Here is a 63,993-nt window from a genome sequence, read left to right as displayed (position 1 = left end):
CCTACCTGAATTTATTTTCCCCGGGGGCGGAGGGGATAATCTTGTTATGCCATCAAATGAGTGATGGGGAAGGGCTCTCGAACCACGCAGGGGTGCAGGTGCCACTACAAGCATTTGAAGACTCCCTCCTCATTTTACTGAATTCCACCCAAAACCTATTTCTCTCTCCCCGCAAAAGATTTGGCTGAGGAGCTGCTCCTCAAGCTTCCCCTCGGTACCCCTAAAACGACACACTTCACTATCATTATATCTAGTTAGGTGCAAAGTTCTTGAGAACTGAATGTTTGTCCCTCTTCACTGTTAATATGTACCCCCTTCACCCTGTTGCATTGGCATTACTGTACAATTCATCCTAAGTTGTGTTTAGTGTTTACACAGTAGGAGTTGAGAAATATTCCCAAATCAATATCCTTAACATCAGGGGTTCCAGGGGCGTAACTAGCAGGGCAAGGGGAGGCAGTTGTCTGGGGGCCCACTGCTTTGCCCCCCCCCAGGCAAGTCACATGACTGACTCCCCCAGCCGCTCACCCGCCCGGGCTTCCTTCAGTTGGATTCATCCTCCGAAATTGATGTGCGTGTTAAGACCTGGAGCTACCAGAACAGCATGTCTTACTCTAGTACCATTGAATGACTTGCATCGTCCACAATTTACAAAACCTTTTTAAAAATAATTTAGGATGATGGTCTATTGTGGCACATAGGTATGTGTGTATGTATGTATACACACACACGCACACACTTTACTATGCTTTTTGTTACCACTATTCACCTTATTTAAGATTTAATTACTTCATGAGCTGAGCTTCAGTGAGGGAGGGAGGGCTTATTTTAAAATCTTGTCTCTGGGCCCACTCCAACCGTGCTACGACCCTGACGGGTTCCTTTTGAGAAAGGTGCTTAGCACAGAAAACTGGGGAGAAAATAGACCCATTTAATTCTAACTGCTCCCTTTTTCTTAGAAGTGAGACTGCTATGCTAAATGTGCTTGGGAGCAGGTCCCAATTCTGTGTAAGCATTATTATGAATCAGCTGCAGACTTGAATGGGATGTACTTCCTATGCCACGGTTGGCAGCTTTCATTTTGAAAAATTGGTTGTGGGATGCAATGCATCTTAGACTGTATATGACTTTATTCTACCAACATACATATACATATATAGGTTTTCCTTTCTTTTTCAAAAAAAGAAGCTCAGGGGCAATGCTATGGGACCTTTCCTTTGAAAAGGAAATTCTTAATTGAAATGGGATGTTACCAAGATGTGTGTGTGTCAATGGGATTTTTTCCTATTTCTTGTTGCATATGTTATGCATTGTGAAGCATGTTGGACACCATTTAATGTGGAAAAAGAAGCTACCAATTAATAACAAAATATTTCTGTTTTGTTTGTTTTATAAATGGACCTGTGAGGGTTTGTGAGATACACAGTGTCTTTTCTTAATTGGAATTAAATTAAAAACATGCAAGAACAGAGTGCTTCTGAGCAGGGGAGTAACTATAATAGGGCAAGGGGAGACAGTTGTCTGGGGGCCCACTGCCTTGGGCCGCCCCCCAGAGGCAAGTCACATGACTGACTCCCCCAGAAGGGATGTGCACGGAACCACGGAGGCGTGGTCCGGCACTGGGGGGAGTGTGTCTTTAAGGGCGGGGGGGGGAGTAAGTACTACCGCGCACCGCACGAGTGCTGCATACATCATTGTGACATATGCAGCGCGCGTGCTGGCAGCGGCGACGGGCACATGCGCCGCAACAGGCACATGCGTGGCGCCAGCTTTTTCTGCTTGTTAACTTTGAAGACAACGAGGAGGCAGGGGCAGCAGGGAGGAACTCTGCCGCCCCAAGAACGTTTTAGGAAAGTCCAGTGCCGGAGGGGGAAGAGCAGTGGGGGGGGTAAGTACTACCCCCCGCCCTTAAAGACACACTCCCCCCTGCCGGACCGGCCCTTTTGTATGGCCCCAGACCGGTCCGTGCACACTCCTATCCTCCAACCACGCACCCGCCCAGGCTTCCTTCAATTGTATTCATCCTCTGAAATTGATGTGAGTCTTAAGACCTGGAGCCACCAGAACAGCATGTCTTTCTCAAGTACCATTAAATGACTTGCATTGTCCACAATTTACAATTTTAAAAAAATAATAATTTAGGATGATGTTCTGTTGTGGAACATAGGAGATTATATATATGTATAAAATAAATTTTAATATGTTTTTTGTTACCACTATTCAGTCTCATTTAAGATTTATTTACTTTATGAGCTGAGCTTCAGTGATGGGGGGGGGCATTTTAAAATCTTGTCTCTGGGCCCACTACAACCTTGCTACACCCCTGCTTATGAGTATGTATGAAAAGGTACCATCGTTTGTTGAGCTCATGGGTAGCCAAGTGCAATGTAAGTTGCACATCTAGAAAGGGGTGCTTGTTTCTCTTATTGTAGCATAGGGAGGGCTTATTATTTATTTATTTATTTATACATTTTTATATCCCGCTCTTCCTCCAAGGAGCCCAAAGCAGTGTACTACATATTTAGGTATCTCCTCACAACAGCCCTGTGAAGTAGGTTAGGCTGAGAGAGACGTGGCAAGCCCAGAGTCACCCAGCAAATATCATAGCTGAATGGGGATTTGAACTCGGGTCTCCCCGGTCCTAGTCCAGCACTCTAACCACTACACCATGCTGGATGTGGGATGACAGAGGTATAAAAGACCTCTGTCAGAATTTGGTGACACCACTGTTAGATGACACTGGACTGACTGCAGAGGAGGAAGCTGTTGTGGGGATGGTCTTGTGGCATTATAAAGACAAACAGTTGCATTGCATGTAATACTTCTGTACAGCAGCAACCTTTCTATCCACAGGCTAGATGTTGTTGGACTACAACTCCCATCGCCCCGGCCACTGGTCAAAGGCCATTGTGACGGGATTGTGGGAGTTGTAGGCATTGTGACCAGGAGTGATTGATGGTAATCCAACAACGTCTGGGGGGTGGGGGGTGGACCCAAGGTTGGGAATCCCTGGTCGAGAGGCATGGAGCTTGCTTTCTAGGTCTAAAGTTCAAATCCCAGATAAATCCCCTACATAGCTCAGTAGTAGATCATATGCTCTCTATAGGTCAAATCCCAGGTTTATTTATTTTATTTACTTAGTACATTTCTATACTGCCCCATACAAAAAAGTCCATGCGCAGTTCACAATCTAAAAACAACCATTAAAACATTAATATAATTAAAACAATTAAAAATACAAATAAAAACTCTAAAACCCGAAGCTTTAAAACTATAAACTAAAAGCCTGTCTAAACAGGTATGCTTTCAGGTCCTTCTTAAAAACATGCAGAGAAGGGGAAACTAATTTCATTAGGAAGCGGATTCCAGAGTCAATCCCTAGCACCCATATCTCTGCTAGGTTCAATCCCTAGGTTCAGTCCCTAGCTCCCAATCTCAGCTGGAAGGATTAGAAAAGACCCTTGCCTGTGTGTTAAATTTGTCATTGCTTTAAGCATATAACAAGCTAGTGTTCTAGTAAATAGAAGCCGGATCTGGCTTCACTATGGATCAGGGTCATGCAGGAGCGTAGCAAGGTTGGAGTGGGCCCAGAGACAAGATTATAAAATGCACCCCACTTCACTGAAGCTCAGCTCATGAAGCAAATAAATCTTAAATGAGGCTGAATAGTGGTACCAAAAAGCATAGTAAAATCATCTGTCTGTCTGTCTGTCTATCTATCTATCTATCTATCTATCTATCTATCTATCTATCTATCTATCCATCCATCCATCCATCCATCCATCCATCTATTTATCTATCTACACTATGTGCCACAACAGAACATCAGTCATGTGACTTGCCTCTGAGGGGGCCCCCAAGGCAGTGGGCCCCCAGACAACTGTCTCCCCTTGCCCTATGATAGTTACGCCCCTGGGGTCATGGCATGTGGGAGAGGCAGATAATCCTCTTCCCCTGCCACTAGCAGTCTGGATTGTAGTCTCCTACAGCTGCTGTTTGCCCAGGGTCGGGGCAGGGGGAGCTCTCATTGGCAGCAGTGAGAGCTTCCTTCCCAGGGCTTTTATGGTGTTGTCGCCGAGGCTTTTGCACCTAATGGTGCAGTGGGGAAATGACTTGATTAGCAATCCAGAGGTTGCTGGTCCGAATCCCCGCTGGTATGTTTCCCAGACTATGGGAAACACCTATATTGTTGGAGAGGAGAGCTGTGTCTTGTGGTAGCATGCATGACTTGTCCCCCTAGCTAAGCAGGGTCTGCCCTGGTTGCATTTGAATGGGAGACCGCATGTGAGCACTGTAAGATATTCCTCTCGGGATGGAGCCACTCTGGGAAGAGCAGAAGGTTTCAAGTTCCCTCCCTGGCTTCTCCAAGATAGGGCTGAGAGAGATTTCTGCCTGCAGCCTTGGAGAAGCCGCTGCCAGCCTGTGAAGACAATACTGAGCTAGATAGACCAATGATCTGACTCAGTATATGGCAGTTTCCTATGTGCCTGTGGTGTTGGGTGACTTCAATGTTCTCTTTGGGGCTGGCTTGTCTGGTGCAGTTCGGGAGTTCATAGTGGCCATGACTACTCTGGGCCTATCCCAATTGGTCACGGGGCCAAAACACTCTGCTGGTAACACTCTTGATTTGGTCTTTTGCTCAGATCAGGGTGGTGTTCTGTGGGTGGAGACTGCTAGATTGTCTCCATTGTCATGGATGGACCACTATCTGGTTAAGGTTGGTTTCGTGGCCACAACCACCTCCTCAGGGGTGCAGGACCTATTAGGATGGTCTGCCCAAGAAGGCTACTGGATCCTATAGGATTCCAAGTGGCCTTGGAGGGTTTTAGAGTTGGTTCTGCCAGTGATTCTGTTGATGCTTTGATGGATACCTGGAACAGGTTGCTTACCAGGGCAGTAGACACTATCGCCCCTAAACGTCCTCTCTGTTCCGCTTCGAAACTGGCTCTGTGGTATACTGAACAGCTGCAGGAGCTGAAGCGGCAAGGGGGAAGGCTGGAGTATAAGTGGAGGAAGACTTGACTTGAATCTGATAAGACAACACAAAGCCCATTTGAAGGCTTATTCTGTGGCAATACGTGCAGTGATTCTATTCTGCATGTGTTGTGTCCACAAGTTCGCATCCAGCGGAATTGTTTAGAGTTGTGAGGGGATTAACTCAGATTTCCTCCTCTCTGAATTTAGATTTTGATCTTTCATCATCCTGCTCAGCTGTGATGCCTTTAACAACTTTTTTGCAAATAAAATATCTCGCAGTCAAGCCAACCTGGATTTCACAGTTACAGTGGGGTCAATTGTAGAGGTGTCCAGTAACTCCTCTGGTTCAATTAGAATGGATGTGACTCCTGAGGAGTTGTTTGGTCTCTAGGCCCCTTGGAGTTGTTCGGCCTACCACTTGTCCTTTGGGTCCATGCCCAACGTGGCTTCTAACATCTAGTAGGGAGGCTGTTAGAGATGGCCAAGTTGACATCATAAATATGAATACAAGAAGTATTTATATATCACTTTTCAACCAAAGTTCCCAAAGCAGGAATGCCTCACTGAGGGAGGACAGGATGACTCCATGTTAGAAGGAGGCAGTTGTGATAACTACTTAAGAAGCCTGCCCTAGAGTCCTTGGTGATGGATAATTATAGGCCAGTCTCCAACCTCCCTTGGGTGGGCAAGGTAATTGAGAGTGGGGTGGCTGATCAACCTCAGACAGTTATGGAAGATACTGATTATCTAGATCAATTTCAAACTGGTTTTAGAGCAGGCTATGGTGTGGAGACAGCCTTGGTCAGCTTGATATATTATCTCTACCAAGGAATGGACAGAGGAAGTGTGTGGGTTCTTTTGGACCTTTATGCAGCTTTCGATACTATCGACCATGGTATCCTTCCGAATAGCTTCGGGGATTTGGGAATAGGTAGAACTGCTCTGCAGTGGTTCCATTCCTGTCTCTCCAGTAGATTCCATATGGTGTTGTTAGGAGATAGCTCTCGTTTTAGAGAACAACTGTTGTATGGTGTCCCTCAGGGGTCCATCCTATCTCCGATGCTTTTTAGCATCTACATGAAACCATCAGGGGATTTAACTATAACTAGCTGACCTGCACAGAGTATCTGTGCGCTCTTTGAGACCAGCTGTTCCCCCCTCCCTCCTGCCCCATTCTCCCTCCCTCCCCGTCCCTCCTTCCTGCCCCACTCTCTTGCCCCTCTTCCCCTTCCTCCCACCCCACTCTCTTGCCCCCTCCCCTCCCACCCAATTCTCTCTTGCCCTCCTTCCCACCCAATTCTCTCCTGCCCTCCCCCTGCCCCTCTCTCTCTTGCCCTCCCCCTTGCTCTCTCCCCTCCCAGAATGAGTACCCAGAATGTTGGGGGCAATATGCTAAATCATTGTAAACCGCTTAGAGAGCTTCAGCTATAGAGCGGTATATAAATGTAAGTGCTATTGCTATTGCTCCCACTCCCCCCTCCCTCTTGCCCTCCCCTCCCCTCCCTACACTGAGTACCTTACCTCCGCTGCCACAGGCCAGGCCCCCCTTACCGGGTGGCGGGCAGCCAAGAAGGCGCCTGCCGCCGCCGTTCCTCCCGAGCAGCAAACAGGGAAGTTCCGCCACCCAGTTCTCCTGCCCCGGCCTCCCACAGGCGCCTTGGCTCCACGGGCGGCTATGCGGGCGGCCCACCACCTCGCCTCTGCAGCTGGGCCCGCAGGCTCATCGCCAGGCCGAGTACCGGCTCTGCGGCCCGCCACTTGCCTCCCAGAGCCAGCCATTTCCAGCGAGCCGGCTTGCTGCTACGCCGCCACAGCTGGGCCCACTGCCGGCTCGCCTCCACAGCCAGGGCCAAGTACTGGTTCTGCGGCCCGCCACTGGCCTCCGCAGCCGCCACTTGCCTCCCAGTCACAGTGCCAGCCAGTCCCAGCAGGCTAGCCTGCCGCCACCATTGGAGCCTGTGCCTCAGCCAATCAGCTGGCTTGCTGGGATGCACATTCCATGGCACACCCAGGAGAAATAAATATATAGAAAGTATTTAACAAAGAATCTATTTCTCCATGACATCATCATCTGGAAATGGCATAACTCCCCTAAATGCCTGTCTACAGGTAGTAATGGACTAGATGAGGGATAATAAAATTGAATACAAACAAGCTGGAGGTACTTATGGTAAGAGGTCATACTTTGAGGAACATAATAGATCTTCCTGTTCTGGATGGGGTTGCACGCCCCCTGAAGGACAGGTCTGTAGCTTGGGAGTGCTTCTGGACCCAGGCCTCACTCTGGTTTCTCAGGTTGAGGCTATGGCCAGGACTTCTTTTTATGAACTTCAGTTGATATTGTTATGAACGGCCTATAACATATCAGAACCAGAGGTACCAACTCAGAAGCATGTGAAATATAGGCCTGTGTCTGATTTATTTTATATTAAGAGTTCAATTCGATGTCTGAACTGGAGGTGAATCTCATGACTGCCTGGTCAATGATTTGTAGAGGCAGGGGAATCTAGCATTGGTTATCTGTGGAAACTCACTGAGACAATGGGTCAGGCTTAATTACCAGTCTCACACTGCTGAAATTAACCTGTTGTCCAGTAACAGGATGCTTCTGCCTTAAATGTGTTGATTAACTTGCCTCACTCATGCTTACCCTTTTGATGTTACTTTGAATATTCTTTTGTTGCAAATACACACTAGATAGAGGTATACAAGAAATAATGTCTTACACAAATAGAACTAACTCCCTCTCACTAATTGCTGACTTTTAACACCTTCTGGGACCAGGGTAGCACATCTGGGATGCAGATTTGCTTTTGGACTTTGTCCCCTCCTCAAGATAACAGTTTACAGAAGATAAGATTGAGATCTCTCTGAACTGACCAAATATCCTGAGCTAATTTTGGTAATTAAAAAGACAATATTCAGAGGATAGCAGAAAAACGCCTTTTGTGATCCAGAAGACTGAAATGGACATCAAGGGATGGAACCACTATAAGAAGGAGTCTCTGGACATGGCAGTTTAGCAGTTCTGTGCCTACGGGCATTCTGCTCACACGCTAGCTATCTTGTGCCTACAGCAAGATTTGCTCAGGAACTCTGCCCATGAATAGGAACTGTCTGTGACTTCTACTGCGCAGTGAGAAGTCAAGACTTTTCCCCAACCATGGCACATTCACTCTCTGCCTTGCTCTGAGCAAACTGTCTGCTTGACCACCAGAAGCCAGACCATCGCTCTGTTGCTGTTCCCAGCTACAGTCTCTCCTCTTCAGCTGAAAGATCCACCATTCTCAAGCCTGGTAAATATGCTACTCATACAAACCTGGGATTCCCTCATCCCTTCCCCTTCTCCTACACCCTTCACCTCTCCCCCTACTAATTTCTGATCCCCCAAAAACCATACCAGCCCTGAGCCTTCCTCCCCCCCACCTTTCCCGCCTGTATCTAAACTGTACTAGGCTCTAGGAAGATTTAATTGCACACACATATGTCAGTTAGGCACACTGGGTGGAATATATTGGTACTGGCTAAGATGTTCTGTTTAAATACTGTTGCTAATATTAATAGAGTGTTCTGCTTTCTGCTTTGCTAGATTATGTTGCTAGTCTTATATACTCAATAAAGCCCATTGAATCCTTTAGGAATGGTTTGATCTCCTTCCTTGTGCCCAGATCATACACGGTCACCATATAAAAGAACTTGAAGCCAGACCTAATTTTGTATACTAGCTAATGAGCATATTTAGTATATAGATCAGGCCTGGTCTCTAACAATATGACAGCTGCGTCTGCTCCTTGAAGATAGTGATCTCGCTTGACTTCTGCAATGTGCTCTACATGGGATTGCCTTTGTATGTGGTTCAGAAACTGCAGTTGGTCCAAAATGCAGCGGCACGATTGGTCTCCGGGGTTTCTCTGAGAGACTATATTAGGCCTGTTTTAAAACAATTGCATTGGTTACCAATAGGTTTCCGGGCAAAATACAAAGTGCTGGTAATCTATATATTTGATTATTTTAGGCATACCTGTCGCTAATCCCATGTGTGGCAGCTCTCGTGAGAGAGCTGCCGATTAGCGATGAGGACCATGGGGAGGGGGGGAGACACAAGCGGCGGCAAACAGCCAGTTGCGGGGGGGGGGGGAAGCGGTGGCGAATGGCTGGTTGCTGGGGAGGGGGTGGGGCAGGGAGAAGACAGGTGGCCGGCGGACAGGCGAGCGGCCGGAGTGGCCGCGCCTAGCAGAATGATGGCTGGAGAAGCCACAAACGGCAGGCGGGTAGGTGAAGTGGCTGCGACTGGTGGGCGGGCCTGGCAGATGGGTGGCTGGAGCGGCCAAGTGGCCACGAATGGCAGGGAAGAAGAAGAAGAAGGAGGTGGCTGTGGGCAGGGGGAGAAGAAGATGGGCAGCGGGGAAGAATGCAGTGGGGGCAGGCAAGCAAAAATGCTGCGGAGGTGTGGGGACTAGGGGCACAGATGGTCTGTGCCAGATCAGCTAGTTACCTTTAAAGCCCTAAATGGCTTGGGACCAAGTTACCTTGGAGAGCGCCTTTTTTGCATGATCCCCACCACACTAAGGTCATCAAGACAGGTTTGTCTCTGGATGCCACCAACTCGTCTGGCGGGGACTCGGGATCAGGCCTTCTCTATAGTCGCTCCTGGGCTCTGGAATGCACTCCCTATAGTCATTCGTGATTTGACATCTTTACCTGCCTTTAAAAGAGCCCTTAAGACACATCTTTTTAGCCTGGCTTTTAGTAATCTGTGAATGTAAAGGTTGTTTTTTTTATTTTTGCTTTTATTATATTTACTTTTGTGATTTGCCTAGAGCCTTGGAGTCAGGGGTTATTTAAATTAAATTAATAATAATATTTATGTATTTACTGCTTTTCATTAAACAGTTCTCAAAGCAGTTTACCTAGAAAAGGAAATAAGATTATTCCCTAAAAAGAAACACAAGGTAGACACCAGCAACAGCCTCTGGAGAGCTACCGGGGTGGGGTGAAGAGAGAGAGTTCTTCCCCAGCTAAATATAAGGTGCCTCTTGCCCAGTTAGCTATCAGTTGTTTAAAATGTATGAGCCCTGCCTTTCCTTGCATCTACGGTACTTATGTAAAGAGGGGAAGAAAGCCCAGCCTATATGTTAGCAGTCTTAATACCTTGCCATCGGTTTGCTTAATTTTGACATTTTGAATCAAGTCAGGAAAAAGTGAAATCTTTTGACCTACCAAACAATCAGCATGGCTGAACATCCTCATTCCTTATTAACAACCAAGTTTAAAACATCACACAGTTCAAACATTCAGTTGCTTCCAATTAACCCCAGTGTTGAACTGAGATGCTTACTAATGAAATAAAAGCTACCTGACTTCTCTGAACAGTGAGGGAAGACTGGCCTTCTCAGAAGGTGTGGGGGATGAAACTCTGTTGTTTCATTGCCAATGGATTTTGGAGAAATGTCAAAAATGGAGAATACCCTGTTCATCGTTATCATTTATCTTGCACTTGTAACTTATTTATTTATCTACCATATTTTTATACCGCCTGATATGTACATCTCTAGGTAGTGTACAAAATTTAAAATAATATAAAAAGTAAAAACATTCAAAATCCACAAAACACAATAAAAACAATCTCGTAAAACAAGTTGTTAGAACAAATTATTAAAATTAATTCTAGTTAAAAGCCTGCGAGAACAGGTGCATCTTGAGAGTCTTCAAGAAAATAAACAGAAAAGGAGATGTTCTTATTTCAACAGGGACCATATTCCAAAGCCCCCGGGGCAGCCGCAGAAAAAACCTGGTCCTGAGTCACCACCAAACGAGCCGGTGGCAACCATAACTAGACCACTCCAGAAAATTATTTAGGTAGCAGTGTTCATGGCAAAAAAGGCACTCTCTTAAATTTGCAAATGTTTTGTAATCTTCATTTCTTCTTTTTCTTGCAGCGCTTTTGTAAGGTGAGCCACCAGTACCCAGTGATGTCAGCTGATAATTTCCAGCTGATGAACTGTCTGTATTTTAAACAGAGGTGTATCTAGGGAAAATAGCACCTAGAGCAAGCACTGAAATTGTGCCCCCTGTCCAAACATCTGACACCCATCTTTCAGATAACTTTACCATAATATCAACTCAAAAATACAAGTCAAGTTCGTTAATCTTTTAATATTTCAAAAACTATTTAGCAGTAGACATAGCCAGACCAAAACATGCTGGAAAACTACAAATTTCAGTATGCTGGGGCTCATGAAATACCTAAATACTATGTGGAAGTGTACTTGGAAAACTAAACAGAAGTGCCTGTCTAATTCTCTACTATGCATTGTAGCATCACTATTACATAAGTTTTAAAAATCAATGGAGAATTTGACTTTTCCCAGATACTCTGAAAATAATTAAAGTATATGCAGAGTAAACTGTGTCACTGCTTGGAATATATTCTAGTCTTTCAGAAAGACAGTTAAAATGAGAGAAAGAGAGCAAGAAACTCCCAGTGGGCCTTAACACTAAGGATTTCACACTGATTCAAAGACAAACTCACCATTCAGCTCAGTATTCACAAGCCCTGATTCTCTGTACATAGTGCCAAACTGAATATGTGTACAGTGGCTTATATTAAAAAAAAATTACCTGTAGCCCCTTTGGGGGGATTCCTAAAGGCCATGGTGGGGGGGCGGGTCTGCAAAGGTTCCCCCTCTCCACACCGGACTCTTAAATCACCACCGCAGCCTGTCCCAGGCTGGTTTTTGAGCCTGTTCAGGCCTGCAAAGATCAGCGTGGTGGCCATTTTGGAGGCCGCCACACGTGCTCAAATGGCCTCTGTGAGGCCTGGCATGGCCTAAGGCCTCGTAGAGGCCATTTGAGCATGCACAGTGGCCATTTTGTTTTTGGCAGCCATTTTTTTATTTAAAAAATTTAAAAAGTGGCGCCCCCTTCAAGTGGTGCCCGGGGCACATGCCCTGCCTGCCCTACCGTAGATACGCCCCTGATTTTAAACAGTTCATTGATTAGCTAGAAATACATTACATATTATTTAAGCCTCAGACTAGATGTCTTTTTGAGATATTCAAAGAAGTGTAAGATGCTTACATGGACCCAGCATTGGACATAAAACTCAGGCAAATGCTAAGGGCCTATAATCTCAGGAGGGCCTACAAGTGATGCCAATGGGCCTCCTTTTCCTCCCTCCCCTCATTTACAGTTAAAATTGGACACAGTCCAATTTCCTGGCGTCTTGCCTCCTCCTCCTCCTCTCACAGTTTTTGCTCCTATATTTGGATACTAGTTTTGATGCTAGTATTAGCACCAAAAGCAGACTGGACATGTTAATGTGCCCAAAATTTAGCCTCAACATATTGTCACTCCACAGCAATGCTGTGTTGGGGCTAGGGATTGGGTGCATTAAAATAGTATACACAGTTACAGGAACCTAGGAAACTTCCTTGTACCGTCAGACCATAGGTCCATCTAACTCAGTATTGTCTATGCAGACTGGCAGCGATTTCTCCAAGGCTGCAGGCAGGAGTCTCTCTCAGCCCTATCTTGGAGATAGTGCTCGGGAGGGAACTTGGAACCTTCTGCATGCAGATGCTCTTCCCAGAGTGGCCCCATCTCCTTAGAGTGGGCCTGCACAACTCAAATGACCTGGTGGGCCGAAACTGACCTTGACATGGCTCATGGGGCCCAAAGTCAATTTTTAGGGTACTGATTATTAAATTAACACCTAATATCAATCAATTAATTAAATCAAATTATACTGAAATTAATTAAAATGAATTTCATTAAAATTTAACTTTTGAAGTTTTGGCCAGGCAAGAATTAATTTAAATTAAAATAAAATAAATTGAATTAAAAATTCTAATAAAATACATACAATGCAATCTGTACAAAATACATAATAAAATGCATTATTCTTCCTTTCCATCTCTCCCAAAATGGGGCAGTCTTGGAGAGGGAGAGGGAGAGAGAGAGAGAGGGAATGGAGCAGCCTTGGCGAGAAAGAGAGAGAGAGAGAATGGAGCAGTCTTGGCGAGAGAGAGAGAGAGTCTGTTCACCATCATTCCAGAGGTCCTCGTCCTCCTCCTGTCTTGGCAACGCTTCTCTTCCCCACTGAGCTCCCTCCCTGCCTACCATTTGCGCTCGCCCCCTCTGCCAGGGCCCGCCACCACCAGGCTCCCTTGTAGGGTACGGCCACTGGCCACCGCCTCCCGTGTCCTCCTCCCACCTCATCACCAGCACCATTTTTCTCGCCGCCGATTCAAGCCGCTGAGGGGATGGCTCTTATTGTCTGTCCTTCTCCCCCTCCCCCTTGGTGGCGGCGGCGCGCAGCAGCAGATAGCAGAGCAACGCTGGGGCCTGGTGTTTGGCCCCGCGTCGCTTCCCAAATGCGAGGTGTGCCTGCGCAGTTAAGTATCTTAACTGCAGGCATGTGCGCCTCGCTCGCAGACGCAGTTGGGGAAGCAACGTGGGGTGAAACACTAGGCTCCAGCGTTGCTCTGCTATTAGCCGCTGCCGCCGCCAGGGAAAAGAGGGGAGGGGAGCGAGGGGAGGGGGTAGAAGGACACACACACATGCAGCCATTTCCTCGGCCGTGCATCGGCTGGAATTTGCGCGGGGCGGGGGGTTAAAGGAGGTTCGCAGCAGGAGGAGGAAGGGGAAGTGTAGCCCTGGGGGCCAAGAAAAAAGGCCTCGCGGGCTGCATGTTGTTCAGGCCTGCCTTAATCTTTTACAGTACTCACACATGCTCACACAAGCAATGCAATGGAGGAGGAAGAGGCAGCAGCAGCAGATGTGGAGGATCAGCTGCAGAGGAGCAGAGGCAGGCCGCTGAAGCAACACAATCTTGTGAAGGAGGAGACAGCTGCAACAGGTGTAGCAGAGGAGGATCAGCCGCATAAGCACAGGGGCAGGCTGCCAAAGCATCACAGGGCTGTGGAGGCGAAGGAGACTGCACCAAGTGTGATGGAGGAGGATCAGCTGTGGAGGACCAGGGGCAGGTCACTGAAGCAACACAGTGCTATGGAGGAGGAGGAGGAAGAGGATCGGCCATGGAGGTGCAGGGGCATGGGGAGCAAGGGACAGAGTGGGGAGAGAGAATCCCCCTGAATGACTGTGCAGCTTGACAGGCTGACAAATCCGGGATGGGGCATGGCCTTGCTACCCCTGATGCCTGACAACTTCATAGCTGCATAGCTGACAGGAGGGGTGAGGCTGGTTCTCAGGGAGGCTGCCAGCGAGAAGTGCCAAAGTGCAGCCACGTCCTCAGGAGGGTCTGCGCCTCCTCCTCAATGATTGCAATTTGAAAATCAGCACAAAACCACGAGTCTGGCTGTGTCCAGAGTAACACTTCAGGAGCAAAACCTCAGGCCTTGGCAGCAAACCTTAGAGATAACCGAAAGAGTTTGCTGAGGCAAACCAGAGGTTGCTTTTGGCCTGGAATCACAGTTTTATGCGTTTGGATGTACTGGAGTTCCTACCTTGGCCACCTCCAGTATGGCATTATGTGTGAACCCGGCCTTAGATTCTCACTTTAAGTAATTAGCCATTATAATATCCTTCCTTGTACAGACATCCCTGAAGGTCTGTAGCTGCTCCAGTAGGTGTCTCTGTTTAGTTGTAAAGTAATTTATTTGTGTGCACCCAACAAATGCACTAACATTTGACTTGCAGCCCCTTCTGATATTTGATAGCTGGTGATGGATTCTGCAAATGCGATTTTCTGCCCTTTTCTATTACATGCTTAAGAAATGTTTAATTAGGAGCAAACTCATATGCTATTTTGCCCATTGATCAAGTGAATTTACAGGGTAACATTCACATATCACCAAATTCCCCGACAGCTACTGCAAATGTACATTTAAGAAGATTCAGTTGATAAATATGCATCTGTCAAAGGATTTATTATAACTCCTTTACATATAGGAGGTAAGGAATTGTCCATGCTATACTCCAAAATGTACTATTACATTTTTATTATTTTCATTACATGTATTATTACATTTTTATCCCACTTTCCAAGGAACTCAAGGTGGTATACATCGTCTCCTGCCCCCTTTAATCCTCAAAACAACCCTGTAAGGTATGTTAAGCTGAGAGAAAATTGTTGGCCCAAAGCCACTCTGTGAGTTTCATGGCTGGCTTTGGCCATTGTGGCTTGGGATGATGAGAGTTGGAGTCCAGCAACATCTGGGGACCCAAGGCTGAGAGCTAGTGGAAGTCAGGCTCTGAATGTAAGGGAGCAAGGAGCCCCTTTCTGGAGCGCAGATGGCCCTGATCCAAGGCAAGTGCCCATGCCTGTCTGAGATGGCCTTGTTTTGTACAACATCTTGAGTTTTTTTAATGAAAGGTAGTATATAAAACCATATATAACAAGTTGTTCTAGTAAGAACTAATCAGCCTACTTTCCTTTCACTTTCTCCACAACTGGACTAAATTTGGTTCAAATCGAGGTCCACAAGTTAGATTTCTTGCACCTCAAATGTTCATGCATCTGCCATCTTGGATTGGGGTGGATGACATCATCACAAATTATGCCATTGAGGTGTCCCTATGTTCCTACAGCTGCCACAAATTTGGTTAAAATAGGTTAAGTGGTTCACAAGTTAGCCTACTTGCGCCTCAGATGTTCATGTGGCCATCATCTTGAATCGGGATGGATGACATCATCACAGGTATGCCATTGAGGTGTCCATCTGTGTCACTCACTGCAACTGTACCCAATTTGGTTCAAATTTGTTAGACAGTCCACAGATTAGCTCACTTGTGCCTCCAAAGTTTAGATGTCTGCCATCTTGGATCAGGGTGGATGACATCATCACAAACTATGCCATTGAGGTGTCCCATGTGTCAGTCACTGCAACTGTACCTAATTTGGTTTAAATTGGTTAGACCAGTGTTTCTCAACCATTTTGGAGTCAAGAACAGCTAAATTTTTCGTGTGGAGTTTCAAGGACCGCTACATTGCTGATTATTTGCTTTAAATTTTTATTGATTTTAACAATATCTTAAAAATCTCATTACATCAAACATTAAACAAAAAAACTGACTTCCAGCTCACTAATCAGCGCGAATCACTAATTATACAATTAACCCTTGCTATAATAATTCAAAACATATAACCTATACCTTACCAAACTCGATTTTAATCTACTCAACCTGCTAATACTACATTGCTGATTATTAAAATAACACTTAATATCAATCAATTAATTAAATCAAAGTGAAATTAATTAAAATACATTTAATCAAAATTTAACTTTTGAAGTTCTGGCAGGCCAAGATTAATTTAAATTAAAATAAAATAAATTGAATTAAAAATTCTAATAAATAAATACAATAAAATCTGTACAAAATACATAACAATAAAATGCATTGTTCTTTAAATAAAATGCTTTCCCTGCCGCTTCCTGGCCTCCCTTCTGCCCCAATCAATCAATCAACCAATCTTTATTACGGTCAGAGACCAGCATAAAATTACATGGAAAATGGGGGTACTGAAAGGACTAATAATGTATATGAATTAAAAGTTACATGTTAGAAAGTACAGGGGGATCAAGGTGATTGAGTATATGATCATCCTCTATAATAAAGAGGTAAAGTGTGCGCCTGTGCTGCCCGTGTCTTTCTCGGCGAAGCGCATGCCCAGAACTGCCGAGAAAGATACGGCCGCCCAGACACGGGCGGCCATTTTGGCCCAATCGGACCAAAGAATTGCTGCCGCGGCCGCCGCCCGCCCACCCTCCCAGCTGCCCGAGTCCTCCTCAACCCCCCCTACATGAATAAGGGCCAAATCGCCCCAAACAATTGCCGCCGCCGCCGCCGCCCACCCGCCCGCCCTCCCAGGTGCCCGAGTCCTCCTCACCCCGTAAGGCCCGCGTCAGTCGGGCATTCAAAGTCCATATTCAGAGAAGAAGAGAGGAGCTCGCAAACAGAGCTCCTCTCTCAGCAAAGCCTCTGCCCGAAATGGTGCTATGGACGCAAAGGACGCAACAGGCGTCTCTCTGCAGCCGAGAGAATAACTGTGTTTGTGGGGGGGTGAGCCTTCTACCCCCTGTCCCCCCCCCCCGCCGGCAGTCTATTAACTGCGTGAGCGCACCTCGCAGTTGGGAAGCAATGCTGGGCCAGACAGCAGGCCACGGTGTCGCTCTTGTATCAGCCGCAGCTGCTGCCACCGGGGGGTGTGTGTCAGTAGAAGGCTCACCCCCCATACACAGCTATTCCCTCGGCTGAGGACCCTGGCAGAGGAGGCGGGCGGGCGGGTGGGCAAAAATGGTGGGGAGGGGGGGAGGGAGCCCAGCAGGGAAAGAAACTGGAAGTGCTGTTGGGGGGCAGGGAGAAGCTGCCGGTGGAGGGAGGAGGCAGGACCGGCAGTTGAGAAACTATGGGTTAGACAGTCCACAAATTAGCCCGCTTGTACCTCAGATGTTCATGCGGCCACCATTTTGAATTGAAGTGGGTGGCATCATCGCACACCACGTCAATTGGGCATCCCTATGTATCCTTACAGCTGTAGCAAATTTGGTTCAAATCGATTAAGTGGTTCACAAGTTAGCCCACTTGTGCCTCAAATGTTTATGCATCCGCCATCTTGGATCGGGGTGGATGATGTCATCACTAATGACGCCGTTGAGGTGTCCCTATGTGTCACTACAACTGCACCCGATTTGGTTCATATTGGTCCAGGTGTTGCAAAGTTGACAGTGGGGGACACACACACAGAAAGCCGGGTGATCTCATACTGGGAAGTAAGCTAAAAAGAAATACCCTCCTTTTTAAATTATATGTTTAATTGACCTTAGTGTGCTCTTGTAGTGACTGGGGTGTCAGGCCTGCTCAACTTAGGCCCGTTTTTGAACAACAACTCCCATAACCCCCAGACACAGTGGCCAATAGCCAGGGATTATGGGAATAGTAGGCCAACATCTGAAGGAGGGCCGAAGTTGAGCAGCCCTTGGCTAAATGGATGGGGCTATAGCTCAGTCACATCTGCTTTGCATGCAGAAGGCCCCAGGTTCAGTACCTGGGGTGCAGGCAAGGCTGGGAAAGACTCCTGCCGGAAACCCTGGAAAGCCACTGTCTGGGAAAGTCCATGCAGAAGGTCCCATTTTCAGAATGCGCACAGAAGGTCCCATTTTCAATCCCCGGCATCTTCAGGCATGGCTGGGAAAGATCCCTGCCTGAAACCATGGAGAGATGCTGCCATGGACCCATGGTATGACTCAGTATACGGCAGTTCCCTATGTAAGTGATGCTTCGGGCAGGAGCCTCATCTCGGACCCTTGCATGCAAACCACTGAACCACAGCCCCATCCCCAAATTTCAAGGCAGGGGTCTCTCTCAGCCCTACCTGGGGAGGCCAGGGATTTACAGCTGCATGTCAAGCCAATGCTCCACCACTGGCCAAAAACTCCATCTGGCCAGACTCTTTCTGTTCACCCTTTCTAGCTGGTGGCAGGCAGCGTCTTGGGCAGCTGCATTAATGGCCTTTATGACTTTCATTTTCTTTTCACGTTACTTCTTCTGCAGAGAGAGAGAGATGGAGAAAGAAAGAAAAAGAGAGAGGATTTTTAAAGCTGCAAACAGAACTCCACGCAAGTATTATCTGGCTCTCAGGGGATGCTGTTAATCAGAACGAACAGTCTACATCCATTGATGATTAGCGACCTGTCCTCTTCTTAGCTGCTGAAGAAGGCGGAAGCCGAAGCCTTTGGGGCACGACACGTTTGTTTCGTTCATCGCTCTCCCTCTGCCCTCCCCCTTACACGAATGAAAGGGATCTAGCCCGCTCCAATGCAGAGGTGACCCAAGCGGGCCATCGTGCATCGTCCAGATCCCCTCCCCCTCCTCCTTGCGCTCTTCTGAAGCCGGCTGCTTTCCTGCCTCTGGGGCCCGAGCGCACAGGAACAAAAGCGCCTTGTCTGCTGCCCCCTCCAGCCCCAGAGGTGCTCCAGATCAGCAGCCCCCCCGCCCGCCCCTTCCGGGGTTGGCGCTGCGGCCAAGGAGAGAGGCGGCGGCGGCGGCGGCGGCGTCCTGAGGGGCGGGGCTTCGTCGTGCCTCTCCATCCTCCTCCTGCTGGGCGCAGGCACTTCCCAGCCGCAGCTGCCTCCGTCCGCAGAGCGAAGAAGCGCTCGCCTCTGTCCAGGATGGTCATCAAGGTCTACATCGCCTCCTCCTCCGGCTCGACGGCGGTAAGGAGCGCCGCGGCCCCTCCCTTCTCCGCGCCTCACTCCCCCCGCCCTTTGGCATCATGGAAGGAAAGTTCTTGCGAGTGGGGGCAGCCCCTCTTCTCCCTGGCGGTTCCTCCTCCGTCCCTTCCCCGTTCTGGGCTGTGCCTTGCAGATCAGACCCAACCTGGGAAGGAAGGAGGGAGGGGCCCCAAAGCCGAGTAGTTTGTGTCGCCCCCCATTTCTGTGTCAGAAATATATGCACTTTGTCCCTTCTGTGCCCCCTCCTTCAGTTTTCCCCCTGGTGCTGAGCAGCTTTTAGGGTACCGTTCTGGGTGCCCTAAATTCAGGAGTGCAAACAAGGAGCCTAGTAATGGGACCTCAAAAGCTAGCAGAGAGACTGTGCCATTAGCTTTCCTGCATGCTCTGATCCACAAGTTCTTTTGCTGCAAGCAGACTGCAGTCCTGTACATGCTAGGATTCCACCTAGGAGGAAAGCTGGTCTTGTGGCAGTGAGCATGGATGGCCCCCTTTGCCAAGCAGGGTCTGCCTTGGTTTGCATTTGGATGGGTGACCAATCTGAGCGTTGACAGATATTCCCCTTAGGGGATGGGGCCTTAGCTTGGTGGTAGAGCCTCTGCACACTTACTTGCATGTCAAAGGTCCCAGGTTTACTCTTTGGCATCTCCAGGTAGGACTGGGAGAGACTCCTGCCTGAAACTTTGGAGAGCTGCTGCCAGTCAGTGCAGATAATACTGAGCTAGATGGGCCGAGGGTCTGACTCTGCGTAAGGCACTGAAGATAGTGGAACTTGCTTCTGAGAAAGCAAGGACAGGATTGGAGCTACAGCCGCATAAGTAAGTAATAAGTAAGCAGCATAAATCAGCTGCTAAGTGTTCAGTGGGAATTACTACCAGGTAACTGAGTAGGTAGGATAAGAGTGCAGTCTTCATCTATTTTTTTTTTTAAAGGCACCATGAGACTCATTGTTCTATTGATCATGTGGTTGGGTGGTTAGTTCTGGAACTTCTTTGTGCCCCTCAAAAGTGGTGATTAAGCCCTGGTATTCCAAGATGGTTTTGCTGCCTCTCGTAATTGCATCCCTCCTGCAGATAATCTGAGATTAATCCAAGAGTTCTCAAATTTAGGGCTCGCCAGATGTTGATGGACCACAACTCCCACCCCCCCACCCCAACCCCACAATGGTCTGGTGATTGTGACTGAGGATGATGGGAGTTCTAGTCCAGCAACTCCTGAGGGACCTGAGTTTGCAAAGCCCAAGATTAAGCAGCTGAGTGCAAGTTTAGCAAAGTTCCCATTAATAGATGTAGAAGAAACAGTGTAAAAGTTGAAAAGACAAAGTAGATTTCTGCCACCTTTGGTGAAGTGGGGGTGGGGGAGGAGATAGTGTCTGTTTTCTCTGGCCGGGTGGGGCTTCCTTTGAGCCAGAGCCAAGCTCCAGAACCAGTTTCCAATGAACCCTTGAGGACCAGGGTTCTCAAACAGTCTCCAGATGTTCACAGGAGCTGGGGATGATGGCAGCTGGAGCTGGAGTTCTTGAGCAATGCAGTGTGCACTGGAGAGCCTGGATAATGGAGTGGATAAATATGCTGATAGATTTGTACCTGGACTCCAATTCTGTTTTGACCATTGAAGCTGAAGCAAGCCACAGTCTCTTTGCCTCGTTCACTTCACAGGATTATTGTGTGTGAGAAAATCCCATGAGCTCTTTAAAGGAAGAGCAGGATATAAGCGTGACTAGTAATTGGTGGTGAGCTTACTTATTTTTCATTTGAACTTCAAACAGGAATCAGTTGCACCAGTGCTTCATTGTGAGCACAGAGCCTGCTTTTGTGTGGCACCAATGCCCTCCTTAAAGTGCTGTACAGAGATGCTATATGAGTCCATATGGGGAGGAGGCAGGACTTGCTGATAGAACACCTGCTTTGCATGCAGAAAGTCTCAGGCTTAATCTCTGACACCTCTAGTTAAGCCTGGGAAAGATCTTTGGCCGAAACCCTGGAGAGCTGCTGCCAGTCAGTGTAGGCAATTCTAAGCTATATGAATCAATGGTCTGACTCAGTAGAAGGTGGCTTCATATGCTCATAAGTAATCCAATAGGGCCAACTGTTCTGACAGGCAGCGGTTCTTCAAAGCCTTGAATAGGGGCCCTTCCTATCTATGGGTGTCTGGAGTGGTGGGGGGAAGAGGGGGCAGCTCTCCCATGGATTGAGCCAGTTCCCATTGAATTCAATGGGGCAGGAAGGGGGTATTGGATTGCTGGCTTTGCACACACACACACACACCCCACCCCACTCCCCCCAGGAAATGTTCCTAGCCTGTCTGACAGACCCTGAATTTGGACCTTTACATGCCCAGAACTTCTGCATGGCCAATGAACTATGGCCTAGCTAAAGGCCATAGACTACAACTCCCATCATCCCCACAAAGGCTGAATTCCCTCCCTTGCAAAAATGGATTTGCAATCTTCACACAGAAAAGCTGTTGGAAGGAACCCACTGTGTACTGGGGAGGAGAGCTGGTCTTGCTGAAGTGAGCATTGATTGTCCTGGTTTGCATTTGGAAGGTGACTGCATGGCAGCAATGATTGTGCTATAATATTCCCCCCTGGGGGATGAGGCCATAGCTCAGTGGTAGAGTATCTGCTTTGAATGCAGAAGCTCCCAGGTTCAATCCGTGGCATCTCCAAATAGGACTGGGATAGCCACTGCCAGTTAGTGTATGCAATACTGAGCTAGATGGACCAAGAGTCTGACTCGGTATGAGGCAGCTCCTTGTGTCAGAAATGAGGCTGTAGCTCACTGGCAGAACATCTGCTTTGCATGCGGAAGGTCCTGGGTGCAGTTCCTGGTAGCATCTCCAGGTAAGGCTGGAAAAGGCCCTTACCTGAAACTTCAGAGAGCAGCTGTTGCCAGTCAGTGTTGACAATGCTGAGCTGAATGAACTAGTGGTTCTATTTGGTTTAAGGCAGAGTACTACGTTCCACCTCTTTGTCTACAAATAGATATGGGGGAGAAATCCCAGTCATGACTACAGGGAGGGGAGTTTAACTCTTTTCTCTTGTACTATTTTCTTTGCCACAAATTGCAGGAAGTGTGGCTAGGTACTTCGTAATTGGAAGTAATAGCTGCAGCAAAGACTGGTAGATAAAGAAATACAAAAGGAGAAGGCTATTTTACCACAATTTGACAAATATGTACAGTTTAAGACAGATTTAAGCCCAGCTAGTTATTTGTTTATTATTACTCAATGTAATCATAGATGGGCTTTCTCTAGGGCGAGGTTTAATGCCTTCCCATCAGCGCTTTTATACAGGAAGTATAACGAATTGCCCTACAAAAAGTGCATATGTCCTTGCGGCCAGGAGATCGAGTCAGTGGCCCATATTCTATTAAAGTGGCCACTTCACCAGGATGTAAGACAGCAGTTAATTAGTCCCCTGCTAAATAATTTGAAGGGAAAAACCGGGGATTTCCTTGTAAAGTATTTATTAGCTGATGAAGATTCAGTAATTTCCAGAAGAGTTGCTAAGTACTGTTATGTGGTCTTTAAAATAAGTCTCAAACTTGTGAGTGTATTTTAAAACTGCCATTTTTAGGTATATGTATACGTTTATTTTAAGGATTTTATGCTATTTTATGTCATTTACTACTGTATATCTCTCTTTTGGTCATTGACCGTAAATAAAGTAATCTGAATCTGGAAGTAATAGCCACTTCTGGGGTATGGCAATTTTAGTGGGAAACTAGTAAAAGGCCTAAAATAATATAAAATTAACCTGCCCTTCTCCACATCCTGCTGTCCTCACCCCTTGTGACTGTTTCTAGAGAAAGATGGGTGCTTCCAGCGTGGACCTCACCTCTACGGTACATGCTTGCATGCATGTCTAATTTGCTTCAAGGCACCCTTTAGATCAGGGCTGCATAACTTTGGCCCTCCAGCTTCTGTTGGACTACAACTCCCATCCCCAGCCATAGGAACATCGGAAGCTGCCTTATACTGAATCAGACTATTGGTCCATCTCGCTCAGTATTGTCTACAGACTGGCAGTGGCTTCTCTAAGGTTTCAGGCAGGAGTCTCAGCCCTATCTGGAGATGCCAGGGAGAGGACTAGGGAACCTTCTGCGTGCAAGCTTCCAGGTGCTCTTCCCAGGGTAGCCCCATCCCTTAAGGGGAATATCTTGCCATGCTCACACATGTAGTCTCCCATTCAAATGCACCAGGGCAGACCCTGCTTAGCGAAGGGGGCAATTCATGCTTGCTACCACAAGACCAAGCCACCTAATGGCGCAGGAGGGAAATGACTTGATTAGCAAGCCAGAGGTGGCTGGTTCGAATCCCTTCTGGTATGTTTCCCAGACTATGGGAAACACCTATATCGGGCAGCAGCTATAGGGCAGAAGGCTCTGTGGTCGCCAGGAGTTGAGACCGACTCGACGGCACACTTTACCTTTAGTTTGCCACAAAACCAGCTCTACTTTATTGGCCCCAGTGACCAATAGTCAGGGATGATGGCAATTGTAGTCCAGCATCTGCAAGAAGGCTGAAGTTGTACAGTCCTGGTTCTCTCAGCCCTGTGGAAACTTTTCCATTTAAGTGACTCAAGCACATGGGTGCATCCATCCTGCTTATGTGCTCAATCATGTAGACAGGTCACTGTCCATGCAGTTGAGCCACTTCATGTTTTCTTGCTTGCATGGAAGCTGCTAGCTAATAAGTGACTCTCAGTGGCTGGGAGAATGTAGTAAGGGTCCCTGCAAATCCGCCCTGTAATTGCTGTGTGTACAGAATAATGCCAGAGCAGTTGCTGTGTGGCTTTTGGTGGGCTATTTTGATTTTGAGCTGTCACTGTTCAAGATAATTGGTGTGTGCTTCAAGCAGAGGATGCAATTAAGGAGTGCTTTGAGCAAGGTGGAGTTTGTGGTGTGTATGCTTTCTCTTCAGTTGACAACGTTGTTGACAGTCGTCTTTAAAATGTTTGAAATTGCACTCTGCTCTGAGAGTCTTGTCCTCCAAGAGTCTTAAATAAATAACATATAAACCTCAGTAGCAGGGCAGGCAGAAAGGGAGGAATGAGAGGTATATGGACCTTTCCTGTCCCTCTTCTCCTTTGGTACAGAGGATTTTGTACTGTTCCTTCCTGAAACCTGTCTCTTTGAGGTGAAGGTTTTGTTGCTTAATCCCTCAGCCCAGGACTTGACAAATCCCAGGTACCAAGGGACCTAGAAATTTAACTGTGGCAGCTAGCTTAGGATATTCGAGGGGGAGTATTTAATAAAATCTTGATTTGTCCCAGGCAAAACTGTTTTCGAAGTATGTTATTTGTCAAAGAGAAGGTTTTTTGCTCTCTCCTACGATGTCTGTCACTAAATCCAATAATTTTGCCAAGTGTCAATTTTCTGGCTCTTAATTTTTGGGGCCGACTCCCAAATCCAAAGAAAAATTATCAAGGCCTGCTTTAATATATGTAATGTTTCAACATTCATCTCATCATTGACCTCTTCCCCCCTCTAAGCTGATTGGAAGCTCCTTGGGGCAGAGACATATCCTTTGCTTTGCAAAATATCATGTACAAGCAGTCCTAACACAGGCAGTTCTGCGTATCCATGGTTGGGCAATGAAGACCCGATCTTGGTATACACAGTTTTAAAAAAGGTTAAAATCCACATATCCGTGGTTCCTAGGTGGCCAGAAATCACCTCTGAGGTCATTTCTGGCCACCATTTTGCTGAAAGGAGCCATTTTGTAGCTCCTTAAAAAAAAAATCACCATGATTTTTCATAGTAAATTGCCAAAATTGGGGGCTTGGGGGGCATTGTTGGGCAGTTGGAGACCTGTAGAGTACAGTATGGCACTTCTATTATTTCTGCCTATTCCAGCACTTTTTTAAGCCTCCAGGGACTTAACCCCACAATTCCCATAGCCTCAATGTCTCATTATCTATGATTCCATTGTAGCGTTGTAGCTGGGGACAGGGAGCCATTTTATTTATTGATGTATATCTATGTAAACCACTTTGGGAACTTTGTTGAAAAGCGGTATATAAATATTTGTCGTATTCGTAGCCAAGGATAGAACACCCATGGATAACGAGGTCCACCTGTACTTTACACTGATGGCAGTGTGTTGATACCTAGAATAATCTCATTGGGTCTGCAACTTGATGAAAATGTCTCCTTTGGTTGCTGCTTGAGGGCTCTTGGCGCTTGGATGCCTACTATGTTGAACCATAAAACCTGCATTTCTCTACCTGAATAGGATTTGTGGTGCAACAAAGCACTTTATCGTGAGTTTTCCCAGCTCTTCTGCTGATATAATTATTACTGGCAAAATGCACTTCATATATAGATCACAGTGTAGACTTTTATACAGTCTGTTGGTTCTTGGGGGTTTCCAGTGACTAGTTCACTCAAAAAAAGGAATCTGAGATAAAAGGAGACACAAACACTTCCAGTCACTCAAATTACTTTAGATATTATGAGCATGTGTTGCTGGCCACCTCTGTGCTCTCTTTCATAGTCAGGTTGTAGTGCTTGTTTGTAATGTCACTCTCAGCATGGGATTTTCAGTTATCTTCACTATTTTTTGAGTGGGGGCCACTTGATAAAAAAAACAAAAACCCTTCAGTATGAGAGCCATTTCCCACTGTGGTTTAGTTCTGCACAGTACTGTGCTTTTCTCAGTACAGGATAACCTAGTTACTTGTGGGGTGTAGTGATCTGCCTCCCTTCCCTCTAAAGAGTTAACAGGGAGTGAACCCTTGTCTCAACTGACAGGCTGGTGAACTCCTGAACAGCCAATCAGTACATCAGGTGGGTGGGACCTAGAGAGTGGTTGCTGGAAATTCTGGGAATCAGTGTGGTCTTTGTTGGAGAGAAATGCGTACGGAAAGTCTTAGTGAGGGGCATGGAGTTTTGCTCCCTCATGGTCGAAGCCAGCATGGAGCTTTCTCTCATGGAATAACTGTGTAGATCCTTAAAAGAAAGGATTGCAGGAAGCTTAATTCTCATCAGGAATTCAGTGAGTTCAAGGAAAAGGGAATTCAGCATAGGGAACAGTTCCTTTAGTCTGACTGAGCGTTAGGAACTTATATTTTGTTGTATGTGTGTGCTTTTGCATATTCTTGATGCTGTTCTATTTTTGCTTACCTGTTATAAAAATGCTATCCTAAGCCCACCCTACTAGGGTGTGGCACAAGACTCTATAAACATTTAAGTGTGCCTAAGACAACCTATTTGTGTAACCTACTAAGTATTTTTGTGTGTATCTAAGAAAGCTAGAAGCTTCAGACAGAAGCAGTCTGTAGTAATTGAATAAAACTGTTTTTGGTGTCCCTCTTCTTTAAAAGCCTCTCAGAATTGGTTTTTAACTCAGGAAAAAAGGGGGAAGCAGAAGGGGGATTTCTCTGGTGAAAAAGCGTCCTCAAGCTCTCAGCAGATATCAGTTTTCTCATCACGTGTTAGCCTACACGTGGAAGGTTTTTGTATTCATCCAAAAGCAAAATAGAGGTTTTTTCCCTGGGATTCCACCCTGAGCCCAGGGAGGTTCAATCTCTGTCGATAAGGGGTGGTGGCGACAACATTTTAATTCTACTGGAAATTGAGATTAATTTAGGAGAAGCCTAGCCGGTCAGCTTGCCAGGGATGATTCAGCATTTTCCCCCTCACATGAGCTGCTCTGAGACAAAGGCTTTAATTTGTTACATGGGGGCAGGGGCATAACAAGGTTGGAGTGGGCCCAGAGACAAGATTTGAAAATGTGCTCCCCCCACCCCGTCACTGCCTTCTGCTTGCTTTTAAGACCTGCAAAACCACATGGTGGGGAGAGATCAGTTGCAATGCATCAGATCTTTTATATCTTTCCCCAAGATTTCAAATGCACTGTGCAATAATTGCTAACCTTATTTGATTTTAATTTTTGTTGTTGTTGCAAGGAGAGCTGTTTGGGCTGTAAAAAAAAAAAAGTGTTTGGGGGGGGGGAGGATGCATGCTTTTGCGGGGGAGCTAGGGGCGGCTGGGCTTGGGTTTGCAAGACTAGCAGGGTGCAACCCACGAGCATGCCAAAAGTTCTGCAGGGAGATTCGGGGTGGTGTGCGCTCCTTTGCCTTTCTCTTCCCCCCCTCCCCTCCCTCATCTTTGTTGCATAAGCTGTTTCCAGTGCCTTATTAGCATGCTGCCTTAGGTTTAAACGACATTCTATGGTAAAGAGCAATTAAAAATAAATAAAGTGACCCGGGGCGGGCCATGCCCAGACATGCAGCACAGCGTTGCGGGCGGGCAGGGAGGGGGGGAAAGTGAGCCATCAGGCTTCTGTTTTCCTAATGGCGGGGAAAGGGGGAGGGTCGTGATTAAAAATAAATAAAGCGAGCAACCTGGGCCATGCTCAGACCTGTGGCATGGTGGCCGCGTGGGTGGATGGCTGCGGGGGGGGGAGGGAAGCGGGCCATCATGCCCACTGCCAGATATGCAGCGGGCGGGGAGGGGGAGAAAGTGGGCCATAATGCCCCAATCAATGCCCAATGGGCAATGGCAAACACTCTCAAAGCTAACCTGAGAGCTCCATGTCTTTTAAAGTAACTTAGAAGAACAGAACTGAATTTTTTAGAAGATTCTTCTTCTACACTAGCTAGCCTGGTGGCTGCAGGCTACAATGACCTCCTCTTCCTTGCTCAGCGGCAGCGTGTGTTCCAGGCAGCAGCTGAGCCGAGCCACCCAGTCATATGCCTTCCCTTTCTTGATCACGTGGGGTGCCACCAGCCAATGGATGGGGAAGGAGGAGGAGGCGACAAGGCAAAAGGGTGGAGAGGGAGGGAAGGAGGACAAGGAAATACGGCGCTCGCGCAAACAAGGATTTTTTTTAAAAAATAAAATGATTCAATCAAGAAGGAGCTGTGGCAGGCACTGGGTGGGGGGAGGCATGTGACATGTCTCTGGAGGGCCCCCCAGAGGCTGGGGCCCCTAGACAGCTGCCTCCCCTTGCCCTATCATAGTTATGCCCCTGCATGGGGGTTCCATTCCTCGCCTCCTACCACAAGTAACAGAACCATGAGTAATGAGGCATTAGGGCTATGGGGAAAGGGGGGTTAGGTCCAAGGTGGAGGGGAAATGTTTTGCTATGCCCCAAAACCTACTATGGTATGCTCCACGAGTATGCCCCCAAACCTACTATGGTATGCTCCACGGGTTCCCAATGTGCCCAGGAATGCCCCCCAAAGACCAAATGCCCCCCAGTAGTCATTTTCCCCCCAAGAAATGAGCCATAAAAGGGCTCCTCCTGTCTTCTCCAGACAAAATGACAGCTGGAAGTAACCTTCATGGTTACTTCTGGTCCTCTAGGAACCATGGATGCGTGGGTTTTAACCCATTAGTATCTGCGGCTACTGGAAACGGGTATCTATTAGATACCCTGTGGATACGTGAATAATGAAGTTCTCCTGTCCTGGGAGTGCTCAGTGCCGGGAGAGCCATTCAAGAGAGATGGAACCCTCCTGTACGAGCTCTAAGGGGAAAGCACTGGGAAGGACTACACTTACCAGCACTCTGTGCATGCCTTCCCAGGTGGTACAGGGTGTCATGACTCCTACCCAAGCCAGAGGAAGAAGGGGAAGGGGGTTCACTGGGGTTGAATCCTTGACTTGAGCTGCCACCATCTATTTTATTCTGATGTGGGAAAACTCAAATCTCCCTATAAGCTTCCTGGGAGGGGTAAAGTGGCAAAATCCTCCCAAAAGGGGCGGAGCAGTTGTTGGCCTTCAGAGGCGTGTGACTAAGGTGAACCCAAATGAGAAATAGCACACTTCAGCAACAAGGATTGATTATTAGAGTTAAATAAAAAGGTATATATGAACAACTATAAGAGAGAGTTTTCATTAACTGAGGCACTACAGCTTTCAAGTAATACAGAAAAGAAAAATAATTTTCCTAATTCATCTAGCTATACTGGTCCTTACTACTCACAGGCTGCAGCCTTCCCAAATCCCCAGCAGCTCAGCCTGCTGCTCAGTGGACCCTCTAATTTTTTTCATCCCTGTGTGGAATGAATTTTATTCTGGGCGGCAGTATCCAGGCAGTGTGTGTGCACCATGTGCATTCAGAGTGGGTCCTTCCTGATTCAACCTGAGTGGGATCTAAAATGAATGGAGTGGACAACTTGTGAGCGTGTGCGTGCCTTAGAGGGAACAGTGCTGCTGCTTCCTCAGGGCCCTCTTGGGACACACTAACCAACAAACCAAAGCTTCTGCTTGTGGCTGAGCCAGAAAACCCTGCCCAGTCCTATGGACTGGTCCCTTGGGTTTGGACCTCCTGGGCCTTTTTCCTTTTGAGGAAAGGCCCTCCCTCCCAGCAGTTGCTCTAGTGAGGCCTTGTCCTCCTCAAAGCCTTCCCATTACTACACAGGGGCTCAAGGGGGCCTCGTTTCCCTTGTAAACGCCCTATTGGTGCTGGTTGTACTGCACGGGGAATGGTAGTCTGCACCTAGTGCCAGGGGGACTGTGCAATGTTCAGCTTCAGCCAAAGCTTCTCATGGGCCCAATAAACAATTAGGGGGCCACAGGGTTGTTGGGAGCCAGAACACTGCTCTGTTGTTGAGCCCCACAGATTCTGGGGAAGGAGAGATCCCTGCAACAGCCTGTGATAAGTTTCACCACACCTTCCAACCTGGGAACATCCTAATTGCCATGGCAACAAGGCTTGGAGGGGACAACTACGGTATGGCCTAATTCCATCCCTTATTTATTAAATCATAGTTCTGCAAGGGTTTTGGTGTCCTACGTATAATTTTGTTGTGAGAAGCAAGAAGCATTCATTTGCACAGTCAGAAAACCAGGACAATACAAGCCTTAGAGTGAGATGCAACTGGCAGGGCCAGTTATCTATTAGGACATCTAGGGGGATCAAACGGGTGCATTCTGGCCCCTTCATTGTTCCGTATCTACGTAAACTCTAATCAAGTGCCTGCAGGGCTTAGATATACATGCCCCAAAGTTGGCAGACAGTTTCCTGTACTTCTCTATGCAGATGATGCAGTCATTTTGTCCCATTCACAAGTGGGGATGAGAAGAGCTCTTAAGGACTTAGCCCTCTATTGCAAGGAAGAGCAACTGGAGATTAACAATCAGAAAACCAAAATCTTGGCCTTCTCCAATAGGAGAAAAAAATTTAAATGGAGGATTGACAATCACAATGTAGAGCAGGTTAAATGTTTTAAGTATTTGGGGGTCATATTTCAGGAATCTGGGAAGAAGACTGTCCAAATAAGTTATGCTGCTGCTCAGGCACAGAGAAGTGCGTCAGCAATTCTCAGCTTTCACAGGCCTTATTTGAGCTCAAATGTTACATGGGGCACTGCTGGGACCCTGTGCTAATTATTCCCTCCTGGAGTGGGTCCAAGCCAGGTTCTTAAGAACATTATTTCTGACCCCCAAGTGTATTTCTAATGCCTCTCTGAGATTGGAATTGGGTGTTATCTTGATAGAAGCCACAGCTTGGTATCTAATACTAATAAACTGGGCAAGAATCAACTTACTTCTCTCTGGTCTCCTTCCCTTGTTGTTATTTGATAGGCACTACTCGAGCTGGTGGGAGAACTGTGTCAGGAAACTCCGTGTCTGTGGTCTTTCACCTCTCTGTAGTTTTCTGCAGGGCCAAAGAACTTATTAAATGAAGGATCTGGGATACTGAGTTTCAGAAAGACCTGTCAAGGACATCTAGGTCATTCCACCTGCTCAGTGGTGGGATGACAACTTGCCCAGCAGATTATTGATTCCTCCTTACTTTCCCTAAACATAGATGGACCTTCTCGAGGGCCAATATGAATGCCCTCTCTTTGGAGCAATTTCTGCTAGAACTTTTGGTTGGTAGATATAGTAGAATTCCAGTTGAGCAGAGATATTGCCCCTGTAACTCTGATGAGATTGAGTCAGTTGCGCATGTGCTCCTGCAGTGTGTCTTTTATATAGATCTTAGGCAAAGATCGACCCTCTTTTACATAATCTGCCAGATTGATCAGATGAATTCTATATCACATATTTACTAATAGATGTGAATTTATTTATCACACACACAGTTGCAAAATTCTGTTCTGCAATATGAGTTTATTGCACTCTGCTCGGTAATGGTTAGATCCAGTGTACAGTTATGTTATTAATATGGCTATGTTTAAAATTTTATATTGTTTTAGATATTGTGTTATTAGTCAACAACTGTCTTTATTAGACTTACTGACTGGCCTTTCTCCCTTGATTCTACTTAATATGACCAGGCCAAAGCTTCTATCAAAGAGTGTATAATGGATATAGAGTCCCAAACCAATTTATGCAGGATCCCAAATTTTCTCATCAGTAAAAGTCTTACATATTTACCCTCCCCAGTATCATATCTTACTCAATTGGAAGTCCCAAAACATAGGAAGGCATTCAACTTGGCATGTTGTCATGCCCTCCCTTCAGCTGTGCTTGAAGGCCTTCAGAAAGATCCCACTCGCAGAGCGACAATGCTTCTGCAGCTCCTGCAGATTGAAACCACTGAGCACGTCCTACTTCAATGTTTGTATTACAGAGACATTCACTCTTCCTTTATCCACCTATTGCTATGCAAGTACCTAGCCATATCTATGTCTTTATGCTGCTTTCTGACTCTAAGCCCGTTATTATATACCTGGTGTTGTCAGGTATATATAATATACCTGGGGCACGGCAGTGTCCAAAATCTGTTGGACGCTGGTAAGTGGTGGGTCCAAACAGCCCTAGTCTGACCTTCTTCTGGCTCCTGAGTGCTACAATGCATTCATCCAACACAGCGCACCATCCGAAAGACATACTTCTCCCACTTTTTTTGTGCTATAGCTTTGCACTTGATATATATATATATATTTATATAGTTTCGCTGTATTTATCACTTATGCTTTTATGCAATTATGCTTTTCTGTGTCTTTTATCCCTTTTTATCCTTTTTAATGCCGTTTATACCTTGTATGCCTCTTTATGTTTTATGGCCTTTTATGCATTTACTTAGGCATTTAATGTATTGTTTTGTATTATACTTTGTACTGTGTAATCACCCCCTGTATTATGCTAGTCTATGACCATAATAAAGATGGTTGATTGATTGAGAAGAGGAGGCTGACGGCTACCTTCCCTCCTCCCCGTGCCACTTTCAAAGCTTGCAAGGGCTGGATTTTAAAAGGGGCTGACCCCTACTAGCGTGTGGGGCAAGGCAGTATTGCACACCTTGCCTCATGCACTGTAATACCTTGAGCCACCCTTCTCTGTAAGTGATGTTGGACTACAGCTCCTATCATCTTCTATCAATGGCCAAAGATGGGAGTTGTAATCCAGCAACATCTGGAGACTCAAAATTGGACAACCCAGAAGCCAACTTATATAGTATATTACACTGCAGCTGTGAACAGTACATGGGAGTCCTGGAGACGAGGGCTAATCACGGGACTGTGGTACTACAGTGTAGCATTAGGGCCTATCAAACTATTATTCATCCACTGTCTTAGTGGAACAATGTCTCTAAACATCTGGCTTGCATCAGTACAGTAAGTGTTATTGAAAACTTCCACAGCACAAACACAAACTGGGGAATAACAGCATGGAGATGCACAGCAACCAGCCTTTGGGGAGAAATAATAATTCTGCGAAACCTGAGCGTTTTCTGGCAGACTTGAGCAAACAGCTGTTTTGAAATCCAGACGTTTAGTACACTAGGTCAGTTTCTTGGTTTCTTGTTAGGACTTTTCAGTCTCAGCATGATTCTAGCTGTACAACAAACTGAGGACTGTGCAGCAATAGGCAACTGGTGAGAACCACAATGTTCATTTCAAAGAGTGATCCAGATTCATGGATTATTGGAAATCCCTAGCCTCTCCCCACACTCTACACATTCCCTGAAGTATCATTCCCAGAGTTAGTAGCATAGGAAGTTGCTTTACACTGAGTCAGGCGCTTGGCCCATCCAGCTCAATATTCTTTGCACTGACTGGCAGCAGCTTCTCCAAGATTTCAGGCAGGACTCTTTCCCAGCCCTACCTGGGATTGAATCTGGGACCTTCTGCATGCAAAGCAGATGTTCTACCACTGAACTACAGGTCAGTCCCCAAGGGGCTTTTGAGCGGTGTGCGTGGGAAGCCGCCTTGTACTAAGTGAAACCATTGTTCTATCTAGCTCAGTATTATCTATACCAGGGCTGCACAACTTTGGCTCTTCAGCTGTTTTTGGACTACAGCTCCCATCGTACCCAGCCACAGTGGCCAATAGTCAGCCAATGCTCTGCCACTGAGCTATGGTTCCACCCTAAAGGTGGCATACATGGATCTCCCATCCAGACACCGACCACACCAAGACCTGCTTAGCTTCAACAGTGGCTGGATCGTGTGCCCTTCCTTTCAGTCATCCAGAAAACAAACCAAAATAAAAATGAATTATCAGATTACTGCATTCTGTGCTCAATACCAGGTTCTGTGCTTGTACGGTTCAGTAGAATACTTGATTGCTACCCATTTTGGGAAGCTGCTCCTTTCATTTCTAATTCCTGGGTTTCAGATGTTGGCGTGGGCGCCGTGACAGTAAGCCATTTAAACATAAGGAGCAAAACATGAAATGGGTGGACCAAACCAAAATCCCAAGAGATCAGTGTGGATATAAACTCACTGTTTATAAAATGAACTGTAGCTGCTTTCGTATTCCTGCTCTGAAATCCAGCAGTTAATGGATAACCCATGTTAAGCATTTGCTTCCCAGCAACTGGGGAGGTTTCCTTGGTGTTTATTTTGGCCTAAACAAAAGCCATTTTCAGACATGTAAAAGTCAAACATTGTTTGGCTGATTTCAGAGACTGCCAAAGGGCAGACTCCACCCAAATCATCATAGACACAACCCTGATTACTGCCTTTCAGTAGGAAAAAGTCTGCCCTTTCCCATTTATGCATTATCTGTTTTTGCTTTGTTTTAATTAACTGCTTTGCTAAGTCCTCTGCTTCGGATTTAGCACGTAGACCAGTCCTCTTGAGATGGGCTGACACACACGAAGTCCAGAGTGAAGGGCTGGTCTACCTGCCTACACCAATTAGTAGACTTGCTCTCCCTGGAAAAACAGGGCTGTTTTTCTGGGGAGAGCTGGTCTACTGTTTGGAGTTGGCAGGTAGACCAGCCCTCTGCTCTGGATTTAGCGCGTCAGCCTGCCTCGGAGGACTGGTCTACCTGCTGACCCCAACTGGTTGACCAATTCTCCCTGGAAAAACAAACCTCAAAATGGTGCTCAAAACGTTTCAAGTCGAAATAGGGCTGTTAAAGGGCTGAAAACAGGCCCTTTATTTTAAGGGTTCTTTGTTTCGAGCTTGAAACGGCTAGTTACGAGCTTGAATTGATTCAAGCTTGAATCAGTTTGCACAACTCTGCAAGAATAAACTGCCAATTGCCAGAAGATACTTTTTGGGGAGGGGAGATCAATGGGTGGATTCTTGGACGTAGTCCCGGACTGCGATCTTTGTTAAGCTGTGCCTGCTCCCAATTTCTGATTGTGTCTGAGTAGTAATAGGCTGAAGTTGTGCAGTCCTGTACCACACTGTAACACCTGTACTACACTGGCTCTTTTTGATGCTTTTGAAAGGGATTGGATGGGGGTGTTATCTATCTATCTATCTATCTATCTATCTATCTATCTATCTATCTATCTATCATATTTCTATACTACCCAAAACTTCCGTCTCTGGGTGGTTTACAATTAAAATCATTTAAATAATGTAAACATCAGTGTTTCAATTTTAGGGAGTTTTCATCACAATTTACAAGAATTATTGTGCAGTCCCCAGATTATTACAGTTAGCTCTCATACCTACCTTGTTGCTGTCCCTTTGACAGCTTGCAGACCCTGGATTTTTGTTTGATTTTAACTTCTGACATACAGTTTGAGTTTTGTTATTCCTTAAATTTGATCTCAGCACAGTTGACTGGGGGTGTGGATGGTAAGGGTTAGGAGATCTTCAGCCTTCAGATTCTTGAGTAAATGGACTGTAAATAATGGAGTAACCCATATGAGCAGCTTTTTCTTTTCTTCTCCTGAGGCACCCTTCCCCCGACAACATTTTCTCACACCTTTTGAAAACAATGTGTTTGTGTTGTGGAAAATTACCAGGTTCCACATTTGCCATTGTTCATCTGCTGAACAAATAAAAGGTTTTAGTTTAGCTATACTTCCTCTCTACACTTTGTTTGCCAATTCTGTATTCACGTTCAGTTTAATGGCAGTTCTGCTGAATAAATATTTAATGTCTGCCCACTCCCTTGAAAAGAGGTGGGCCCTTCTCAAATCCTGGCTCAAATTGCAGTTTTCTCATTGGTTTACTGGGAAGTGATTTATTTAAATAGGCCGGCCCAGAAATTCCCAATCCTGGATCTCCAGATGTTGGACAACAATTCCCATCATTCTCTGTCATAGTGGCCTCTGACTTGTGGCTGGGGATGATGAAAGTTGTATTCCAAGAACATCTGGAGACTCAAGATTGGGAACTTCTTGACTAGAAGGAAAAAGGGGGGAAATTAACAAATCAGATGTAAAGGAATTTTTAAACCATGTATTCAGGAATCTGAGGATACCATGGACAGCCAGGAAAACAAACAAATGGATCATAGAACAAATCAATCCAGAATTTTCGCTTGAGGCACAAATGACCAGGCTCAAACTATCATACTTTGGACACATTATGCGAAGACCCTGTTCCCTTGAGAAGTCTGTAATGCTGGGGAAAGTTGAAGGAAAGAGAAAAAGAAGACGACCAGCAGCAAGGTGGATGGACTCGATTATGACAGCAATGAATGCACCATGGAGAAACCTTAAAAGCCAAATTGAAGATGGATCATCCTGGACAGAATCTATCTATGTGGTTTCTACGAGTTGACACCGACTTGACAGCACTTCATCAATCAATCAATCATTTAGTAATTTGGGGTTCTTCTACAGATCAGCTCTAAATGCATAGCAAAAGAGGGAGGTTTAGATTCAGTAGATTAATTTGCAGTGCTACATTCAAAATTGCAATGGTTAAAATATTATTAAAATGTTTAAAATTAAAACTTCCAAACGTTGGCAGAAACATTAAAGTGGTAGTGAACATGAATTGTCCCCTTCGCTAACCAGGGTCTGTTTTGATTTGCATTTGGATGGGTAACTACATATAAGCACTGAAAGATGCTTGCATCTCTATCCCTTAGGGTATGGAGCTATAGATTGGTGGTAAAGCATCTAGGGTCCCAGGTTCACTCCTGTGCATCTCCTGGTAGGCTGGGGAAGATTGCCTGAAACCTAGGAGAACTGCTGTCAGTAAGTGCAGACAATACTGAGCTAGATAGGGATGTGCACAAAAGTGGTTTTGTTAGTTCAGCTTGAATCTGAACCAGATTCAAGCTGGTCTGGTCCGGTTTTGTGCCTGGTCAAACTGGACCTGTTTCGGTTTGAACTGAGCTGGTTCAAACTGGCTCGGAGCTCTAGTGGTAAAGGGGAATCCAGTGAGGATCCCCCTTTACCAGCAAAAGGGCAGAGGGTGTGTGCCAAAGAGTAGAGTGGGCGGGAGGAAAGTACTTACAAGTGCTGGTGGCTGTGGCTGCAGTGATGGCTTCTCCCATCCCTGCCGGCTTTCCCCAGAGTAGGCAGGGTTGGTTTGGGCATTATCCAGCCCAATTTCAGCCTCTGCAGAAGTGTGGAGGCCATTTTAGTGACCTCCACGCATGCAGAGTCTATTTGCATAAAGCAGCTTCCTATGTTCTGAGCTGAGCTCTGGGAATGATAAAGGTCACCGGGCCAAAGATGGCCCAAACTGGGCCGCCACTGACCCTGCCTACTCTTGGGGAGAGCTACCACCGGCACTTATGAGTAGTTACTTACACCCCTCCCATCCACTCTACCCTTAGGCCAGCTGCCCTTCCCCTTTATTGGTAAAGGGGAACCCTCACCAGATTCCCCTTTAGTGGTAGAGCTCTGAACTGGCTTGGTTTGAACCAGGCCTAGTTTGGTTCAAAATCAGACCGGCTGGGGCTGGTCCGGTTCGACCCCAAACCTGTTGAGCCCGGCTTGAACTGAGCCAGCCCGCACACCCCTGGAGCTAGATGGACCAATGGGCTGACTCAGTATAAGGCAGCTGCCTACATTCCTATGTCCATGTTTTACAGTCCAACATACGTAAGCCTGGTAAAGGCTTTTTGTAACCCAGATGCAACTTGCATCAGTGTTACTGGATCTTAAATGGATCTTAAAGATTAACTCAGCAAGTGGTGGCATTGGATGTGATTCTCTGAGGAGTGTTTAGGAGAAGCATTCATTTTTGGAAACTGCTCTCTTTGTAGCAACTTCTTCAAGGTAATTTTCTTGCACACTTCTTTTTTTTCTTCCTTACCGAGCCTTTCAGTGCACTGGAGAGGAATTTTTGGACCCATGCACACAAGCGTGGTGGTTGACTGTGCTGTGGTTGTCCAGAATGTTAGCCAGAACTGAGCCAGAACGGGCAGCAGAAAATGCTGCAGGTGGTCTGGCTTCGTGGGTAATTCTTGGCTCAAAAAGAGCACTGCCTGCAACAGAAGAAGTGGTAAGAGTTGAACGATAATTACCCATTTCTAAAAATAGGCCCCTTCTATCAGCTCTCATGTAATGCAGAACAGCAGGGGAAATGCTTGGCTGTGTTTGCTGCAAATATTCTGATGCTGCTTAAATGTCTGAAGAGATGTCAGCACCAGCTGAGGGTACTCAGCACACAATTAACAGGATTACTAGAAGTCCTTTGAAGAGATTGAAGGGTGAGTTCCACATTACCATTGTTTAGGCTTTTTTGGAATGCTGACACTGCCTCATTTTTACACAACACACCTAATCATGGTTTGCACTAACTACAGTTTAGATCCTGGGCCATTCTATAAGAATAGCCCTGATGGATCAGGCCCAAGGCATCTTGTCCAGCATCCTGTTTCCCAGCGTGATCCACCAGATGCCTCTAGGGAACCCACAGACTGGATGAAGGTATGCCACCTCTCTTGCTCTTACTCCCTGCACCTGGTATTCAGAGGCCTCCTGCCTCTGAGCCTGGAGATAGTTTATAGCCATCAAGACTAGAGCTATAGATAGCCCTGTCCTCCAAGCCCCATTTAAAGCCACCCAAGCTGGTGGCCATCACCATATCCCTTGGGAGAGAATTCCATAGATTAATTATGCACTGTGTGAAAAAGTACTGTCTTTTTCCGATTATAAGACGATAAGTCTTATGTCCAAGAGGCACTTGGACATAAGGGAGCTGCACAGGAGCTGTGGTGGTGGGATTGTTGTTATTGGTTGTTGGGTTTTTGTTTTTTGTTTTTGGAAACCTGAGAGTAGGTAGCATCAATCAATCAAGTACTTCAGTTATGAACATCAACAACTTTATTTATGCCTACAGTAACATCAAGTACTTGAGTCTTGGCAAAACCTTCAAACTCACTCTCTGAATCGCTGTCTTCAAATATCGCCCAGAGGTGCTCATAGGCTCCCATTCCACTGGTCAGGCAGTGTTTCTCGAAACTCCGCCATATAACGGCAGGATTGATTGCCTCTCAGGCCTCTTTGATCCAACGGAAGATGAGGGCAAGTTCCGGCTTCTTCCAGTGGCCCAATGGAGTGAGTGCCATTGGCCCAGCGTGCACCCGGTCCACCCACTTCTCCCTCAATGGCAGCTTGAAGGGCTGGTTACAGCTGACATCCATCACCTGCAACTGGCTTGTCATCCCCACCAGGATGACAACGAGGTCAATCTGGTTTTCTGCCAAGATCACTTTCCTGGATGGCGTCCTGTGGCACCTGAAGGCATCAAGTACCAGCATCCAGCTTCTCCTGGTGGGGTTAGCCAGCCAGACCGATTTGAGCCAATCCTCGGTCAAACCTTGGTCTATCCACCCCCGTTTGTGTGCACGTACAAAGACACCAGTGGCCCACCTCGCCTTCTTAGGCAGTGTCTTCCTTTTAAAGTATGGCAGAAGCCTTTCACCGTCACCAAATTCCCCGAGCATCACTGTGAGCCTGTTCTTCTCATTCCCAGTGGAATTCCTCCTGAAGCCACAGCTTTGTAGGCAGTCATGTAGCTCACTCTTCTTGGTGCCATGGAGTTTCCTGTGGGGTGGGGAGGAGAGAGAGAGAGAGAATGAAATTTTTTGCCCTGAGCCTGATTCAAAGTCCGGCTTGGAGGCCTGGTCTACTCATGGGTACCTATGGCAGGTAGACCTGGCCTCCAACATCTGGGCAATACACAAAGTCCACGATGGAGGCGCTGGCCCCAACTGGTAGACCAGGCCTCCGCTTGCTCTCTCTGGAGTTTGGCATGGAGACAGATCTAGCCGGGCAGGAGTGCCAGAGGCATGGGAGCTATTTTTGTGTTCGTCACGGACCCTGCCCAGAGCTTGGGGACGGGCACGCCTAGCTCAGGGGCCCTCGTGGAGATTTTTATTGACAGTGTTTTGGAGCCTGTCAGAGACTACTGGGTCAGTGAGGGCAGGTTGACCAGGCCACCCCAAACCCTCCCTAGCACTCAGCCGTCACATATACACGCACGCACACCCCGGCTCCAGAGAGCTCGGCCTACTGTTCCTCCGAAAAAACTCACCACGGATGGGAGTTCCAGAAGGCTTGCTTGAATTTCAGATTCGCCTCGGTCCAGGCAGAGCCAGGGATGGTAGCGAGAGCAGTGTGGAGCTGCGTGTGGTGAGAAGGCTGCTGTTGTAGCCCGGGTGCCAAAAAGGGGGAAAGGCACCAAACCCAGCATGCACTCTTAAAGGGCTCTTAAAGGCTACACATGAGCACTGGAAGATATTCCCCTCAGGGGATGGAGCCACTTTGGGAAGAGCATCTGAGGTTCCAAGTTCCCTCCCTGGCAGCATCTCCAGATAGGGCTGAGAGAGATTCCCTACCTGTGGCTTTGGAGAAACTGCCGCCAGTCTGTGTAGACAATACTGAGCTAGATGGACCAGTGGTCTGACTCCGTATATGGCAGCTCCTTATGTTCCTTAGAATAGGATTTATCAGATCTATTATCTCTCATCCTCATATACTTCTCTTAACATGTTCATAGAATATAATTAGAAATTGTGATTAATATTCATATCTGACCTAGGTTCTTTTCTAATGAATTGTTCTTTTAAAAATTAAAATTGGGTTTATTTATATTTATTTATTTTTAAGTCATCAATTTTTATTAACCCTGTGATGCAGCAACCCTGCTGGAGCTAAGTGTCCATGTTTGCTCAGTGCCCCTGCCTAGAAAACCTATGTGTGCTTTCTTGCATTCCAAGATGGAAGGAAGGTGGATATAAATGTACTTAACTGTGCGTAACGGAAGTATAGACTCACAGAGAGAATATAAACATGTTCCTTAGTCTGCACTGTTTGTTTTCTGCTTGGGATAAAGTATGAATTTTCTTTTAACCAGTAGCATCTAGGGAAATGGAGTAGAAAGGAATCCCAAGAAAGATCCAGACCGCCACACGGGACATCCCATCTCCACGGCATTCTTTGTGCGTTAAAGATGGTCAGATCTACAGCATTCTTTGATGATGCAAAGATCCCAATAATGCTAGTAAAATCTGCATCCCTTCGAAATGATAGGTCTTGGCTCTGTTTACGGCATGCTGGTAATGCCTGGCTTGTTTACGGCATTACTGTGTAATGCCTGGCTTGTTTTAGTCTCTGAAATACAACGGTTCTCAGCTGGGCTCTTTGCAACAGGCTCTTTGGCCTTGGAACAGAAAAGACATTCCTGGTGTTCTTTGGAATGTCAAATGAAGGCAAAATATGCCATTAGGACCTAAGCCTTACTTCAGTCCCTGTGGATAAGTTAATTTGCCTTGGCAACGGGCAGGCTTTTCTTGTTATTGCCATTGAAATTGTGCTCTCTCTCTCTCTCTCTCTCTCTCTCTCTCTCTCTCTCTGGAGTTTTATCAACAATCACTCTGGCAATTTCAAATGCTCCAGAGATGTCCTGTGTAACTTAGTGGTGAGCCAGAAATTAAATATAGTCCTGGTTTTTAAGAGGTACTCTGGGAACAGCACATGTGAAAACCTTAATCCAGTGTTTTATATGGTTAATTATTATAGCCCCTTCTGGGAATTATAGTTCTGCAAGGGTGCCGAGGTTTATTCTCTTTGAATTGTGGTGTCACTGAGCCATATCTGCCTGCTTGTATTCAGATCTGCTCAAGACTCCAGAGTTTCGTTTTTCTTTTGCTGCAGAACTTTAATGTTTGCAAGCTGTTAGGGCTGTCCTCACAATTATGATTAGGGTAGGAGAATCCAGCGCTCACATATCATCACCCATCCAAATGCAAACCAAGGCAGACCCTGCTTAGCAACAGGGATAATTCATGCTTGCTACCATAATATCAGCTCCCCACCCTTCATCTTGTGGTGAACACGTGGAGATCAGGGCAGGGCCAGTGGACACAATCCTGCTCCCCTCTTCCATTCAAAGGTGGAGATAGGTGTATACCTTCTGCACTGTTGAGGAAGTGAGTCGAACTGGCTGACTGCTAAAGCATCTGCGTTGCATGCAGGAAGTTCCAGGTTCAACTGCTGGAGGTATCTCCAGGTAGAACTGGGAGAGACTCCTGCTTGAAAGCTTTGGTAAGCTGCTGCCAGTCAGTGTCAACAATGTTGAGCTAGGTCAGGCCTGCTCAACTTAGCCCCTCCAGCTGCTTTTGGACTACAACTCCCATAATCCCCAGCCACAGTGGCCAATAACCAGGTATTATGGGAATCGTGGGCCAATATTGCAGGAGGACCGAAGCTGAGCAGGCCTGAGCTAGACGGACCAAGGGTCTGCCCTGGTATAAGGCAGCTTCATATGCCCTGGAAACAATTACTTTTTGAGTGCAGCAAATGTGCGTTCAAATCATATCCACCACTTCTGAGAATGTCTGTCTGATTCTGCCTCAGGGTGGTGCTGCAGTGTACAGGGCCCAGTGAGCATTACACCAAGAGCTGACATCTAGGCACTGGTTTGCATTTCTGCTTCCTCTTTCAGCATCTCTTATGCGCCAGGGAGCTCAGCTACCATATTTGGAGCTTATGCTTGTTGTGTCTACTGACCTCACATCAGCTTGGTGGATTTGGGTGGTTTTGCTTGCCCATATATGGGAAAGCTGTTCAAGGAGTCTGTTTTCTGGCTTGCAACACAAGTAACGCAGCATCTGGCGTGCTGGTTTGCCCAAGATAGGCTAATTAGTCTGAAGTCGGCCTCCTTTAAACTGGTTTCCTAGTGACAAGAGTGATTTGAAGAGAACAGATGTGCTTTCTGAAATTTGGCCTGTATCCATGTAAACAGCAGGAATGAAGTCTACCTTTCAGGAAATCTCTTCAGAAGGATATTTATTTTAGCAAGCTCCTTCCCAGGCATAAAGAACACAGGAAACTGCCATATACTGAGTCAGACCATTGTTCTATCTAGCTCAGTATTGTCTTCACAGACTGGCAGCAGCTTCTCCAAGGTTGCAGGCAGGAATCTCTCTGAGCCCTATCTTGGAGAAGCCAGGGAGGGAACTTGAAACCTTCTGCTCTTCCCAGAGCGGCTTTATCCCCTGAGGGGAATATCTTGCAGTGCTCACACATCAAGTCTCCCATTCAGATGCAACCAGGGCAGACTCTGCTTTGCTATGGGGACAAGTCATGCTTGCTACCACAAGACCTCCTCTCCAGTCCTCTCCTCTCCTCTCCTCTCCTCTCCTCTCCTCAAGAACAGCCCTGCTGGATCAGGCCCATGGCCCATCTAGTCCAGCATCCTGTTTCACACAGTGGCCCATCAGATGCCACTAGAAGCCTACAGGCAGGAGTTGAGGGCATGCCCTCTCTCCTGTTGTTACTCCACTACAACTGGTACTCAGAGGCATCCTGCCTTTGAGGCTGGAGGTGGCCTATAGCCCTCAGACTAGTAGCCGATGATAGACCTCTCCTCCATGAAGTTATCCAAACCTCTCTTAAAGCCATCCAGGTTGTTGGCTGTCACCGCATCTTGTGGCAGAGAATTCCACAAGTGATTATGTGTTGTGTGAAAAAGTCCTTCCATTTGTTGGTCCTAAATTTCCTGGCAGTCAATTTCATGGGATGACCCCTGGTTCTAGTGTTATGTGAGAGTAAGAAGAATTTCTCTCTATCCACTTTCTCCACACCATGCATGATTTTATAGAACTTTGTCATGTCTCCCTGCAGTCGTCTTTTTTCTAAACCAAAAAGCCCCAGGTGTTGTATTCTTGCCTCATAAGGAAGGTGCTCTAGGCCCCTGATCATTTTGGTTGCCCTTTTCTGCACCTTTTCTATCAACAGCTACTAGTCAGAGTTCTTTAAGGACTTTTGGATGGATGCTGTCTGGCCCTGGCGATTTGTTAGTCTTCAGTTTTTCCAGACAGTTTAGAACATCAACTCTTGTCACGTCTATCTGACTCAGTTCTTTAGCCTCCGTCCCCAAAAAGCCTGGTTCAAGAACAGGTATATGCTCAGTATCCTCTGTTGTGAAGATAGATGCAAATGACTCGTTTAGTTTCTCTGCAACCTCCATATCCTCCTTATTAATCCCTTTCACTCCCCCATTGTCTAATGGTCCAGTCGCCTCCCTGGCAGGTTTCCTGCTTCTGATGTATTTAAAGAAGTTTTTGTTATTCCCCTTGATGCTTTTATCTAAATATTCCTCATACTCTCTTTTCACCTCCCTTATTGTCACCTTGCATTTCTTTTGCCAGAGTTTGTGTTCCTTTTTGTTCTCTTCATTTGGGCAGGCCTTCCAATTTCGGAAGTAAGTCGTCTTCTCTTTTACGACTTCCTTGACTTTATCTGTTAACCATGCTGGCATCCTCCTGGACTTAGTGATACCTTTCCTCCTTTTTGGTATACATTCTAACTGGGCTTCTAGTATTGTGGTTTTGAGTAAAAGCCCTGCATTCTGGAGTGAAGTGACTCTCCTGATTTTCCCTTTCAGTTTTCTTTTCACCATACTCCTTATTTTGGAGAAGTTTCCTCTTCTGAAATTCAGAGTGTCTGTGTTAGTCTTCCTTGATGATTCTCTCCCTGCATGTATGCTGAATTTGATCGCACTATGGTCATTGTTCCCTAAGAGGTGCATGACACTGACATCACACACCAGGTCCTGAGTGCCACTCAGGATTAAATCCAAGGTCACCTTCACACTGGTTGGTTCCAAGACCAATTGTTCTAGGGCACAATCATTATTATTATTATTATTCGATTTTGATTCGCAGCCCATCCCTTTTGTACAGGTCTTGCTTGCCCCAAAATGTATCCTAGTGCCTAACAAATCTTTTAAAAAAACCCTCCCGGCACCAACGTCTCATCCACGCATTGAGACCCCTCAGCTCTTCCTGTCTCACTCTACCTGTGCATAGAACAGGTAGCATTTTTAAAATTTGGCTTCCAGGACCTCCCAACTACATTTCCCCACATCGTTGGTGCCGACGTGCACCACAACAGCTGTCTCCTTCCCAGCACTGCCTAACAGCCTAACACACTGCCTAATGCTGCATGATGTCCGCAACCTTTGCATCAGGCAGGCAAGTCACTGTTCGGTCAACACACGGGTCACAAACTCATCTCTCTATACCTCTAATGATCAGATCGCTCACTATAAAGAGTCCCCCATCCCCCGGAGGAGTATCCCCTGTGCGAAAAGATATGGGCTCATCTTCCATGGAAGGGGTCTCTTCTAAAGGAGCATTTCCCTCTTCCTCAGACTGATGTCCTCCTACCCCAAGACCTCCATTCTCCTTGACAGCAGAGGAGCTATTAGCCTTGGAGTGGGATGCCTCGACCATGTCCCTGCAGGTTTTGTCCGCATGCCTCTCTGTCTCTCTGAGCTTCTCCAGGTCTACCACCTTGGTCTTTAGGGAATGAACGTGCTCCCTGAGAGCCAGGAGCTCCTTGCACCGAGCACACAACCATGACTTCTGCCCATGGAGCAAATAGTCATACATGTGATACTCTGTGTAATACACTGGGATGTGCCCCCTCTCCTGCTGGCTTTCTATCTTCATAACTAGTTTTGTTGGCTGTATCAGCGAGTTAGGTTTTAGCTGTATTGGTGCTGTTTAAATGTTCAAACTTCCTTTATCAAGAATATGAAGGAGGGAGTAGTACTTGCCTTCTCTTCCCACTTGGCTCCTTGTGATCAAGCAGACTTGTTTCAGGCTCCCTCTCACACTTCCCACTAAACTCCAATGCCCTCCCCCCTCCTTTGCCCACTGGCCAGCCACCACCGGCTTTCTTCCCCCTCTCCTCCTCCGTCCTCACTTCAGAACTCTCGCAGCGTGTCGTGAGAGTTCTGCCGCCAAATCCTGAGCACGCATGTCCCAAGAGAATTAAATATATCAATTATCCAGTTCATTGGGGCACTTTTTTAGTTTGGTCAGAATGGCTTTAGTCAGTTAATTGCACAAACATTGCAGACCTTCATGTCCTGTTGCACCAAATCATGGGGCAGGGCGGGACACACCTCCAGCTTCTGAGACTTCACCAGGCATGTTTTGAAGTTGATCTTCCCACGCTTAAGGGCTAGAAAGTTGAAATGGAAGTAGAGTTTCTTAAAATGCTGAATACCAAAATCTTCCCCCATTTAGCACATAATTGCTAAATGTTTATTCAGAAGGACTTGCTTAACTTCTCGAATGTCCACATGATCTCAATACACAGGAGGAGATGGGGCCACAGCTCAGTGGTAGAGCATCTGCTTTGCATGCAGAAGGTCTTTGGCAGCATCTCCAGGTAGGGTTGGAAAAGACTCCTGCCTGGAACCTTGGAGAGCTGCTGACAGTCAGTGCAGGCAATCCTGAGCCAGATTGACTAAGTGTCTGCCTCTTTGCAAAGTAGTGTCCTGTGTTCCTATGTCCGGTTAATGCTTTTGGGGATGAGGCTATATCTCAGTGGTAGAGCATGTGCTTTGCATGCACAAGGTCCCAGGTTCAGTCCCCGGAAGCATCTCCAGGTAGGACTGGGAGAGACTCCTGCCTGAAACTTTGGAGAGCCGCTGCCAGTCAGTGTAAGAATACTCCTTTCCTATGGGTGTGGATGTGTATAGACAAAGTTGTTTGGGAACCTAGAGGCAAACTGGATAGCAGGACCTCATATGAAGGGCAAGGATCTCCTGGCTGGCAGGCATTCATGTGCTGCTTTCCTCCACCTGATGTTCTGCTTCTATATTTGGAAATGAACCTGATATTACAGTGATTTCATAAGCCTCCAATGATTTCTCTTTCAAAGGAAGCCAAGCCCCTAGAACTTCCTACAGCTTGGGTAGAGGGGAGAGCATCTCACTGTCTTGCCTCTGTGATTCTGGCTCCCAGGTTTGACCCCTAGGAGACCTTGAGAGGACCCCAGAAACTTCAGGCCAGACTCTGAGATGTGGCAACCCTGGCTGCAAATAAGAATGTACATGTTCCGTGTTTCTTTGCATCTGTTGATGTGCTGATGGCTTCTCTTTCATGGCTTCCTTTTTAATAAGAATTGGTTTGTAACTATGGATTTCCCAGACCTTGAACGAACCTAGTTCCTTCCTTCTACTGATTAATCTCTGTCTTTCTTCCAGATTAAAAAAAAGCAGCAAGATGTTATTGGCTTCTTGGAAGCCAACAAGATTGAATTTGAGGAGAAAGATATTGCCGCCAATGAAGAAAACCGAAAATGGATGCGAGAGAATGTCCCTGAAGATAGCTGGCCAGCCTGCGGGAATCCATTGCCTCCTCGCATCTTCAGTGACTGCCGGTACCTTGGGGTGAGAGCCAGCAGTCTGTGTTCTGCCTCTGGGCATGTTCAGAATTCCATGTGTGTTTGAAGGATGCAAGTAACTCACTGACAGGATGTGTACCTGATCCAAACAAAAGCTATACAGAATGAACAAGATCAGGAGTGTCATATACAAACAAATACAACATTTATTATCTAAAACATTCATAATGTTTATATTATTTTTTAAATAATTTATATACAACTTATATAACTCTATTCTCCAGAAAAAAAGTTGTTCATAAATAGTATATAATTAGCTTAACCCGCACAGAGCATCTGCGGGCTATGACTTGATTGCTCCCCTCACCCCCTGCCACAGCCCCACTCACCTCAGAGAGATCTCCACCCTCACCTGAGCGGCACTCCTGCTCCTCCTCCTCCTCCTCCTCCTCCATCCAGTTGCTTCTGTCCCCCTCACCCCTCTTGGTCGTGGCTGCAGTGTTGCTGGCAGTTGCTTGCCAAGTGGTAGCCCCCTATCCCCAGAGACCTCCTCACCCAAGCCCTGCTCCTGCTCCTCCCCAGGAGCAGCAGCAGCAGTGGTTGACCAGGCCCTTTCTCGCTGCCGCCACTGCCATGGCCGCTCGTTCCCCTCAGGCCGCTGACAGTCCCGGGCCTGTCCCTTGCCTGCCTCCCTCCCTCTGCCAATGGCCTCGGTAGTCCCAAACAACAGCAGTGGTTGACTGGGCCCTTCCCTGCTGCCAATAGGCGCCGCTATAGCCGCTCATTCTCCTCAGGCCTCTGACAGGCTCGGGCCCATCCCTCGCCCTTCATTCTTTCTCTCTCCCTCCACCTTCTTTTTCTCTCTTTCTCTCTCCTCCACTCGCTCTTCCCCTCTGTCTTTCTCCCCCCGCCTTTCTATCCCTTCCTGGATTAACAGATTTTGTTCATCTTGTTTCCTCATCTAATTCACACAGTGGCAGCCTCCTTCTCCTGAAGGGGCTCTTTCTTCCCTCACAACCCCTCTCTTCGCAGACACCTGCCATCTATCTATCTACACACACACACACACCCCTCTCCTCTGCAATCAAGAGCATCTTCCAACCACTAACAGTTGCATTCCAACTGTCCTTAACCATCACAGGTTCCTCCTCTCTATCTGCATATGGAATCCCCACTGCCCAATCACCATGGTGCTTCTGCCCACAAACTCTCATGAGAGCTGCCACACACGGGATTAGCCGGGGTATGCCTTAGAGAATAATATAGATAGATAGATAGATTCTTAATAGGTGGTTGTAATTCATGAAATATTCATCAAAGCACCTTGAAAATAAAAATGCAAAGTCTAATAATCCAGTTCACAGATACATAATATAGAATTGCTGGCTAAGATAAAGCCTCTTTGAAAGTTCTGCAGTGTAGATCCCTTGTTCTTTAAGATCCTTTGTTCTTTCAAGACCCATAGGAGAAGCCAAGCGCATGACTCTTGGTCTTCATCAGTGACTTCCTAGCTGCTCACATACAAAATTATGAGAAGGATCCATTTATCCCTCTTGAGGAGAGTCATAGATTCTTACTGCTTAGCTTGTTGAATGGGAGCTTCTTAGGCGGTCAGTGGGAGGTACCCTTAACTGTAAATTAGAACGTGCTTATCTCTCCTCTCGCCACACCTGCAAGCTGTTCAGAGCAGCGGCGCACCACCCAGCATCTGCTGTGGCTGAACATCGGCTGCTCCACTCAGCTGGCAGAGGCCATTTGTGTGGCTAGCAAATGGCCTCCACGCGTGTGCAGAGGCCAGCTGAGTGGCAGAGCTGATCCTCCGCCACAGTGGGCGTTGGGTGCTCTGAATAGCTTTCAGGTATGGCGAGAGGAGAGGTAAGCACTTACTACTTTACAGTTCAGTAAATTAACTTGATTTAAATTAAACTCCCACTGCCCCCAATGGCGCCCACACCAGCCACTGCTGGCTTCTTACTAGCTTGTCCACATGTGGGAGCTACTTTTACTAAAATAATAATAATAACAACCTTCGTCTGTTAAGATTTGTATGCTCGTGGTAGCAAGCATGGATGGTCCCCTTTGCTAAGCAGGGTTCTCCCTGGTTTGCATTTGAATGGGAGACTACGTGTGTGAGCACTGTAAGATGTTCCCCTCAGAGGATGAGGAACTTCCCTCTGGGAAGAGTATCTGCATGCCACCACCTTATCCCCAAAGGGAATATTTTGCAGCCCTTACATGGAGTCACTCATCCAAATGCAAACCAGGGCAGACCCTGCTTGGCAAAGGGGACAATTCACCACAAAACCAGCTCTTCTCTCCATCCTCTGAACACTCTCCTGACTGGTAGCAAGCATGACTTGTCCCCTTAGCTAAGCAGGGTCCACCCTGGTTGCATATGAATGGGAGACTTGATGTGTGAGCATTGTAAGATATTCCCCTTAGGGGATGGAACCGCTCTGGGAAGAGCAGAAGGTTCCAAGTTCCCTCCCTGGCAGCATCTCCAGGATAGGGCTGTGAGAGATTCCTGCCTGCAACCTTGGAGAGGCTACTACCAGTCTGAGTAGGCAATACTGAGCTAGATAGGCCAATGGTCTGATTCGGTATAAGGCAGCTTTCTATGTTCCTAACATTATGAACATAAATGTCTGAAAGATGCAACTGTGGAAAATCTGTGCGTGCGTGCGTGCGTGCGTGCGTGCAAAAGGGTATGAAATGTATAAAGGTGATCTCACATCCAATAAAGCCAGGTTCACATCAGAGTTGGAGGAATCTGTAGTAGAAAGTTTATGCTTGCAGAAGCTAAATGTAAAAGAGAGGTTAAAAAGTTAGAAGTAAAAGTAACTCAGTTCAGATCAACTGACCAAAACTGCTTACAAGAGACAGTTCCTGGGGATTGTGTCCTCTTAGTGATCATTTCTCTATGAGAAAGATATGCTTCAAAAGTAGTTTTTATTTATGTATTTGTTTAAAGTATTTATACCCTGTGCTTTGCCTTGAACAAGGTGTCCCCCCGTCATTTAGGTCATTTAAATAGAAGCTCAATAAAAAGATCTGCAACCTTACATCAATTCATTTGTGCAATTAAGGTGCAATTTCCAAGACATACCTCCCACCACCATTAATCTAAATACAGCCTAAATAATTTAAATACAGGCCAGGTTCACACATAATGCAGAACCTGAGGTTTCCCCAGCTAAAGATATGGAAGTTGGCACTATAGACAATCACTTATCTCGGTTTTTGGGGAGTAGCCAATTTGGGCCAGAGGTACAGCCCTTGTCCAGGCTGCCCAGGAAGGTCCAGGATGCCTTGCAGCCATTGGCCCTGATGGCAGTGGGGACAGACTGATCTGGAATGAACCAGAGGTTCATTAAGAGCATGGGGTTCAGACATAACATGCACCTCAGTGGGAGCAGCCTTGGTTTAGCAACACTGTCTCCTCTAAGGCGTGTGTGCACTCTCAAAAATTTTTTAATGTCCGCTCAGTTAATTTTAGATCCTGCTCAGGTTGAATCAGGAAGGCCCCATTCTGAATGCAGGTGCGCACACACTGCCTTGATACTGCCGCCCAGAACAAAACTCATTCCACACAGAGATAAGAAAAATTAGAGGGACCACTGTTTGGTAAGCTAACTGCAAATTTTGGTTATACACTTAAATCTGAGGCCCTGGTAAACCTCAGGTTTCTGCCTTGGTATGGGTTCAGACAGTCATGGACAAGTCAGTTACCATGGTTGTAGAGTCCTATAGGCACACAATACAGCCACTTTGCTGAAGCTAAGCAGGTCTTAGTGTGGTCAGTGAGAGACCCATGTATGCCGCCTTTTTTGGTTGGGGCTGTAGCTCAGCAGTAAAGCATCAGCTTTGCATCCCAGGTTCAGTCCTTGGCATTATCTCCAGGTAGGGCTGCCTGGAATCTTGGAAAGCCGCGGCCAATCAGTGTAGTAGATAATACTGAGCCAGATAGACCAGTGATCTAAGGCAGCTTCCTATGTTTCTGTGACTTTGCAAGTAGGTTCTGAATTGAACGCAGCTCATCATCATTCCCTGTTTCCTCCTCCAATTGTCTTTCCTGTTTTTGACTGTAGATTGTAACTCACCAGGTTTTATAATCTGTGTGTTTATATGTAAACTGGTAAATGCCAGACAGTTACTCAAGTCAGTAATCTGCTGGCCAGTTGAGAACATTTAAATTTCACAGTTTAAATTCAAATGCTGTATATTTTAAATATATCCAATTTAAATTAGAATCTTTATAGTATCCCAATGTAGGAGTCGTCTCCGTCCTTTTTTCTCAGCTGGTTCAGAGCTCTCTGGAGTATTGTCTTGCCATCCATCAGAGGACACTCTGATGATATGTGTGCATGTGAAATGCTTTGCCCTTAATGGCTGCTCCTTCACTAGCTTCACCTTCCTCCTCGCTAGGGGCTGTGCAGCAAACATTCCGTTGTTGCATGCTTCACCAGTGATTTTTCTTTTGAGCAAATTAAGAGGCCAAGCCGATTACATCAGTGAAAGAGGAGAGGGGAAAGGCTGTGCTACTTGGAAACTGGCTGGTGAAGGGGGAAGCTGCAAAACCCTCAGGCAGCTTTCTTCATTCGTATTTCTCAACTGCAGTTGCAAAAGCAACTATCTTCCTCTGTCTCTGGTTTGACGCCACACTTGCAAATAGACTAGAGTCATCCGGATTTAATGCAGAAATATCTCCAAATGTGCGTCTTTAAAGAAAGCAGGATGTGTGCACAGGGTGGCATTTTTATATCAACCATTTCCTTCCAGGACATCATTATATGTTAGTGTATCAACTGTCAGTTAGTCACTTTATTATTTTTTTTAAACTTGCACCCAAATACCTTATGTTTGCATAAGTAGCAAACAAACGTAAACTTTCCCTGAGGCAAAACCTTTCGCAGTGTGCTGCTAACTTCATTGTTCAGTTAGCTTGTATTTTATTATTTATACATAGACAACACTGGTGATTAAAATGTTCTACTTTCTTTTTTAATTTAAATAATGTGGGTTTGTAAAGAAAAGATTGTGATGAAAGAATAGGTCATAGGAAAGCATGTGGTTTCTTTCTTCTTCTCAGATTTGTAGCAACAAATGAGATGTTCACTTCATGGCTGGCAGCCATACAGGAGGCCGGCCATCCCTTCAGAGGGACGCCTGTGTCCCCATACCTGTATTGCTGCTTCCCCCGCTTCGGTCCAGCAGAGAGACCATAGAGCAAACATCCAAGCGAGGGTACTTGTAGGTTCCTTGTAGCAAAAAGAATAGGGGTAGGAGCTTGAAAATACCTGGTGCTACTGTTGCCATAGTTACCCAGATCCACCATCTTCACTCTATACATTTTTAATGTAAGAAATATCTGGGCTAATGCAGTAATTGGGAACTGAGAAATAGGAATACAGTACAGGCTTCAGACCACACAAGGTATGGTCCATTTTCTGTTTGTTTAGCCAGAAGAAGGAGGAGGAGGAGAAGAAGGAGAAGGAGGAGGAGGAGGAGGAGAAGGAGAAGGAGAAGGAGAAGGAGAAGGAGAAGAAGGAGAAGAAGAAGAAGGAGAAGAAGAAGAAGGAGAAGAAGAAGAAGGAGAAGAAGAAGAAGGAGAAGAAGAAGATCACATTTATTCATTCAAACCTTTCTCTCCCATATGCTTGGGTGGCTTAAAGTAAAATGTGCCGTTGAGTCGGTGTCGACTCCTGGCGACCACAGAGCCCTGTGGTTTTTCTTTGGTAGAATACAGGAGGGGTTTTCCATTGCCATCTCCTGTGCAGTATGAGATGATGCCTTTCAGCATCTTCCTATATCACTGCTGCCTGATATAGGTGTTTCCCATAGTATGGGAAACATACCAGCGGGGATTCGAACCAGCAGCCTCATGCTTGATAGGCAAGTCATTTCCCACTGCGCCGTGGCTTACACAAACACAACTCATAGGAACATAGGAAGCTGCCTTCTACTGAGTCAGACCATTGGTCCAGTATACAGGCTCAGTATTGTCTAATCGGACTGGCAAAGGCTTCTCCAAAGTTGCAGGCAGGAGTCTCTCTCTCTCAGCCCTATCTTGGAGATGCCAGGGAGGGAACTTGGAACCTTCTGCATGCAAGCAAGCAGATGCTCTTTGAAAGCTACATTATGCAAAACTATGAAGCATCAGAAAACGCTATAGTTAAGAAATCCAGAATATGTTGTTTGCATTATAGAAACTTGAACTTTCCCCCATGACCATGGGAAACTGGGGTTAGTCCACCTGCTGTGTCTAAATTTATTTATCTGTTTGTTTATTTTTCAGTTTTTATACTGACTTCCATAAGGCATCAAAAGGTAGTTTAGAAAAGTTAAAATACAATAAAACTCCATAAAAATCACATTAAAAACCTTAAAATCAGTTAAACAGTAAAAACCATAAAATGCCAAAAAAACCAACAACCATAAAAAAGACAAACCACCAGAGCTGAGAGACCTGGCAGCTCCAAAGGGTAAAACCCTGAATGAATAAAAAGGCCTTTAGTTGTTTTCTAAAAGCAGCCACAGATGTCAATGTACAAACATTCACTGGGAGACCACTGAGAAAAGTAATTCATTTCAACCCATTGCTTCCACCCATTTCCACTTTGAACTGCTTTCTCCAGGCCAGACCTGAGGTGCACATCTCAAACCTAGGTGTCATACCCCAAAAGGCCTTGCTCTGTGGTGCTGCAAATGTCCCTATACTGAGGGAACCTGATACAGGGTCCTGGATTACCTCTGTAGGCAGGGGCACTCAGATGTGGGGAGGTGCTCTCTAAGTTATGCAGGTCCTAAACCTGAGGGGATTTAATCTATAATCTTCACAGTCTGGGACCTATATATTTTAGGGAGTGCCTCGCCATGTACAAACCCTTGCCTTGAAGAACAACTCCTTGGTTTGGATCTGTATGGCTATAATGTTGGTCTCTTTCTGTTTTTCCAAAGGATTATGAAGCGTTCTTTGAAGCTAGAGAGAATAATGCCGTGTATGCTTTCTTAGGCCTGACTGCCCCACCTGGTTCAAAGGTATGTGTTGCTATAATTTCAGGTTAATTTATCTCTGTCTAACCTACCTCAAAGGGTTGTTGTGCGGATAAACATAACTTTGTACACTACTTTGGGCTCCTTGGAGGAAAAGTGGGATATACATTTAGTAGTAGTAAGTTTATTATGGTTTTAGACCAAAGATACATTTAAGAATAGAACATTTATAGTTTACAAAATATTCAAATTGCTAATATAATCTCTATGAAATTTGGTTGCAACAAAACAAAACTTGGCCACATGAATAGAGATAACAAATTTAAAATTCGACAGCAGCAATTCCAAGAATTGGTCTGTATGGCCAGGATAATACTTTAAGAGAGGAGCAATAAATTTAATATAGGCATCCCTATAAAATTGACAATAAAGAATAACATGAGCAACTGACTCTATATCCCCTGAACCACAAGGGCACCTACGCAATGCATACGGAACTTGTTTATATTTCCCATCCAGAACTGCAGAAGGAAGGGCATTCCAACGAGCAAGGGTCAGTGCTCAGTAAAAATATATGACCTAAATATTCAGCCGGTTTATGACTGAAATTTTGGAGCCTATATACGTTCCCCTTGGTAGTCGTGTACACTTCTCCTGGAGGTCTATGTCCAATAGTCGTTGTCTGACAAAACATATCACCTGATCTAAACCCCGACCGATAAGGTTTTCTTGGGTCGTGCTCAGACGATGTAGTTTCATTTTCAGGGCTATTTCCCATTTAGATGTAAAGCTGTTGATTAGCACTAGAGGCGCGAGCCCAACTGGAAAGAAAACCAAATACAGCCAGAATTTGATCATACAGAACCAGATTTTCATTTTCAAGGTGGTAACCCCAACCTCTCTGCGGAGAGCCTCATTGGCTACGCCTCTGGGGGCTTGAAGGATGGCCCATAAGAATTTTGTTTGAATTGTTTCTAGTACTGTAAAATTATCAAAAGATCCAATTTGCACGCCCTAAAGAATCTGAGGGTATATTTTGGCCTTCAATAATTTGACAGCCGCTGGGACAAAAAGAGCACCTCTCGAAAAGTAAAAGGATTTAATCATGTTTGCCATCTGCTGGGCACTGTGAGAAACAAAGCTAAGATGGGCTTTCCGGGATCCACTGGAATGGAGTACAACCCCTAGATATTTAAAAACTTTGACCTGCTCAATATTATTTTCATTTATGGACCATTTATGGATTTTGGGGCATTTTGCAAAAACCATCACCTTGTTTATCTCCAAGGCCTCCTTCAAAGTATAACCGCTCAAGGAAGTTAAGGCACGACTTAGCCCTACCTTGGTTTGAGATAACAGGACAATATTGTCAGCGTAAAGCAATAATGAAACATGCCTATTCGCAAGTTTAGGGGGATGAAGAGCAAGGCCATTCAGATGTGAAACTATTGAATTGATATAAAAATTAAACAGGGCAGGGGCTAGAATGCAACCTTGCCATACGCCTCTATAAGTAGGTATCTCGGCAGCTTAGTTTAGTTTAGTTTAGTTTATTACTATCAATGATCAAAGATCAGCAAATACAATTTAAAACTTTACAGAAAAGGAACTGAGCCAATAATCTAGAAGACAGGACAGAAAGTTAGTTGCTGTTGAGTCCTAATAGCAATAGAGCAAAACTTAGCCACCTTATACGTAATAGAGGGAATTTTGCCTGCAAGCAAAAAAGCTCTCTCAGCAGAGATATGCCCTTTCCTACTACACAGTACTCTGAGGCGGGTGTTCCGATGAAGATTGTAAACTAGTAAAAGTAAACGTGGATCTATGGATGACTCCTTTAACTTTGTCCAAAGTCTATCTCTGGAGATAGAGTCAAAGAAGGCTTTATAATCTATAAACGCAGCATACAGATTGGACTTGGGCGGAGAGGAGTATTTCTCAGCCAAGTATTATAAAACAAATACTTGCTGTGTTGTGGAATAGCCTTCTCGAAATCCCGCCAGTTTGGTGAGGATCTAAATTTAATAATGATTATTTCTACTGTTTTTCAGTAAGAAAACAATTTGCTAGCAGGCTGTAGTTCTTGTGAACATTTATTCATTTATTTATTAAATTTAAGTGTTTTCCTCCTTTTCATTTTTAAAAAAATCTCTGGACATATGAGAAACAATAAAATCTATAAAAATTAAAAACAATCAATACAATGGCAAAAATACAACACAGAGAAGCAGCACAAATGACATACAATAGAAGAGATCAGGACGCTTTCCAGATTACCCGCTGCAACAGTGTCATTACTGTCAAGTGTGCTCCTGTACTGCCTGTGTTTCGACATCGCAGTCCCTGTGCTGTCATCAAGGTGCCAGTCACATTTCCGATGCCTTCTTTTGGATTTTATCCTTCCGTTTTAGTCCTACAACATTGCATGTGCATCGCAAATAAGTAGTTGTCTTTTCCCGTTGTAGGAGGTTTGCGCAAGCTGTTTACGTTTTCAAAATGACCTGTGAAGCCGAAACATTTTATTGGTGAACAAAGGGTAATCTGGAAAGCACCCTAAAGGCAGGTCTGCCCGAAGAATTAAATTTGGAATCAGTGCCAGAAATCTGTGTGAGGAGGGCAGGGGAACATTGGAGGCAGGGGACACGTTTTTGAAATCAAAGCTTGAAAGTATTTGTTTTAAAAGCGAACTTTTGCAGAGAAATGCAAAATTTCATGTGTCCTTGACCATGAAAATTTATGCTGTCTTTATAATAGATTTTTGCTGGAGGTTGTTCAGGCCTGTCTGGTATATCTCTCTAGGCTTGTTAAACATTGGATTGCTGCAGTAAGCCACTAAACAAGAAAATGCTCCCTTGATTTTGATAGAATGAGACAAGGTCTGTTTACCAGTCATGTGTTGCTTTTTGTTAGAATCATTGAGTCACTGTCAGATGTATATCGTGCTACATTTCTCTGCCCCACCCTCCAGAATTTGATAGGTGGTACTTACAACTAATGGCTTAACATTCATCATTCCCTCAGATTTAGGAAGGAACATAGGAAGACTACCTTAGCCTAACATAGGAAGACTACATTAGAATGAGTCAGACCACTGGTCCATCTAGCTCAGATTTGTCTACCCAGACTGGCAATGGCTTCTCCAAGGTAGGAATTTCTCTCAGCCCCATCTTGGAGATGCCAGGGAGGGAACTTCGAACCTTCTGCATGCAACCATGCAGTTGCTCTTCCCAGAACGGCCCCATCCCCTAAGGGAACTATCTTACAGTGCTCACACTTCTATTCTCCTATTCAAATGCAAACCAGGACAGACCCTGCTTAGCAAAGGGGACAATTCATGCTTGCTACCACAAAACCAGCTCTCCTCATTTCAAAAGCAAATGCTCAGCATTTGAATTCTGTAACGTTGCTGAATTTTAAAATTTTATACAAAATGGCATTTTGGCTTTAATTCTGCCCTCACAATAACCCCGTGAGGTAGACAATTTTTGTCCACTCTTTTCTGAAGAAAACATCATGACTTTTCAAAACTGAGGCAGTGACTGAATCTTTGGCTGCTTCTTCACACATGATAGGATTTTAATTTATTTATGTACTTGAGTTTATATATCATTCTTCCCCCAAGGAGCCCAGAGCAGTGTACACAGTTATGTTTATCCTCACATCATCCCTGCACATAAGAACAGTCCTGCTGGATGAGGCCCAAGGCCCATCTAGTCCAGCATCCTGTTTCACATAGTGGCCCACCAGATGCCTCTGAGAAGCCCACAGGCAAGAGCTGAGGGCATGCCCTCTCTCCTATGGTTACTTCCCTGCAACTGGTATTTAGAGGCATCTTGCTGGCCTATAGCCCTATAGGGCTGGCCTATAGCCCTCAGACTAGTAGCCATTGATAGACCTGTCCCCTGTGAATTTTGTCTAAGCCTCTATTAAAGCCATCCAAGCTAGTGGCCATCACCACATTCCACGGGATATGTGGGATGTTACCTATGTACCCTGTGAAGTTGGTAAGGTGGAGAGAGGTGACTGTCCCAGAGTCACCCAGTGAATTTCATGACTGAGTGGGGATTTGAACTTGTGTCTTAGACCAATCCTCAAACCACTACACCACGCTGGTTCTCCATGTACACCTGCTACGTACGCTTCTTTATATGATGCGTGCATGCATTCAAGCAGGTCTGGAAGCTGGGGTTTATAGCTCCTTATCAAGGGCAAACATGTTGATGTATACACATTTGTAAAACTAAATTAAAATTCTGTCACCAAATGGGACATATAATAAAAAGACAGTGACATCTACATTAAGGTTTCCAAAAGGGAATTTAACCAGCAATAGAAACTCATCACAGAATTGGAGATTTGAGCAGAGGTAAACAAATTCTGAAATTCTAGGGATGAAGTCGGAAAGGTATCTGGGACTTAGTTCCCTTGGAAGGATAATCTGGGTTTGTTGTTACATGACTTAGAATATGCCACCAGGGCTTCTCAGGCTGAAGACCAGAGATAAGATCAGAAGAAGCTTCCAAGCATACTTTTCAGATGACCTCTGAGCAGGCCTTAGAACTTGAAAAGTCAGACATACCAGTAATTCGAACACTTTCTGAAGCTTTGTAGTCTTGGTTTCCCAGTTGCCTGCATCACATGCTGCTGCTGCCTCCTGTCTGATACTCATATTGTACTGCATCTGACTGGATAATTAGAACAGAGAAGAACTGAAGGTGGGCTTTCAGTGCAGTGAATATGCTCGGCGAGTCCGCATATAGTGTGGAATCTAAAGTCCCCCACAGCCTGAGATATAGATGGAACCTGCCGTTGGCACTGCAAACAATTACATATCTCAGTTTGTTGGAAGTAGAGTTGAGCCAGAGGTACACCCCTTGCCAGGCCTCCCGGTCTGCCTTGCTCCACCTTGCAGCCATTGGCCCTGATGGCAAAGGGGGCAGGCTTGCCTGGAACAAACCAGAAATTCATTAAGACACTGGGTTCAGACACACTTCGGAGCAGCACTTGGTTTGGCCAAATCTTGGTTTACACATCTAGGTTTGAGGCCCTGAGTGAACCTCAGGCCTAGTTCACACATTCACTCAAATCTAGGTTTATTGTCTGTTGCCAACATTAGTATGAATGTGTTTATGGCCTGAGATGAATCTGAGATTTCCACCCTTGGATTCACACAATCATCCTCGTGTCAGTAACTCGATTTAAACCTAGATTTGAACATCTGTGTGAGCCAAGTATCAGTTCCTGCCTTGGAGCGGGTTCAGACAGTCACAAACTGTCTGAACCACCTTTGCAAGTAGGTTCTGCATTATGTGTGAATCTGCCCACTCTTTGAAGCTCTTCTGACAATCACTAGAAAGCAGGCTAAGGGAGCTTAGCCTGCTTTCTGGGGATCGTGGGAACCACCGGGCTCGCAGGCGAGCCCAGTGCTCCCAAGGTGGCTAGCCCGCCTAACTACCCCTCCCCTAAGACGAGGGTAATGGAGTGAGCGCTCCTTTAACCACATCTTTTTGCTCGTGTGTTGCCGCGGCGACACACTGCAAGCAGCCTCTTGGGCTCAGGGGTCTCTCCAGAATGCCCTGCGTGCTTGCGCGGGGCATCCTGGAATTTCAAGGGGCTGCGCGGCCCCCGCTGCCTGCCGCCCCGGTGGCTCCGTGATGGAGCCAGCAGTCGTGTGGGTGGCCAATCTGGCTGCCCAGCTCTGAGCAGCTGCTCGTCTGCGGGGAGAGCGGGCTAAGCCTGCAGAACCCTCTCAGGCACTTCACACTGATCGTGCGAAGCACCTCTTTATCTTGCAACTGTATTTAGCTGAAGTTTCCATGTTTGCTGTTATGTCTCCTCCCTGGGTACACATTGGGGCTTTTCTTATGATCAGCCAAAGAAGTCCAGCCTGATTTTTTTTTCCTTATCGTAAGAACCGCCAGGATTGCACCTGGTGGCACTTTGACGGCAAACCAGCCAAAGAGGCCAGCCTCTTAAAATGGGGTTAAGGGAGCAAATGCTCCTTTAACCCCGTTTTTGGATCATCTGCCAGCACTGAAAGACTATTGGACTCCTGCCTATCTCCGGGGGCAGAATGCAATGTGCATTCGCGTGGTGCATTGTGGGATTTCCAGAAGCCAGGACCATATGCTTCCAGCTCCTTTGACGGATTGTCGGCAGGGAAGGGAAGGTTAGTGCACCTTCCTGCCTGCCCACCTGTCAAGCCCTTCTCACGAATCATGAGAAAGAGCTCACTGTCTGTAGGGCCCATTAGTGATAAACTGAGATCAGTAGGAATTCTGCCATTTTGCACAATGTGCCTTTGTTTTTCACCCAAGTCCCACCACAGTTTTTCTTTCTTGTCAGGCTTCATGTGGCCATCAAAACAAACACACATCCAAGCTGTTAACATTTGGTTAAAATAAATAACATGTTTGTTACCATGTATTTTATTTCTTTATGTTGTTTCAGGAGGCAGAAGCTCTGGCAAAGCAAGAAGCTTGACTTCCCTCTCCACAGCCTGCCTAAAGCCTTAAATATTATGTAAAGGGAAACTTCCATCGCTTTTTCTACAATGGCAAAATTGTCTCTGCTTCAAGAAAAATGGGTTCTTGTCTTTCCTAAAATGTGGATTGCTGCCCACAGCATTCCGTCATATACAACAGAGCATGAGATGAAAACTCAGAATTTGCTTTGAGACAAAAGCAGTATTTAGAAGACATTGATTCCCCCCCTCCCCCTGTAATGTAATCTGGTTTCTACAGTTGCATAGATTTTTGTAAATGTTAAACAAATCCTATTTTACTATTAATAATGCGGATATTGTTATATAGCCAATTGTTTTATAAAATGGGGAAAATAACAGGAAACATTTAATAAACCCAGTGCCTGAACTGCCTAAGAACATTACTTAAAATAACAAATTATCATAATATTGGTCTTTTTTAAAAAGTGATTTGTTGTTTTAAAAGTATCTTAGTAATAGTATTATAATCATTGAAGTTAAGGTATTTCTTTGTAGAATGGATACTGAAATTATATCTACACAATTCTGTAGATATGAAAACATGATATTTTCATGGATGTTACTAGTGTGGGGTGTTTCCCAAACTATAAGTTTGTTAACTGCATAATGTAACTGCCTCTTGGGAAACCTGAAGACACCAATATGTGCAAGATTTTACTGCAGTCTTGGTTAAATTTGCATTAATAACCACATGGTGTTAACAAGTGCCAGCAGTTGTCCTTTTTTGAAGCCTTTCATATCATGTTGTGCAAAAAATCCATTCCATTGTTTTTTTGGTTTTTTAAAACATTTTGGACCATGGAAAGCATCTTCAAGTAGTCGCTAGCTGGAAAAACTGTCATTCTGAGGAATTAGTCTTGAAAATGTTTGCTGCTGTGTAAGGAGAGATATTTCTCTTCTTATGTTTAAGTTTAAAGTAGATTTGCAATACCATGGAATAGCCTTTAGCAATCTAGTTCACCTTGTAGAAGAACTTTTGAAGTTTTTCAAAATTTGGTTTTTTGCAATCAGTAAACCTCACCAAAAGAGCACATGTGGGGATTATGTACCACAGAAGTTGCAAATTAATGTTTATGGGTGCAGATTTCTTGGCTATGTCATTTTGGAGGGCTACATAGAAGATGTAGAGCTAGACCTGAATCAGATATTTCTGATTCAGAAATATGCTGCCATACAGATAGACTATTTGCCTACCAGTCAATCTTTATTCTTGACCCTCTCTACCTGAGCAAAGTTGGCTTCTAATGCACATATTTATAGCCTATTTGATGCTTTCAACCAAATCCGCACACGAGCATTCCACCCTCCCTGGGCGGCCGAATTGGCTGCCCACATGATTACCAGCTCTGCCACGGAACCGGTAGGGGCAGTGGGGATCGGGGGCCATCTGGTCCCGGAAGTCCCAGAATGCCCTGTGCAAGTGCGTGAGGCATTCTGGGGAGACCCCTGACACTGGGAGGCTTGTTGTAGCCTCCCAGTCCAGGGTTGCTACACTGTGGCATCTCACAATCAACAAAATGGGAGGAACGGAGCGCATGCTCCGCTAACCTCATTTTAGGGGAGGGCTACTTTGGTGGGATAGCCTCCCTTAGCCCGGTTTCCCTCCATGGTGAGAATAACCTCTGTGAATTGCAAATCTGCTTCAAGCCAGGGTCTCAAATCGTGGTTATCATCTTCTTGTGGAAATCATGGCAAACTATGGTTAGAGGAAACCAGAATATGGAGGAGGCAGTTTATACACAAGAGATGAGGAGAAAGCTCCCAAACCTGATCTTGATCTTCCAAATCTTGGTTTGAAGACTGTCCAAACTGAGTCATGGCTTTAAACATCATGCACAAACTGGAACATTGGAAATCTGGTATAGCAATTGTCATATCTGAGACTACAGTGTCATCTTTTGCAGGTCACAACAATTGCATGAGAGCCTGATTTGTGCATCAGGGTTGTCCTGGGAATGTCCATGTGCCAAAAGGATGAGCAGACCAGCCTTTTGTCTCCGACACTTTCTCTTTTTCTAAAGTGCAGTAGTTTCTGGTAGTACTCCTTGCATTCCAGAGGAAATGGTGTTTAGAGTGGAAAGGGATTATTCCTATGTGGAGGACAAATCAGTCATAGGAAATCATACCAGTGGTCTGTTTAAGTTGTTGCCTGTATATTAAACTTGTATGGACACATCTTTTAAGATTTCATGCATGCGTTTAGAAACTTTAGTCATTATTGATACATGATGATTTATATATACAATTTTGATTCAATCATCAATGTTTGGTATACTATATGTTTTCATGCTATAGAGAAAGCACTTTTCTTACTGGTGTACTTCTTTTAGAACTTGTCCATAGACCTATTGAAGAGTCCAGCTCGGGGAAACAGCACTTCTAAATTTGAACCAAAGTCCCGAAACTAGCGAGCTGTTAAATTCGCACAGGTTTCTATCTGTGTTTTTGTGAGTAGGTTAAAAAGAACAGAATCCCATTTTTGAGTGTCCTATTACCTTCCAGACTCCCTTTCCTGGCCATTGGTTTGCCATCTCAGAGGATGAATACTCATAGTGATTTTTGGTGATATCTACCCTTCTAGAGATGGAAGATATGCGATAGCATTGTTGTACTTACAGCTTTCTCTGTATTATCACCCCTTCTTTATCCCTACCCACAAATGATTAGAGTAAAATTGCAGTCGTTTTTGCACAGAGCAAAGGGTCGTGGTTAGGATAACATAGTATAAATTGTTGTACTCTTTCCATGGAATAATCTTTGGAAGACATTCCTAGCAATTTCCATTTCCATTCCTCTGACACTGATAAAATTTTATGGTACTTTTTGTGTTTTTAGAACATTTTAAAAGTTTTTCCAACACCATTGCAATGTGGCTGTTGCAGGCCTGATGCTCAGGACAAGAAAAGCATGACCACACACTGAAAGCTGCAAGTATTACAATGCTATCACCTCTTTTTCATCTCAAGGGGTGTAGACCTTGTCAAATATCACAATGATCATTCATTCTCCCAGGTGATAGCAACCACCCCATTTGGCTCATGTACTAGTTGGGGATATGGCTCCTCCCAAACAAAAACGTATGGCAGAGGGGAACAAGCATTCCTTTATTTCCTCAAATGCATCATAATATAGTCAGTTGTCATCACAGCAGAGATGGGCAAATTTCAGAAAACAATTTTGCATTTCCTGGGGAAGAACCCTTAAATGAATTTGCTCATTTCTTCCCAGCCATCATCATCATCATCTCCCTAACAAATCAGGCAATGAGACATCTTGGATTTTTGTTTGTTAACTTTTGCTATCTTGTTGCAATAAAGCCCTTTCAACATGTTTGCAAAGATTACTGTTTGCATGGATTTTTTTAAAGGTTGGAACTGAATTCTTTCTCTTTAAACCTGACATTTTGTGTTTCTTCATAGCAGCTGCTGCACGTTGAGTACAGTGCTGAGGAAAGGTTTGTGGACCCCAAGCACAATAAGAATCACACTGCAAGGTCTGATTCTACCATGATACCCTTGCATAATTGAAACCAGTCTTTCCTAATGCAATAAAATGACATGAATTAAACAGTGCTGTGTTTCTTGAGACAGAATGTACAAAGTGGGAACAATGAGGC

The 63,993-nt window shown here is 45.6% G+C and overlaps 1 protein-coding gene across 1 annotated transcript; it reads left to right on the top strand.

The window, feature by feature from the left end:
* Positions 1–18,745: 18,745 nt before the first annotated feature.
* On the top strand, positions 18,746–63,717 carry SH3BGRL (SH3 domain binding glutamate rich protein like). The gene is made up of 4 exons (XM_053274392.1): positions 18,746–19,154; positions 46,740–46,925; positions 53,837–53,917; positions 60,323–63,717. Exons 1-4 carry the CDS (start codon positions 19,110–19,112, stop codon positions 60,353–60,355), a joined length of 345 nt encoding a protein of 114 aa, XP_053130367.1. The 5' UTR covers positions 18,746–19,109; the 3' UTR covers positions 60,356–63,717.
* Positions 63,718–63,993: the final 276 nt, after the last annotated feature.

The sequence above is a fragment of the Hemicordylus capensis genome, chromosome 11 (genome assembly GCF_027244095.1).
Source record: "Hemicordylus capensis ecotype Gifberg chromosome 11, rHemCap1.1.pri, whole genome shotgun sequence".
Lineage (NCBI taxonomy): Eukaryota > Metazoa > Chordata > Lepidosauria > Squamata > Cordylidae > Hemicordylus > Hemicordylus capensis.
This window is presented reverse-complemented; position numbering and strand designations above follow the sequence as displayed.

Coding starts and splice junctions, on each gene's coding strand:
- SH3BGRL (XM_053274392.1), top strand. CDS start 19,110: ATGGTCATCAAGGTCTACATCGCCTCCTCCTCCGGCTCGACGGCG. Junction 46,926..53,836: donor GTGACTGCCGGTACCTTGGG/GTGAGAGCCAGC, acceptor GTTTTTCCAAAG/GATTATGAAGCGTTCTTTGA. Junction 53,918..60,322: donor CTGCCCCACCTGGTTCAAAG/GTATGTGTTGCT, acceptor ATGTTGTTTCAG/GAGGCAGAAGCTCTGGCAAA.